The sequence below is a fragment of the Ictidomys tridecemlineatus genome, chromosome 13 (assembly GCF_052094955.1).
Source record: "Ictidomys tridecemlineatus isolate mIctTri1 chromosome 13, mIctTri1.hap1, whole genome shotgun sequence".
Taxonomy (NCBI): Eukaryota; Metazoa; Chordata; class Mammalia; order Rodentia; family Sciuridae; genus Ictidomys; species Ictidomys tridecemlineatus.
The window spans coordinates 8,779,480-8,851,568 of record NC_135489.1 but is presented as its reverse complement, the minus strand read 5'-3'; positions in this window follow the sequence as shown (position 1 = coordinate 8,851,568).

Here is a 72,089-nt window from a genome sequence, read left to right as displayed (position 1 = left end):
AATAATTCCATAGCAACACCAGGTATTTCAGAAATAAATTGAAACATAACATGTTAAAGAATTTTCTAACAAATACAATATTTGGAGTTTATAAATTCTACTTTTGTAATCTTCAGGGAAAAATACAATAACTTTAAATTAGGTAGAGGGGAGTGAAGGGAGAGGAAGGGGTGTGAGGGTAGGAAGAATAGTAGCATGAATCAGACATTAGGCTATGTACATATATAACTATATGATCGGTGGGATTTTACATCTTGTGCAACCAGAAGAATGAAAAATTATACTCCATCTATATATGATGTATGTAAGTGCATTTTCTGTCATGTATGACTAATTAGAACTAATTAAAAAAAAAAGAAAAAAATTCTAAAGGTTCATATTCTGCCCTTGTCAAGTAAACATTGATAGAATATGAAAAAAAAATGAGGGATCAATGGTAACATTGATGGCATGTTTATCAAATTCTAGAAATTATTTCAAAAATATTTGGGATATTATTACAATACATATTTCTTAGTATTAGAAGTATGTACATTTGTATCATTGCCAGAAAACCACAAAGTTCCTGAGATTAGCTACTGAAAGTGGTACAACCTTGTATCCTCATTGGGACTGAAAATAGGTGTGAACTCCTGATGTTTGGTATTAATGGGTGGGGATAATAAAGCCTTCTTTTCAAGGAAAAATTAACATAAATAAAAGGGATTAGTATTAAAAACCTTAAAAATGAAATAAGTGCTCTTGTATTATAAACTGAACAGTCCTGAGTCTAGTTTAAATAGTGTTTTTAAATACTGATTACATTCATTTAGAGATTGAAAGATAGGCTGGTTGATACCATTTCACTATTTTTTTTTCCCTAAAAGGTTACCAGTTTACTTCAATTTTAAAATTTATTGTATTTATAGCATTCTACTATTATCTTATTTTTGTATTATAAATTTAAACACTATATAACATAACTGTGTCGTTTTAATCTAATTATCTAATATTGATAATGTCTTTTTCATAACAAACTTGGAAAGGTTTTTCCAATTGTTTTTACAAATATGAGAAAATATCTTGGCTATGCTAAGCCTCTATTTCATCTTTTCAGATTCTCTCTTTGTGTCCTTTCATGTGTATCTTCATTACTTCCTTATTTTTAAACGTGGACTCTGCTGTTGTTTTTCCAGTTTAACATTTTATGCCTATAGCTGTGGGCTGCCCTTAAGTGACTTTTTGCAAATTTTAAATTGCAAAATTGTCTTGTATCTAGATTTCTAAGTTTTTTAAAAAATGTTTTTTTTTTTTATTGTTTCTTAGACTCGGACATTATTTAGAGGTGAATATTTTCCTGTCACTCAAAATGAAGTTTTTCTTTTACCTGTTTTTGGCATCTGTTATAAGTTGCTCTGTGTCTTACTACTTGGCCAATTGTGCTCAGTTTTCTTTGTGTTTAAAAATTATTAGTAGAGTCTTTGATACTGTCAAGCTCATGACTAACACATTTCACATCTCTTTAAGCTTTTTTGTTTTTTAGGAAAAAAAGGAAAATCAACTGGGACATAAAAGGAAAGAGAAATAAAAACATGAAGTCAACTTCAACAAAATCAACCATCCCCATGAACTTCTGAATTTTGACATTAACAGTCAACATGTAACATATGTGGTTGTTAAGTTTTATATCTGTGACCAAAACACCTGACAGGAACACCTCAGAGGAGGAAAAGTTTATTTTTGTCTCAAGGTTTCAGGGCTTCAGTCTAGGATCATCTGACTCCACTGCTCAGGGCCAAGTATGAGGTAGGACATTGTTGGTGGAAGCCTGTGGTGGAGAAGCATTGCTCTGATGTTCATGACAGCCAGGAAGCAAAGAGTGGAAGGGAAAGGGATGGAGTGGGTAGAGCCATGACAGAGCACACTCCCAGTGACTCCCCTCCTCCACCCACAGCCCACCTCCTCCACTTACCCTCCAGTTAGTCCATTCACACCAAGATGAGCTCATTAGGTCACAGCTATCATGATCTAATCATTTGCCTCTGGCTATTCCTGCCTTAACACAGGGGCTTTGGAGGGACATCTCATATCCAAACCATGACACCACCGAAAAGAGAGAACTCTATATTGAATTAAACCCTAAGCTAAGTCTTAATGTGACAGACGTAATGAGACATGAGACTCAGTAATAAGAGGCATTTGGAGTCTCTGAGTCTATTCAAAGAGTCATAAGAATTCAAACTGTGCCATCCCTTATACAGGATTTGAGAAACATCTAGGAAGCATCCTCTTTCAGAAGAACCAAGTATTAAATTTGAGGAAATCTGGATTGAGCATAACAGGGAAACCAGAAATAAGGAAGACAAAAGGTTTCAACAATGGAAGGGATAAACAAGTGAGGAAGTGTACTGCCTTGGGAAGTAGGAACTGTGGTTCTCCTGGAAACACAGGTGGGCAACAAGCCTGCCTGAAGCTTTCAAGGGCAGGGAAAGGGAGGCCAAATGTGGAGCATTTCTTAACCAGGAAGAAGCAGGTGAGCTAAGCTTTTCCACTTCCCCTCTTTCCTGGTAAAGCCTCCTACTAATGCCAGAGAACATTCAGAAAGTCAACAAAAACACAAGAAGAAGGTGCCCTTCACCAGAGAAAAGTGAAACTAATATTGCACAAAAAAAAACTCAAAAAAAGTAAAAATAAACATATAGCAAATCACAGAATAGAATTCAAATAGTCTGAAAGAAGAATTTTTTTCTTTCTTTTTAAAATTTATTTCTTACATACATGACAATAGTGGAGTGCATTACATTCATAATTATCCATTCACAGCACAATTTTTTGTAACTATATAAAGTATGTTCACTCCAAATTATGCCATTATACATGAGCTCTCTTGTTTTTCTTCTTTTGCATACAATTCTATTTTGAGAGAGAGAGAGAGAGAGAGAGAGAGAGAGAGAGAGAGAGAATTTTTATTATATCTATTTATTTATTTATTTATTTTAGTTTTCGGTGGACACGACATCTTTATTTTATTTTTATGTGGTGCTGAGGATTGAACCCAGCGCCCCGTGCATAACCAGGCGATCGCACTACTGCTTGAGCCACATCCCCAGCCCACATACAATTCTTAATACACCTTTATACCACCATTATCATATCTGTGTTTGTATGTAAGGTATGTTGACACCAAATTCACATCTTCATACATGTATTTTGTATAATGATGGCCCTCTCAAAGAATTTTTTTTAAAAGAGACTTACAGACACAGGAAAATTAGAAAATGAAAAATAACATTCCATGTAATAAAATTAGAAGAGACATAAAAAGCAAATTGATAGCACATAAAGTCTTGCTGTTACGGTTTGGATATATGGTGTCCCCAAAAAACTCATGTGTGAGACAATGCAAGAACTTTCAGAGGTGATTATTAGAGTTGAGCCCTAATGGTGGGGAGTAGTTGGAGGCAGATAGGTTGTGGCTGTAGGACGCAGGTCACTGGGGGCATGACTTTGGGGGGTACTTTGTTCTGTGACCTCCGCTCTCTCGGCTTTCTGGCTGCCATGGCCTGGGGTGCTTTCCCCTTTCCATGCCCTTCACAGGATGTCCTGTCTCACCGTGGACCCAGAGCTATGGATCCCACTGTCTAGGAACTGAGACTTCTGCAGATACATTCTCCCCCCTCTAAGTTGTTCTTCTCAGGTACTTTGGTTCCTGACCAAAACTAACTGAAACAGTAATAATAATAAAAAAAAATAGACTAAAGAAAAAAAATGAAGAAAATAAACATGAGTGAAAAGGAAATAAAGTTTTCATCAGGGAAATGATGATCCAGAAGATGGGCAGAGTAGGTTATATTAAACCTGGTTATATGATTTGCGAGACTCGGTATAAAAATGAAAATCCTGAGCTTTTAAGATTTCTTCTGAGGTCTCTTTCTCAAGCAGTGACGGTGGTTTCATTTGCTATGGAATACTGTGCTCCCTTGGACTCAGGGATGCATGCGGCTGAGGTCCATTCAGACCCTCACAACCCTGATGCCCATTGAGGTAGGTTCACCCTCTTTTCAGCTCCTGTACCAACAATCTGCCTGGTGGGTTGAAAGTAACCATCCAGGTATACTTCTTCCTACCACCTCTTCTAACTTACAGCAGAGGGGTGATCCGACAGTCAGCGGTATGCTTACTCTCATCTGTGGGAACACTAGATCATGGGAAGAGGTGGGCCAGAGGGTCGTCCCATCAGTCACCTGCTCAACATACCATGCTCTTTCTAGCCAGGGAAGGAGGCAGGCAGCAGCCCCGACAGGCTCCAAGATGCAAAGATGCCTGTGTCTGTCATGGCTTTTCCCTTTTCCAACTCAGTCCTCTCCACATGCAGGGCAATGGCAGACATCTTGTAGGAGGAGGAGCTGGTAGCAAGAGCCCACTTAGGGAAGCAAGGAGGCTATGAAAAGTGGGACTCAGCCTTGGAGACCTCAAGGCCCCTATACGTTCTCCCTTGTTCCATCAGCCATCACTTGTAAAATACAAACTCAAAGATCAAATTATGAAGACATTTAAGAGGACCATTGCAGATCATTGAACTCCAAAGATCCTTCTGAGAACAGATCTTTGTACAATTGTACTGAGTGCACATGTACGAAGCTGCCCCTGGATCGGATGTTAATACAACTGGAAGTCCTCAAAGCAGAAAATCAAAGAAAGAGAACAGAATATGCCTTGCAAAGAATACCTAGACCTTAATGAGAAGAGAAAATCATTGAACCCACATGTTGGAAAAGAAAACGTGTAAATGACAAACCAGTTATTAGGACCCAACCATAAGACATATCCTAAGTAAATTTTATCAAGTTCCTCCTGAGAACAAGTAAATCAGACTGTCATCAGATTTCTGACAACATTATGCTATGCCAGAGGAAAAGAGAGCAACGTTCGTGAAGTGCTCAAGGAGAGGAAATGTAAGCCAAAGACTTTATATTCGGCTAGGCTTTCAATTACAAAGGGCACAATAAAATCAGTTATAAATATGCAAAACTTCAAGGAATATTCTGTGAGTCTTCCTGAAAAATTGATTGAAAATTGCATTTATGGTGACCAAAAAGACTCAGAGAAACTGTGGCATGTCTATTCTGTGTGCTTCCAGAAAATTGGAAAAGGCACCATGGAAGTTTTAATATTTTCCCTGAGGCAGTGCAAGCAGTACAAATCCATTTTACATTCAGTTATGAAGGACTTGGTCACATGGTCTCAGCATTCTGCCAAGACAGGCCCTATGTCCAGCTACGGTTCATTACATTGTAAGAAATAGAAATAAATACTTCATGAATAGCCGGGACACTAAGCCACTCAGGATTCACCAACTTTCCTTCTAGTCTTGTCAAGTTTGCTTTCCATATTTTGAGGTCATACTATTAGGTGCATATAAGTTTGGAACTACACCGTCCTTGCAAATTTGATATTTTGATATCTGTTTAATAAATTTTATTGTTAAAATATAAACATTAAAACAAAAGTTTTTTTTTTTATTTGAATACGATGGACCCCTGGAAATTTATGCTGTGCCAATGTTAGATTGACTTAAGTATTACCCTTAAGGAAGTTCTTCTCAATAATCAAGAAATGATTTTTTTTTTTTGGAATGCTCTCTACTGCAGAGACTATATTTTATTACATTGTCTAGAAAACATATAAAAGTAAATAAGATTTAAGTGAAATTTCTGGAAGACAGTATATAGGAAAACATTACCAAGAAATAGGGTTTATGTCATAAGTAAAGGGCTGATAAATTATATCTTTTAATTAAAGAGACCGTATATTTCCACTAATTATTGAAGTAACATATATCCTCTCTGTTAATAGGGTTAAAATTTTAAAACATTTCAGAAATAGACAGTTCTTAACTTTTATTTATGTTATAAAGAATCATTCTAATATGTATTCTTCACTTGGTTGTTTTTTCTTTTTTTTTTTTAGAAAGGCTTTAAATCAAATCAGTTACTAATTAATCATACTTTTAATGATTTCCTCAGGTAATGACATTTCCAGCAAATGTCAGAAGTACTAAATTACTAAAAGAAAAATTAGTAATGATTCTTAATTGGCCATTCATTCATCCTAAATCTATTTTATGTAATATGAAAATACCATATAAATTATATTTTAGAAGTGCAAAGTTTTCAATGAGTAGAAAGGAAATTGGTTCTCCTAAGAACCATAAAAAACACAGGGACCAACGTTTACTGTAAACAACTATGCAATGTTATATTTTGTAATCTTCATTTTTCATTATCCTCTACATTTTAATTAAATGTTTTTAAAATAAAATACTATAGTTCAATAAATCTGTAATTTTATTTTTTACATTAAAAAGGAAGGGATGTGTAAGTTTAAGTATTAAAGTTACTCTGCTTTTATGTTCAATAAAGTTTTGCACTTTTAAAATTGCTTCATAGCTTAAGGGAAATGCAAATAGAAGTATAGAATTATTTTAAAAACCAAGATATGTTGTTACACAACTTTTACTCATCTCAATAATAATTAAGTATTTGGTGATCACAAATTCATAATGATTAAACCTTGACAATATTATTGAGAAAACCTAAGTGCCTACATATAGATAGCACTATAGATATAGATAGCACTCAAAATGTTGGCTGTTGTTCTATTAAGAATGCCAAAATTATTATTAACTCATGTTTATGCTACATAAAACATATATCTATGTTCCTTCAAGCCAAAGGTATTGCAGTTCATATAATGCACTTGTTAGTATACAGTTTTCACTTAAAATATTCTAATATATAATGAAATGCAATCACAATCTAAAAAGTTAAAAAGCCAAGGGCCTATAAACAATACTCAGTTCAATAATTAAATTAAAGATATGATTATCCTTAAGAGAAACTGATCCAAACAACTGTATTCTTGGTGATATGATGCAATTTAGAACGTTCCAATTAATTAAATTTAACTACTCTATTGCTTCAATATCCTTGATTTTTTCTTTGATGTAATAAAACATCTTTGTTAAATTTTGTTAATGGAATGGCAGACTACTCACAGGCAACAATTTCTGTTTCATTTTAGCATATTGTTTTCTATTCAATTGACAAATGAACTTTTCCCCTTGATGAAAGTGTGGGTGTGTGCATCATAGCCACCCAATATATGAATCTATTCCTTTGTATGCTGGCAAAGCTTACATTGATCATTCATTATTTTACTCCTAAATATAAATACCAGACACCCATTGTCCTAGTCACCCTTGCAGTCTTGTAGACAAGGCTTTGAGGACTTCATTTTGGCATGGGAGCTAGGGGCTCCAGCACTGCATGTGTTTAATTCTTAAAAAAAGAAAAAAAAAGGATCAAGTGGATTTGCATCCACTTATTAGAGAGAGAACATTTGGCCTTTGTTTTGGGGGAATTGGCTTACTTCATTTAGCATTATCTTCTCTAACTACATCCATGTACCTGCATGCCATAATTTTATTCTCTTTTATTGCTGAGTAATATTCTCTTGTGTATGTACATACCACAGTTTCTTTATCCATTCATCTATTGAAGGGCATCTAAATTGGTTCCACAGTTTGCCTATTGTGAATTGCACTACTATAAACATTGATGTGGCTGTGTGCCTGTAGTATGCTGTTTTTAAGTCTTTGGGTATAGACTAAGGAGTGGGATATCTGGGTCAAATGGTGGTTCCATTCCCAGTTTTCTAAGGAATCTCCATACTGCTTTCCAGATTGGCTGCACCAATATGCAGTCCTACCAGCAATGTATGAGAGTGCCTTTTCCCCTCACATCCTCGCCAACACATATTGTTGCTTGTATTCTTGATAACTCCCATTCTGACTGGAGTGAGATAAAATTGTAGAGTAGTTTTGATTTGCATTTCTCTAATTACCAGAGATATTAAACATTTTTTTCATATATTTGTTGATCCATTCTAAATCTTATTCTGAGAAGTCTCTGTTCAGCTCCTTAGCCCATTTATAGATTAGGCTGTCTGGTTTGGATTTTTTTTGGGGGGGAGTGGTAAGTTTTCTTGATTTTTTTAGATATCCTGGAGAGATTAATCTTATATCTGACGTGCATGTGGAAAAAAATTTGCTCCCAAAATGTATGCTCTCTCTTCGCCTCATTGATTGTTTCTTTTGCTGAGAAGAATCATTTTAGTTTGAATCCATCCCATTTATTGATTGTTGACTTTATTTCTTGCACTTTAGGAGTCTTGAACATTCGACATCTCTAGCAATTAGAGAAATGCAAATCAAAACTACACTTGGATTCTATCTCACCCCAGTCAAAATGGCAATTTTCAAGAAGACAAGTAACAATAAATGTTGGTGAAGGTATGGGGGGAAAGGTTCGCTCATACATTGCTGGAGGGACTGCAAATTGGTGCAATCACTCTGGAAAGCAGTATGGAGATTTCTTAGAAAACTTGGAACGCAATCAACATTTAACCCAGTCATCCTACTCCTCAGTTTATAGCCAAAGGACTTAAAATCAGCACTCTACATTGATGCAGTCACTTCATTGTTTGTAGCATCTCAATTCAAAATAGCCAAGCTATGGAACCAACCTGGATGTCCTTCAACAGATGAATGGATTAAAAAAATGTGGTACACATACACAACGGAATATTACTCAGCCATAAGGAAGAATGAAATGATGGCATTTGCCAGTAAAAGGCTGGAACTGGAGACTGTCATGCTAACAAAATAAAGCAGTCTTCAAAATGAAACACAGAATGTTCTCTCTGATATGTGAATGCTAACCCTCAACAAGGGAGGGTTGGGAGGGGAAAATTAGAAGTTTGCTGAATTAGACAAAGGGGAACGAAGGGAAGGGAGGGGAATGGGAATGGGAAAGACAGTAGAATGAATCAGACATAACTTTCCTGTCTTCGTATATGAACACACAACCAGTGTAACTCCACATCATGTACAACCACAATATTGAGATCCTAATTGGAACAAATTATACTTATTCTATACATGTATACTATGTCAAAATATACTCTACTGTCATGTGTATCTAGAAAAAACAACAAAAAAGATTTCTCTTGATTCTGCTGTTAAAAAAATAAAATAATTAAAAAAATGGATGTGAGGCTGTGCAGGAGCAGGACTTGTGCAACTGCCCGTCTGTGACAGAATCAGCAAATGGCTAGCATTTCTGAAGGCCTCCTGTGGTTTAACACGTTCCTTGGTGAGAAGAAGGAATCAACAGAATTGTTCTAGCTCCCAAGAAAAGTTGTCTGTGAAGCCCTGTAGATTTCCAGAAGCTCAGTCAAAAAGACCAGAGTACATACACAACAGGCCTTCAGTCCTCAGAAAACATTGGAAGGCAAATTTATTTTAATAGGTAGAACTCTGCCTTACATAGCAGATCTAAGTTAGAGACACTTGTAAATTTCACATGTCCTTCATAATCTACAAAGCGGTAAACTACAGAGTCAGAAAATTCATGCATACTTTATTAATAGATTTTTTGAGTTTCCAGTTTGGTTTGAGCCTCTAATCAGGGGCTAGAAGTGCAGAAGTCAGCTCCCTTACCCCTTCCTGGCCAGCACAGTCTAAGTGAGACAGATGTAAGAATGTGCAATTGTGTAAGACCAGCTGGATACATTCAGAACTCATGACAGATGAACAGCTTCTAATGCAAGGTAGGGTATTGTGCCTGAGTCTCTGAAGTGTGCTGCACAGATGAGAAGTCTGATGTCTGAGAGTGCCAGGTGGCCGCAGCAGAGATAACAAAGCCACTTACTGGCATTTGAACCTCAGATTCCTACACTCTTCCCACAATGTTCCATTGCTGCTCCAATGGAATTTGCAATCCATCTGAAGCACAAAGTCCCAAGCTTTACCAATGGAAGGCGTTCAGTATGACTTTTCACATATCTCCTATCTGATAAATGAGAAAATTCTTATAATTTTTTTTAAAATATATAACTGTTACATTTTATATTTGCCTTTCCTGGTTGTATGGTGTATAAAGACATTCTCAATTTAACAGAATAATTAGAGTTAAAGAAAATAGTTCAGAAGAGTTAACAAAATTTACCAGGAACAGAGTCTTTAATATAACTTTAAAACATATAGTCAGTAGTGGAGATGGGTAAAATGGAGGAGGGGGCGTCCCTATGAGGGAGAGAACGTGTGCACACGCCTGCCTTCCTGGTTTTGCCTTTTCATCTCATGACTTCACTGCCACCAGAAGCCCTATCCTCCCCTCACCCTGCAGCGTAGCACAGGCAGGCTAACAAGGACACCTGATCCATTTTCCACTTACTTAGCATATTGAGATGAGGGGAAGTCATTAACTACAGCTTGGATTTTGCCAGGACACCTACTTAACTTTGACACCGCTGCACCCTCCCTGTAATTGCCTCATTGATCATTGCCTCCCGGTGTCTTTACTCCATGTCAGTAATGAGTGGACAGGTGTTAACGCCATTAGGCCAAGCCGTGTCTGAAAACCTGACCTTATACAAAGAGCTAAAGGACAGGAGGTGCAGATTCTACCAAAAGGTGAAGTCCTCCCAACAAAGGCTTCTGAGCTTGGATGTTAAGAGTAAACTTAGAAGGCAGAGGACCTTTCTCTCAGTGTTGACGGAGATGTAACTCTAATAGAAACTGTTGACCAGTTCCCAGGTGACAACTGATAAATCCCAGAGTGTCATAGATCTGACCATGGCTCTGTAGAAACCACGCACCCACCGCAAGTCATGCTAACTTTACAAGGCCAGACGAACAGGAAAGGAATTTCCAAATGGCCCCAAAACATCAAATAGGGGACCCTGAATTTGCCCAACCCCAAGTCCATCAGCATTCAGTCTAGTGCTCAGTGGGGTTGTTTTAGAGGCTAAGAAAGGCTGTTAATATTTTATGATGGAGGTTCTTGAAATTCTCTGCATGTTCAATTAAATCACATTTCTAGTCAGTGTGCCCTTGGAATGAGGATTTACTGAAGTTCCCAGGTGATTTTAATGTGCAGCCAGGACTGAGAATACCCACACTGTAGAGTGACGGAAACCACACTTCACAACCCTTGTCCAAAGACAGTCATCCAACACTATTCTAACAGAAGTCAGGACAGGCACCCCAGTGACGCCACCTTCTCTTGCCTTTCATCCACTCAGTCTTAAATGAGAAACAGAGCAATACATCATCCAAATAAACCAGAATGTCCATCCCTACTTAAGAGTGATAACAGAGGAGATTGAGTGGTTAGGAGGTTGACAGGTGGAAGAAAAGGAAGAGGGAGTAGATGCAGTATTGAGCAGTGACTTGGTCACGTGTGGAATTCTCTCCTGTGCACAGACTGAGCACTTAGTCATCAAAACCCTGTAAATAGCAGCATCAACACAGCCAGTGCAGATTATTATCTTGCAAGGCATGTGCTCATCTTCTGCCAGATAAAAGCAGATGAACTGAAGAAAGAATGGGAATTGGATCTTTTCCCTTTTAATATAAGGGAGCCCACTTTCTTCATCTTAATGAAGAGGTAGTCAGTTAGAGATGAAAGTGACTAACTATTCATGGCTTTCTGACTGTCATTTACATATAACTCGTAAGAAAATCAATTAAAATAATTTGATAAGTTCATCACAATCTGCTCAAAGAGTTTAATGTTTCAAAAACAAATATTTCCTTTGGTTGGCATACTTTAACATGAAGCAACCTTTCCTAAAGAAACCTACCAACAGTTTGCAATTTTCAGCACCACAATAATAAAAAGTAAATTAAAACAAAAGCACAATGTTAATTTCAAGCTCCATTAGAAACACAGGGTGGGGAAGAGCTACTGTTTCCAATTGAAAAGGATAAAATTAGTAGGGAACCAAATCCCATTTAGTCTTGAAAGGGGATTACAAACAAAAGGCAGTAAAAGAAAATATCAAACTATGAAAAACTATTTGACAGTATCATTTTAAGGCACATTATCTCACTTAATGGAAACAAATAGCAGTCAATTTCATCAGTTTCCATAAAATGAGGTAATGTGCCATTAAAAGTTAAGCACTTGTAGGGAGGAAATTACAATTTAAAGTTTGATGCTAAGTAATTGCTAAAAACCTGTGTATCTTTGGTTCATGTTGGTGTATTCAATGCTATGTTCCACCATAAGCCTGAAGTAATCAAGAGATATGTTTTCACTACAATAAGTTTAATTGCTCTATTCAACAGGATCTAAACTATATGTTTTTGTTATTTCTTTAAAGAATTTATGAGATATGTTGGAGGATTAAAATGCAATGTGAAAAAATGTTAAGTATAAATAACTGCACTGTAAAGGAAAATTAAGTTATTTTCAACTTCTATTAATAATTAGCATCTATAATTATGTTCCACATTCACCTCAGTTATGTACCTCAAGGAACATTTTAAAAATGTACATTCTTTGTCTTCAACAGGCATTTTAAACAAGCTTCTCTAAATAAAATAAAATTGACAATACTTCAGAGAATAACAACTATCAACAGAATGGTAATAGGAAATTTATGCTTCCTGAATTGACTAGGAAACCATTTAAGTTACCTTTATAATCAACATAATTGGTGGCATCTCTCAGACAGTGTAAATATGCTGTGGTATATCAATGCCTTTAGCACTAGGCAAACTCTGCTTTCCCATGCAGATTGCAAATATAACCTTTGTTCAAGACAGTAGGCTGATTGAAAAATGCTTACAACTAGAAACGGCTCAGAAAAAAAAAATGGTTTCTGAGATAACTTTATCCTAACTGAAATCTAAATATTTTAGTTTGAAAAAAAATCCCAGCAAGGAAGAGAACATAGCATTGGCCAATTTGTGATATTTGCTCTCCTTAGATATTCACTTATTGAATCTTCTGTTTCCTGCTCCACCATCTTCAGGAGAATAGTTTCTGACTTAGCATCTACTCTGTTGGGAGATGCCAGCTTCAACTTGCAGCAAGGGACACATGCCATGGTTACCTTCAAAGTAAAATAGTGCAGAAGAGTTGACATTACTTGTTTCTACGTTTGTGTTGAAATATTTTCACAATATTTCAGCTTTGTAAATAACAGATCCATATTCCTGTTATTTTGATAAATTTTTCCCAGTTTTTTATATCCTAGTAATCAAAAAATACTTATTAGTCCTAATCTTTTTGCAGCAGTGGAGAAAGAAAACAAAAGAATGAATTTATTCTAATCAATTAATCCTGATCAGATCCAATATCTTCAATAATCTCTGAGTTTGCACAAACCTTAGGCCTTTGCTCATGATGTGTAAGCTCTGGAGAACCAGAATATATTGAAAATCTTGTGAGCTTTATGGTTTTTTTGCTTCAGTCAACATCTCAGCAGCACCATCTCCCAACGTGTTTGAAAGGAACCTCGTTTGCACTACTCCACAGGTTTCTCCTGGAGTGTTCAGGGAAGTATGTCGCTATTCCACTTTTTCCAGAGCTCCTCCAGGTGTGACATGTCTAAAGTCCCCATTCCTATGTGAAAGCCTGAGGGTGGAGGTGGTTGGAGAGTCACAGATTCTGTTGCCTGATTTTTCTTCATCTTCAGTGTGTTTAAGCAACCTTTAATCCAGATTATATTTAAAAAAAAAAGCTTGCCATCTATAATAGTAAAGAACATTTCCCATAGTGAATGGTACAGAAAAAACACTCTCAAGTGTTTCAGTGGCCCACCCAGTGTGGCTAAAGGGGCAATTCCAAAGCACTTTCTGTCTATGTTATTTTGAGACCATGGTGATAAGATGGAGCTGCACAGAAGCCCCAATAGAACCAGTGTTGCACCAAAGCTTTAATATTTGGTGAAGAGAAGATGCTATCTATAGTTTACCCTTGGCTTCCTGGACTGAGAGGTAAAAGGTGCTCTCATTTATAATAATAATTAAAATTTAATTCTACCATAAGAATAGCACAAAAAGTCTGACCTTTTAAAATGGAATTTTATCAAGCTAATTCTGAAAGTTATGTGTGGATTCATAAGTGCTTCAAAACTCTCCCTATTCCAGCCCCTCTGATGCCCAAGAAGCCATCCGATGCTGTATGTGGGACTTCAAGCACAAAGTCATCCTCTCTGGTTCTTTCCAGGTAGAGAGTCCTCCAGGTAAGATCAGAGATGCCTTAGTCCCCGCCCTCAGTGCCCTGTCCCATGCTGTGTCCTCACCATGGATCATAACTTTCTACCTGCATGCCCAAATGGCTGCTCATGTCCAGGGTTTTACAGAGTCCAGCACATCTGGTAAGTGTCCTCCTCCAGTCCACAGCAAAGCCCTCCCACTTGCAGTCATCCAGCCTGCCAAAATCCCTCCGTCAAGACATCCTGCTTGGTGATGCTCGTGGGTCCTGTCAGTGTTTCCAGACATGTGTGAGTCCACCTGAAACACACCTGGATCTTCAGCTACACTGTAATTTGTAATATCATTGCGCTTTAGAACTATTTTTTTTAATAATTTATACAAATCTACTGTATTTAAAACAAAACTTTGTTGAAGAATCTTTTAAAATGTTTAAGAAAGTGAAATTCGGCAAGTCATAAAATATAAAAGTAAAAAGGGTTGGTTTCATTTTTAACTGATGAAAAAATTTAACATTTCTCAAGTTTTCAAGCATTCAAGAGGAAAAAAATTCTTCAAGTCCTTTGCTCAAGAAGACCACACTTACAAGTGATTAAATGAGACAGGTGGCCTAATTGGAAAGAAGGACATAAGATAATTTTGATTTACATTCAGCATAATGGTCTGCATAGAAGATTCCAAAGAACATGCAATAAAATTGGCAGGTGAGTTTAACAAATATTGCAGTGGTGTTGAAGGGGAAAGGAAGGGCTGAAGAAATGCAGCAGAGACAATTTTTTAATGCTGTGACAATATTCTGTAGGATATATTGAAACTATATTTCTTTAAAACCATTTTAATTTAAGAGCAAAGAGTAAAACTTCATGCATACATTTTTTTAAACAAAATTCAAGTGAATCATGTTTTCCTTATTCATTTGTCAATGAACTCCTTGGTTGATTCAATATTCTACTATGAATAGCACGGCAATAAACACAGGAATGCAAGTATCTCTTTGATAGAATCATTTCATTTCCTTTGGATTTATAATCAGAAGTGGGAATGCAGGATCAGGATCATATTCTATTTGTAGTTTTTTGAGAAATCTACATATTGTCTTCCAAAATAGTTAGAATAATTTACATTTCAAACGTCCATATGAGAGTTTCTGTCTCCACATCCTCACCAGCATTTATGCTGTTTCTTTGATTATTATTCTAATGTTATTCTGATAATAATCACCCCATTCTAACTGGATGGAAATGATATCTCATTGGGAATTTAATTTCTTTCCCTGTTGCTTAATAACGTTAAACATTTTGTCCATAAAGTTCTGGCCATTTTTATATCTTCTGAGAAATTTCTATGCAGATCATTTCTCCACTTGCTGATTACTTTACTTGTTTTCCATTGTAGAGCTATTTGAGCCCCTTATATATTCTTGACACTAATCCTACGTCAGATGGACAGTTTGCAAGTATTTTTTTCATTCTTAGGTTGTGGCTTCTTGCTGTTGGTGTTATCTTTGTTGTGTCCAAGCTTCTTAGTTGGATACCAATCCTATTTGTCTATTGTTGCTTTTGTTGCTTGTGTGTTAGTTTATTAAAAAAAAAAAAAAACTTTGCACATATCCATACCTTAAAGTGTTTCCTTTATGTTCTCTTCTAGCAATTGTAGAGTTTCAGTTCTATACACATGGTGGAAAATTATTCAAGCATAAGCAAATGTGAAACTTGTCCTTGGGAATAACATGAATGGATCTAGAAGGCATCACTTAGCCCGAGAGACAAAGACAAGTACTGAGCATTCTCACTTATTTGTGAAAGTTAAAAGTTGATCCCATAGAACTGGCGAGTAGAATACCTGTCACTAGAGCATATAAAGGGTGGAAGATGGGGAGAGGCTGGATCACAGGGCTGAACACACAGTTAGACTGAAGGAATCAGTCCTGGTATCCTAGAGTCCAGTAATCAGATCCCAAAAGTCATTATACATTTAACACTAACTAAAAGAGAAGGGTCCTTAGGTTCTAGAACATAGAAATGATATATTTGAGGAGATAGAAAGACTAACTGCCACATTTTGATCATTGTATTTGGCATACCTGTATTTAATTATTATGTTATACACCATAAATAAGGACAAATATTGTGCCAATTAAAAATCATTAAAAAGCACACACACAAAAAAAAAAAACAACAACAACCCACCATATATTATTTCTAAAAGAACATTTCAAGAGGTTGGGGGATTTCTGGGATGGAAAACAGAATGTGACAAACTATATCTTCTTTAAAAATGTGTGAAACCACTTCATTGAATGAAACCCATGGGGTGATCACTGAATAGGGTGCATGATTAAGTTACCAGTCTATTTTTTTTAAACAAATGAAATTTGTAAAACTGAAGACAAATTTTGCTTACTGTTCCCAATAAATATCCCTCCCAGACCCCTTGGGTGTATGGATAACAGTTCTGATGTTGTAGGACATGTATTCGCTAATGTAACACTTATACATGAATGCTGACAGGTGGAAGCCAAGTTTGTCACAGTTGAAGCAAGAGTTGAGAGATAAGCAGATCATTCTGGAAGTCAGAATGATTGTGATGCTAATGGAGTAGAGTTGAAAACTTCGATATAACTCATTCTTTACTGAATGTTGACCCAGATTGTTACATATTAGAAATATTTATAGATTCCTATATACACATTAATGTTCATGTAGGTCATCTGAAAATACCTAAAAACAATAAAAATCCTTTTGAAACAAACACTCCTAAAATCCAGACCTTGGCTTTTAATGTCATTCTCTAATAAAAGGAATCAGGTTTTTTGAAGAAATCACTATTCAAAGACTATGGCAGGAAATATAGTAGATATGCCAATAACATCCAGTATTGCCAGAAAATAAGGAAGTGCTCCAAAATAACATGATGATGGGGAAATATGTGAAGGAACACCAAAACAAACTTATATATCCATATAAGCACTGCATATTCATAGCTAGAATGATTGGAACCACAAAAATAGTCAGGGTACTGAGTAAAGAAAGTCTAAAATATACATGAATAATGATTTTACTTTATTAGAACATATCAAAATATCCATTCATTAGTTGTAGCAAATATTTCATACAGTTTTAAGAGGGCGATGATACGGGATGCAGGTTGCAGGTACATGGGAACTTTGCACCAGCTTCACATTCCTACTGTGAATCTAAAATTGTTTCAGCCATAAAGTTTATTAAATAGAAAGTGAAAAATATTTTTTACAGATGATTCACCAGGAACACAAATGGATAACAGATTAGCATATAAAAAGGTAATCACTATTATTAGTTATCAGGGCAATGAAAACAAAAACTCTAATTAGAGGTCACAACAAATCTGCTAGAATTGTCAAAATTGAAAAGATTAACTTATTGAGCTCTAGGGTGGATACTGAACAGTAAACTCGTGTTGCTCTTTTAAAGTGCAAAACATCACAGCCATTCTCAATGAGAGTTTGGTGATTTCTTGTAAATTGACACATAAACTTATCCTATGACCCAACAATCCAATTAAGGGTGATTACTCAAGGAAAATAAAAACACACAGCCACACACACACTTGTATGAAAATGGAAATAGTGTTCATATTCATTATTGTAGAGCCACAAAAGATGAAATAAGTTTGTTCACATTTTACATATCTAAAATTTTAATGCCTCTTACAACTGATGGTTCTTACAGCCAGTGAAAGATAAATTTCTTTTCAAGTGCTACTTTGAAAGCCAAGTAGGAGCTGAGAGCCTCAGCAAAGAACCGAAGGATATGTTGCTAATAGCACAGCCAGGAATAGGCAACTGGGTTTGGCAATTAGTATTCAGGTCTGCAGTCAAATACTGTGTGTGATGCTCAGGGCAATTGTTTTTTAAGTACATTAGACATACACCAAAATATTTCCCCCTCAATCAGTTTACTTTTAAATCATCTTATTGAACTATGATTGACATTTAAAAATCTATCCATATTTAATGTATATAGCTCACAGTGTTTGGAAATAAACATATACCTGTGAAACCATCACCATTAAGAAACATTTTAATTTACTATAACCACAGGGAATGAGAAGAATGGAAAGTGCTGATTTTCAGATGAACTGCATTCATTAATCATGTATTGCTATTTAGCAAATGGCTCTAGTTCAGTAGATTATTAAAAAGCATTTAGTTTCTCACAGATGCTCTATCAGTTTGTCTAGCAAACTCTCTCTTTTTCCTAAACTTCTTAGAGATCACTTCACATGCTGTGGAAGGGATTGCTGGTTGCCATATACAATGCCTTTTCCCCCTGCCTGCCCACTTCCCCTAGGTAGCAAAACCCTGAGTTGGGGGCTGAACATTGCTACCCAGCCAGAGACTCAACTTCTCAGCTTCTTGTTTGTCTAGAAACATCAGTAAGTGCTGGCTGGGGAAATATGAATGCAAACGTTTGTCAACAATTCAGCAAGTCTCATTTAAAAGGAGGAGGTGTGTCTTTTTTTTGCTCACTCTTCCATTTTGCTCCCTGGAACAAAGATACACTGTCTGGTGCACCTGCATCCCCTTTGAACCTTAAGATTGAGGGCCACAGTGTAGGAATAACAGAACAAACCACTGTTGATTTCCTAAGTTCTTGATATGGAGTTGTGGCATTCCTCTCAGCCATGGAATGCTGTATTTGGCCATATTTTGATAAGATCAGGTATTTGGGGAAAATCTGATGTAAAAGAACCAACCACTGTAGGCAGAAGAGGCTGTGAAGCTGAAGAAAGTGGCCAATGGATCCAGAATTACAGAGTGCAGACAGAAGCATGGCCAAGGGCCACAGCAAAGCCCAGGGAGCCCCACAGCTGTGTTGGGGAGTAGGAAGGGCAAAAGTGGCTTCCATTCAAGCTGCACTATACCTGGCTCATATCAAGCTAGCATCAAGCACCTTATTAACCCCCTGGTTGGCACTGGTGGTACCAGGCTCCAGTACCACCGCCACTCCAGTGGTTTTCTGTTCGTTTATGGTAGCACTGTGCACTACACTCTGCGGTTTACGTTCATTTATAACATGTTGGGAAACTATCTGGGAAAACTCACCGGGAAAACACACGGGGAATTGCCAGTTTCCAGCCAAGATGTCTTTCCCCAGGTCCAGCCGATCCCGGCTACATGATGCTGTTCTGTCCTTCTGAAGTTGCTGATAGTCTGAGATTTGTCACTCAGATAAATTTGTCACTAAGCTGAGGAAAAATAAATGCGAGGAAAATAAATCTCAGGAAACATCCAATGGTAAAAAGAAAAATATCGGCAGATTCTGTCTCTCATATATCTGCCTGTAAGAATGCTGTGTGTATATTAAAGTACAGACTGAAGATGTACAGAGATACATTTAATGTTCCCAAATCTATTTGGAGAATAAAAATTTTCAACTCTTCTTCTATGTGTGTGTGTGTGTGTGTGTGTGTGTTTGTGTATGTGTGTATGTGTGTGGAAATGTCAACAACTTTTGTGAAAAATTGGGGTAAATAATTTTAAATGAGTTTCCCAAAGGAAGGGCAATCAAACGTTCACCCAAGGTCATTACTTGATTGTATGCACTGGTATTAAATGGCATAACCACTTGATTCGACAGCCATTGGTAGAACTAGTGTTGAAGGATGAAAGCTGTGAACCATGTCATGAATAATTTCTAAAGACCCATGATGCCCATGGTGCAGAATAACCCTCCCTGAACATTTGCTGAATGTGTCAGTATATATGGTTTTTAACAAGTTCTTCTTTTTGACAAAATATATTCATGAACAAAAGGACATTTTACAAGAGATTTGCTCTAGTCAGTTGCCAAAATCCTCTTCAGTATTTTAAGACACTGAAACTGTAAAACAAAATCATGCTCAAAACATAAAATTAATTGTCTTACCTTAATCTTTGTACACTAAGTTTAATGAAAACATTATTATAAATATTCTATGCCTTTTCAATAGTTCCAAAAGAATAGATAATAAAATCTTTTCAGCTGAAAATGTAGAATTCCCAGCAATGAGTCTCTGTCGGAGTTGAGCTCCGTTGGGTGAGGGATTGTCCCTATTTTATATGTGTCCACCTTGGTTTTAGCACATTTGTAGGACCACATAAGACACTTAAAGTGCAGCAGAAGAATTCAGTGCTTCACCAGTATCTTACATTCAGCTGTTTTAAATTTTGAATTTCTGCATCATATTATTATCCTTGAGGTATTTGATCATTTATGAATGATTTTAAGAACCACCTTTGGCATACAGAGTGCCCATGATGTGCTTGTAATACGATTAACCTGAATGTGTTGACTTAATTAAGACAGACACTACTGCAGGTAACCGTCCTTAGTAACGCTGTGTAATAGAAAGCCAGGTTGAATAAATGTCAACAATTGCCTAAATTATTGTGGAGAAAAGCTCACAGCCAAGTATACATAGTAAAGGAAGAGAGAGAGGAAATAGAGGGAGGGAAGCAAGAAGACATTAGAGTCCAACAAAAGGGGAACGTTGCGTAGTAGTGCAATGAACATCTAGAAAAACAAGATCTCAGGAGAAAATAAGATCAGGAGGCATGTTTCAGTAACAGGAAACAGATAATGCAGAAATATTGGCAGCACTTCAGGTACAAAGGGCTAGAAACATAAAAGCATAAAAATCAAGAACTACAATCAAGACATGGATCCTCTCTCTGTTTCTCTGACTGGCCTCTGGAAACGGCACCAGCCAACTTAAAGTTGACAGACATGTAAATATGGAAAATCCTGCCAGGTCAAGTGATGATTTCACTGTCTATAATATTAATGTATGGATCGATGTTTAGAGCAGCTCAATTCCCAACAGCTAAACTACGAAACTAACCCAGGTTCTCTCAACAAATGAACGGACAAAGAAAATGTGGTACACATACACAATGGAATATTACTCAGCCTTAAAGAAGAATGAAACGATGGCATTTGCTGGTAAATGATGGAGCTGGACAACATGCTAAGCGACATACGTCAATCCCCAAGAACCAAAGGCCAAATATTTTCTCCAATATGTGAATGTGAATGCACAATAAGGGTCAGGGATTGGGGTGGCTAAGGAAGAAGTGAGGTACTTTGGATTAGGTAGAGGGGAGTGACGGGAGGGGAGGGTGTATGGAGGTTAGGAAGGAGAGTAGAAGGAGTCAGATATTCTTACCCTCTGTGCATGTATGATTACATAACTGGTGTGATTCTACATCATGTACAACCAGAAGAATGAGAAGTTATACTCCATTTAGGTATGGTAAGTCACAATGCATTCTACTGTCACATCTAACTCATTAGAACTAATGAAAAAATGAATACAATCTTAATGTGTGGAGAAAACCATGTTGTGTGGAAAGCTCATTCACTGCAGTTTACTGTTTATGTTATTTTAAAAAGCTCCTTTTTGAGCAGATGAGGGGAAACACAGAGTAAGGATGGTTTTCAAACGCAAAGCCATGGAGCAGCATGTGAGCTGTTAAGCATTTCCATAGCAAAATAGGAAAACTGAGTGGTGGCCAAGGTGTTATTAAAAGTGGAGGAGTCAGCTAAATCAAACACCTGCTGTCTATAAATCAGGTGCTAATGTATCTTTTATATTTATGTCTCTTGCCAAGTGCTGCTGAGTTTGCCTTGGGAGTATAGATCACTAAACCTGCATATCCCGACTCTAGATTCTTCCTGGACTAATTTATTTGCCAAAATGTTCTTAGATGAATTTTCTAAAGAATGACATTTTTAAAATCACTTTTCTCCTCAAAAATGTGGGGGTGCTTCAGGGACTGACCCACAAGATTCCCCATGATGTGTCCCTATCTAATTAATCAGTTTCCTTTTCTATTGTTTTGTTTTGTTTTGTTTTGTTTTTTGTAGGGAGGGCAGGGATTGAACTCAGAGACACTCGACCACTGAGTCACATCCCCAGTCCTAGTTTGTGTTTTATTTAGAGACAGGGTCTCACTGAGTTGTTAGTGCCTCCCTTTTGCTGAGGCTGGCTTTGAACTCACAGTCCTCCTGCCTCTGTCTCCTGAGCTACTGGGATGACAGGCATGCGCCACCATGATTGGCTTCCTTGTTTATCCTTTTGTTCATTTGTGTGTAATTTACACCCCAATCCATGCAAATTGTGAGGTCTTCCTTTATTCATGTCGGCTTTCCTTACCCTTGTGTAGCTCTGCAGTTCCCATCTGCCCTTCAGACTCTCCAGGAAATAATATGTGATGAGAGAAGTGACATTTTTACAGCATTTATTAATTTGTGGTCAACTCTTACCAAATTTTAGCAGAAAGTACTCTGTTGCCCTGAATTGAAATATCTAGGAAGTCTTTATATTTGGCATCTGCCATAAAACTCATCACAGAACATTACAAATTTTTAATTGGAAAATTTTGGAACAGGGGAAAGAGGGCTAGTTCAAAAAAGAAGAATAATTACTATAGAGCAAGGGAAAATTTGATAATAGGGTCCATAACACATCTCAGTAATATTTATTTTTTGCTATAGTATTTTACTTTCACTAAGAATTTCTGATGGGGATAAATTCATACAGGAGTTAATCAAGGATCTGAATTTGACCAGTGTCATAAATTTGTCAATTTATTTTATCCTAAATGGTTTCCCTTATAAATGAAGCTATTTGGTTACATAATTTCAAAAACAGTCACTTCTAAAATACTGTGTTGCTTCATTAATACCACCTAATTGAGTTCTCTGAATATCTAAAGGCTCGAATTCTTGCACATAGTTATCTGGAAATTATATCATCTTTAAAAAGTCTCTGTATTTTTTTAATATGTGACTATCTCATATTTTCTGACTCTAAAATGAGTGTTTATCAGATAATTCTACCTTTTGAATCTCCCAAATGCTCAAACTAAATAACAGTATGTGCTCGCTCACAAATATGTGTTGGCCACTCAATTTGCTGTAGTTATACTTTCTAAAAGCGCGGAAGAACCAGGCACATAGAAAGGTCCTCGTCCTTACAGAAATGACATTCCAGCTGGGGCTCTGACTCCAGGTAGCCAGGGAGTAGAGAAGGTGACCTCAAAGGGAGACTTGCAGGGAGATCCACCCTAGCTGTAAAGATCAGCCAAGTAAAGTCCTGAGCCAAGAGTGGATCTGCAGGAACACTGGAGAAGGGATCACAGATGGGGAGGGCCGTTTTCTTACAAAACATTTGAATTTTGATTTTACTTCGAGAAAGATAAAGAGTCACTGAAATGTTCTGTGGAGAAATACAAAAGATTTTGAAACCATCAGCCGGTCACTACTGACGTTCTAAGCAATCCCTTGTGCTGCGGGCGGGCAGTGTTCTCTGTTTTGTTACATGTGTTTACCCACTGGCTACCTCTAACACCCACAGTCTGCAAAAGCCAAAAAATGTCTCCAGATAGTGCCAAAAGCTCCCTGGGCCGTCCCCCACTGAGAACCTAGGTCCCGAGAGGAAAAGAAACTGGGCAATAAAGTACAGGAAGAAGAGAAAACAACTGGAAGGCTTTTTCAAGTTTCAAATGAAAAGTGGTGACGTCAAGGAAAAGGTAACCTATTTGAAAAAGGTGAGACCCATTCAGCAAATGGATGGTGTTGGCCAAGGAGGAGAGCACTGTAAACATGCAGCGGTGAAAAGTTAGAGCATTAGAGAAGGTCGGATATGGCAAGATATAAGCTTCGAAAGACCTGAAACTTTTAGGAAAGAAAAAGAGAGAGAAAGTGATATTAAATTGCAATAAGAGGAAGGAAACCCTCTCTCCTGGCTGTCTGGAATTTGAGTTGTGGCATAGAAAATGCCGCCACTGGACATGTGTGTAGGAACAGTTCTCTTCTTGAAGACAGACAAGGCAGGAGTTAGGAAGAGAGGATGTGGGGAGCGCCAGAGTGAGTGAATGTCAAGAGATCTTGTCAAAAACGGACCTGTTGCTCCTGCAGACTCAGGTGAATGTTTGGAGATTCAGGAAAGTTTGTCAAAGTGCCTCGCACTGGGAGACGACAGAGTCAACTGTGAATGAAGGCATACTTGGAGGAAGGGTTTTCCAGGGCAGGGCTCCATGAACACAGGCCACACCTCGTGCTAAAAGGATTTTGTAAGCTAAGGATGATGGAGTCCAAGCTGTGGGGTGCGGTGGGTGCAGTGGATGGGAGAGGACAGATCTTCCCAGGAATTCCTGGAATGGAAGGTTTCTCTCTTGGTCATACTAATGTCATTGAGATTGTGATTTTGAGAATTTCGAAAGGGCTGTGTCAATAGACAGTTGTGGGACTCTTTAGGAACCATTGGTCTTTGCCTGACAGAGCTTCCTCCAACTTGTTGCTTACCAGCGAGCCTACCAGAACTCACTGATATAGAAAATACAATTATTTTTATGTTCTTAAGTAAAATTATATTTTAAATAATTTAAGAGAAAAGGGGTATACTGCTAGGAAAACTCCTCCATTTCCATGCAATTTGATTAATTAAAAACAATTATAAGTGCATTTAACACTGTGAGCCATAATTCATATTATTAATATTTAACATGACAACTACAGAGTTATCAAATAAAACGCAGAATTTTTTTTGTCTTTGCTTTATAAGCAAAGAAGGTCAAGGTTTAAATGAGCAGAATAAATTGATTTTAAGCTCCAGCTCTTCCAATAAAAGTGCAATCTAATTAAGTATAACAGCTACAGCTTTAGACAAATGTAAAACATTCAGTAGAAATTTTGACAAAAATGTATTTGCCACAAATTGGATGTAGCTATGATGTGTAGAGTTGGAAAGAAATGTAATGAGCTGTTAACAGACATTTTTAACCAAGAAAATATGAATTGCACTTGGCCACATTTTCCATCTGTTACAATGAGTTATATAGGAGCTGATAAAGCAGCTCAAGCACAATTGTCTGGCAGAAAGTTAATGTTAAATTATGTGTACAGTGTGGAAAGCTGCTCCTAACTCCAGAGAACTGATGGGAAGAATATTCCTTTTCTTTCCTCATGCTAAAGAGAAATGGCTACCTTGAGTCTAAAGTAGGAAAGGCAGGCGGCCCCAGCCCAGCCAACCTTGGCAGATCTCATGCAGACAGGATTTTTGAAAGCAGGAAATGGGACAAAGGAAGCTGAGAAGACATCAGCTCCTATGCTCCATGTCCTTCCTGCCTTCAGTGTGCCTACCCCGTTAAAGGCAGGCTTCAATAACGTCTGCCTTTAATAGGCTTTTCTTCAGATCCAACTTAACTAATAGACATACTCTGAGTAACTAACAGATGTACTCCTAGTGGGAGAGTCAGAAGAACAATTTTAAAGCCAATTTCTAGACCTCAACTTTGTTTTCAGAAGGAAAATTCATTAATATCCCCTTAAAGAACTCTATTAATTAGTTTTACTCTTTATGTAGAAATCACTTTTTGAACTGCAAAAATGATACAGTTTCTGTAGACTCTTCCTTCACTTTGCCTAATGTTGACTCCTTATAGAGCAATGATATGATGGTCAAATCTATAAAAAAACAAAACCAAGAAACCCGTTTGTACAGTTCTATTAACTCAGCTGCCAACTCCAGGAGGATTTCACCAGTCATTTTTTTGGCAACTTATTCTGTTGCAGAATTCAACCCAGGATTCCACATCATATATCATTCCTTCTTAATCTTTCCCTTCTGAGATGATTCCTCGGTATTTCTTACACTTTTATGACCTTGACTCTTCTGAAGTATTGACAAGTACAGAAAAGTACAGAAAAACCAGACAGAGGTTTATAGAAACGTTTTTGTCAACTCTGCTTGAGTTTGTCTGATAAAACCTTGTTATCAGATTCAGGTTATGGATTTGGGAGAAGAGCACCAGAGCGGGTATGTTTTCTTCGGCACACTGTATGTGGTGTACATGATGCCAGCACAGCATCAAAACTGGTGATGCTCACCTTTGATCATTAAGGTTAAGGTTGGTGGCTGCCAGGTTTCTGCACCTGAAATTTCTATTGTCCCTTAATTATTAATAAATATTTTATTTAATGAATACTTTATGTCTCTAGAGATATCTCATTTTTCTGAAACTTTTGAAATGCACTGTAAAACATAAATGGTAAAAAACCTTTCAAAGAATGGAATTCTTAAAAAAATAAGGTTTGAAGTATATAGATATAAATCAATGCATATAGTTTTAACTAATTTAGAGCTAATCCTTCATACAAAGAATTAATGAAGCAATTCTTGAGTATTTATCAAACATTATGTTTTTATTGAGGTTTAATCGCAATTATTTCAAGAAAATGCGGATACAGACTTAGTGTATTAGTTAGGTTTGCATTGCCCTGAATACAGTGCCTGAACAGGGCCACTTAGAGGAGAAAAGTTCATTTTGAGGTTCAGAGTTTCAGTCCATGTTTTGCCTTCTTCATTGCTATGCGTCAGAGGTGAGGCAGAGCATAAGGGCAGAAGGGCATGGTGGAGGGAAGCTGCTCACCTCCTGGTAGCCAGGAGAGAGAGAGAGAGAGAGAGAGAGAGAGAGAGAGAGAGAGAGAGAGAGAGAGAGAGAGAGAGAGAGATAGAGATACCAGCTTTAATATATAAACCCTACAGACTACAGACGTGCCCCAGTGACCTACTTCCTCCAGCTACATCTTACCTGCCTGCAGTTATCACTCAGTATTCCATTCAAATTATTATCCACCAAATGGGTTAATTCACTGATTAGGTTGCAGCTCTCATAATCTAATCTTTTCACATCCTTTACTAACACAGAGCGCTTTAGGGGGAATACTTGATATACAAAATACAACGAATAAAAACTTATTTTAAAAAAGGTAAGCTCTGTTTTGTGACATGCCATTACCAGACCAATCAGCAGAGAGCCACCATTAACTATTTCCATCTGTGTGTGCAACCATGATGAAAATACAGCTGTGGTTTTTCTTTTAAATTCCCAATCATAATACTGTATCTATCACCCTCTAACTTTTTTATATTTAACAATTTATGAGGACAAGTATTTGTTAGATGTTCATTCAAATCTATCCATTGATTAATTTTTTTTTTTACCTGTAAAATAGCATGCTGAACTGTAAGTGCCCTGTTGTGTGAAATTCTACAGAGGAATTCTAAATTCCAGCTAATTTAATTGGGAAATATTCCCTAATTATCATTTAATTTGCTTTGCAGTGATGACTGGAATTGAACATTTTCCCTAGGTACGTCTTCTATTTTTATGACTTCTCTGGGTTGCTGATTTACCTCTTTTGTGCATTTTATTTATCTGATTTGGGGAAGTTACTTTCACACAGCTGCATATCATGTGCCTACTGTATATGAAGCAAATATTTATCTTAATTTAGTACTTGATTTTCAATTTTTATATTGCTCATGGTATTTTAGCACTTCTCATTTCCCTCGTGGCTCTCTGTCTCCTGTTTACCAAACTCTCCCCTGTACTGAAGACACACCAATAATCTTAAATCTCCTGGTACTAACATTGATTCTATCCTTTTTTTTTTTAAAGACAGAGAGAGAATTTTAATATTTATTTTTTAGTTATTGGCGGACACAACATCTTTGTTGGTATGTGGTGCTGAGAATCGAACCCAGGCCGCACGCATGCCAGGCGAGCGCGCTACCACTTGAACCCCATCCCCAGCCCTGATTCTATCCTTATAACTGTAATACTTTTGTTTTTTAAAGGCATTAAAAATCGTAATTCATTTTTGATGTAAAAAGAAGTATTTAAGTTGTTTTTTCATCCTAGAAGTTTAAAATGACTTTTCCCACATTTCAAAATATAAGATACTCAAATATTTCAGCAATCTACATTATGATATAGTCATTAATGTATTGATCCATTCATTAATTTTAATGCCAATATCATTGTATTTACTATGACTTTATATTAAATAAATATGATCAACCTTCTCTTCTTGTTTATTCTAAAATATTGTTGGCTATTTCTGTGCCTTTAGTTTTCACTATGAAATTTTGAAATTGTGTTCAATGAAATAGTCTTCTCAGAATACTAAATTAAAAAGATTTAGATGGAAAATTTCACTTTAACTGAGTCTTCCAAGACTTCAGTTATATTTTATGCTTTGATAATAAAGTCATTCATATATGAATGTGGATAATGCAATTGCCAGTATAAATTAATTTCTATGATATTGTGACCATAATTTTTGAATTTGATTCTGTATGCAGCATCCTATGAATTCTCTATTCTGTTTAAATTTTTTGTTTTATTAGCAGATTCACATGATTGGTCTGCTAATTGGAAAATTGCCTGGTAAATAGACAACCCTTCCATATGAATATTAGTAGTTTTATTCCTTTTCATTTTCAACGGCATTGAGTACAAACACAAGAACAATTGTGCCTCCTAATAATGTTGACTGACCAGCTCTCCACCTGCCTGATTTGTGATATAAACATCCCAGATGTAAACAGATGCAGCTGGCCTCGGGTACAGCGGGAGTGGTGCTTTCCTATTGTAAAGACGTCACTGAATTTTAAGATTTGTTTATTTTGAGTGCCTCGCCAGAGTAGCAATGATTTTGAAAAGAAACACTAATTTGACCTTAACTTAATGAACAGGCTTCTGAGTTTTTACCATATATTATGTTTTTACTGCAGAGTTCTATGAGATTTTAATGTACTATTATGAAACTGTAGGTATTATAAGTTACCAGTCTTGAGCATGAGCAGTGGTTGCATTTTAAACAAAGCTATAACCAAAAGCTTCTGATATGATTTTAGGTTTTCACCAAAGCATCAAATAAGAATAGATCTGTTCTTGATGGGTGAATTGAATCCATTGAATGTATGACTTAATCCACTGGCGGATGGTTTACTCATAATAATATGAGTAATTACAAGGAAGAAATAAGTGCATCACTTACAAACACCTTTTGCTTTTTAATTATATTTTAATCTTCAGAAATTTCACCATGAGCAGAATGTCTTCCCGTTGGTTTTCTTAATAACGTGGCTGACATGGAAAAGGCAGAGCTGGATGCTGGTTCCCGCCTTTCTATTCAGCTACCGAACTCAGGCATTGACTCAGCAATGCTCAGGTTAATGTTAGCCATCATTTCCGTGCATCTTAAAACTGGCAAATCTCCATGAATAATTGAATCATAATTAAAAAGGAATAAGTTCAAATATCATATAAGATTTCATTTGGACAAATCAATTCCAACACACCACAGCTTAAGTGTGCTAAATGATGACTGTTGACTTCAGGCCTATTGATTGGAGATTGTGTAATAAAGAAAATGCTATTTTCTGAAAGCTGCGTTTTTATTGTGCCTTTTGTTTATGTGACTGATACAATCGTGTGTATTTTAGATATGGATTTACTCTCACACTTTGTTAGTTTGAATTCCAGCCTACACACAGAGTCTAAAGCCAAGCGTTGGGTACAGGAAGTTGTCTGGCAGGTGATCCTGAGACCAGTCAAGGCAACACTGGTCATCAAGCAGAGATGCCAATGAGGTGTACACCATTGATTTGCACCAGTGAGGCCATGCCAGTTATGAAGCTACTGGCTTCCAATCCATTCCTGCCAGCGGTACCAGAATGCAGGAGTCCCCATTTCTCCTCTGCCAGTTTGCTCACTGTTCGTCTCTGCCAAGAAGACTGCTAAATGGACGATCAAGCTGGAGGAGGGAAGGACACTTGCTCCTTCCTCGCTTCCAGTTGGCATCTGATTTGCCTCCTGTCCCTGTTTTGTTGACGTTCTTCCCTTAGCAGGCTGAGAATGCACCCTGGCAGCAGGTTCTTTCTGTAACAACAGCTAGCAAGTTTTTCACTACCTGTAGAACCAGCCAAATTAAATAACCCTCGGACACCAGCACCAGAATTTGTCCTGCTAGGACATCCAGAATTCTTACCTGTTCCTGTTCACTGGGTACAAATTGTATGTTTCATAATGTTCTGCAAAATTTTAAAATGATCAAAGTTTCTTTTCAGAGAAAAGGAGAAGGGAAGACCAGTACTCTGATTGTACTTCCCAGGTAAAACCAAACACGTATTTGCTCGATTTTCTCAAGGGATTTGAAAACAATATACCTTCTGCATGGACTGGCATGGGCAGTGCCAGGAGCTCTGCTGAGCTGATGTGGAAAAGATGTGTCTGGCCATCACTGTTGTACCACTTGATGCATATGAAAGCACCCACAACCTTGTGCTGAATTCTTTTGGTAGTTATAGGGGCCACATAAGTGGATATGATATGGACAATCTATCTTTGAAAGTGTCACTATGTACAATGCCACTTGTAGTAAGAAAGTGATTTGATTTATCATCATGGATAGGGTTGGAAGTTTCTGAGGCTTCTAACTGGTCTTTTCAATGCTGACAGTTCTTTCTCTACAGGAAAAGAAATTAAATTAAGAACACTGCAAGCAGCTAAGTACATCCACCCTAATTATGTGTAGCTGAGAATCACAGCAATCATAGAGCATCCGCTGTGAGACGGATTTGAGCTAGGTCTCTCTTTGCACATGATTTCAGCTCCAACTGCATGGCCAGGATGCCTGTTGGGACCCCTCCTATCTGAATCAATTACTCCTAAAAGGCGTGGCATTCCTTCTCCACCAGGGAGCAGTGTGGCAAATGGGCACAGATTACAGATTGATGCAAAAATTTTAGGAGCACTTATTGTTTTGATTTATAATGGTATTTTAAGGTTCTTTCTCAGAATGAACCAGGCAAGCTAAAATCAATGGGCCCTGGAACTAAGAAGTGGCTGAATCTGGAAACTATTCAGGGCATCACAAGTTTGCATATTTCATAGATAGCATAACTTTTCTATTTAGCATCATTTTTTTTCTAGTTATGCAATATAAGAAGCATCCTATTCTGCTGCTGATCTGCATCATTTGAAGGAACACTGAGGTCTATCAACCATGGCCCTAAATTCCTAAGGGCCATAGGCACTGCCACTCCAACATTGCTGACCAAGATAGCAATTATGTCCACCACCACCTAACAGGTGCATGAGGATGAAGATTCTGCTCGGTCACTATCACCACCTTAGGGAGTCCAGTTCTACACCAGCGTTTGCTTTAGAGAGACTCTGTGCTGTAGAAGACAGCCACCACTGAGCTTCTCAAAGATGTATGGGGCTTTTCAATACTCCACATACAATTACAATATGGCCATTTTAGGACTTGTCCCTCATGGGTGTCCCAGGATACTGAACTTCAAGCCAAAAGAAAGGGTTTCTGCAAAAATCAGTTCTTGTCCATCTCGTCTTGTAATGCACCCCCTTCATCTGTTCCTCCAACAGCAGAGTCTCACATTGTCAGGTCCTAGGACATCTGTAATTCGAGTGAATGCCAGTGTATATGAACCAAATCCTACAAATACACCAGTAAATAGTTATTTCCTTTTTTATCAAGAACTGTATTTCCTGGATGAGGCTACCCATAAACCTGACTCTAGCTATTGATCTAGAAGTAAAACTGACAGCCAGGCATGAATCTTGAGGAAAACAAGGGCTATCTTGTGAGGTGTGCATTTTAGTCCCAGGCAACAAGACGTCCTCTCGGCCTTAGCAGGGGAAAAGGGTCTATTTTTGCTTCCATGAAATTTTAATGAGTAAATCTCAGGGTCGGCATTCCAGGATTTGTGTACTTCTCCATGTGCACTCTCAGAGTCCTCCCCATGTCCTATCAGGTCCCTAATTAGTTCAGGAGACTTTTTGAAACTGGGCGTTCGCCCATGACATTTTCCCAGTCTCATAATTCAATCATAGGCCTAGTCTATATTGCTGCTTATTTTCCATCTGCAAGTATCTAGTATCTCCAAAAATACTTCTGTACCAAAACATCTGTGTGACTTCAACAGGCCAGAGCTTATGTTACCTTTGGTGCTACCTATAAATTGGTTTATTTGTCAAGAACTTTCTGAGAAATCCAGGGGCAGATTCTCATCCCAAGGGCCTGCTTTTTGGGGCCACTTGCATTCTCATACCTTATTTTTGTTTTCAGCCAAACACAGAGCCTGAAGAAAGGCTTTGGTTTCAAATATATTATGTGAGAGGAAGTTTTAGAAATTGAAGGAGAGAGAAGGGTGAGTGAGACAGGGAATTGGAAAGATGATAAGGTCTGAGCTATTGGTCCAGCCACTGCCCTGAACACAGGGTGCCCATTCAAGAGGCAGATCCTCAGCAGCAATGAAGGATGCACCTTAGCAGTTTTACTTTGGTATGATAGGAATCAATCTATCCACTCACTTTAGACCCATTTAACTGATCAGTGTTTCTGGGGACCTGGATTTCCCCATATTTGGGGGCTCTCTGTGCTGATTAGAATGATGTCGCTGATTTCAGGCAAAAAAGAAATAAAGGTGAAGAATGAGATTGCAGGAGCTGGTTTGTGGCAGGACACTCTCGTCAGACACAGCCACAGTGGCACTGAAACCAGGCCAGCAGGGAGGCTATGAAATGTGGCACTTAACCAGGAGACGGTAAACATCAGTGCCGCACAAGCTGATACACTCATGAAGAGCCCAGAAGTAGAACTGAGTCCGTGAAAAACATACACTGCATGAGGAAAACCATTCTCTAATTTGGTAGACAAATTATGTAACCTAGAACAAGAAGGTCGTTCATGTTTTCACTTGATATTTGTCTTATATCTTTGGGGAAAAAATTGAAAGTTTTATAGTAGTTGTGATTAATCACAAGTAAATTCATGCAACGGTATCATCTAATGTCACAACATTTTCTATTCTCTGAGTTTAATAATCACTAGAGGTAATTAATTTTTCCTAAAGAGGAGCACTTTAGAACTTAGACACACAAATCATTGATATTATTAGTGAACATTATGTAAGCATATAATGAAATGATTTTTTTTCTGGATATAATAATATATACAAATAATTGAAAGGAAGATTTTTCATAAAGACAGGAGTTTTTAATAAGACATATACTCTTGAAGAAAATATCAGCCTAATTTGTTTTTCATATAAAAATAACACGTAAAACCATACTTGCCAATTCTAAAGTGATAGACCTACAAGTTACAATATAAATAAGAAGATGGAAAAAAACCCAGAAATATTAAGAAGGAAATTAGAAAAATTTCCCAGCTTAGAAATTATTCAAATATTTGAAACCATTTCTGAATTTCCAGAAAATTGGCTTATGTGTCTATGAAAGAAAAATACAGTCAGAAAGAGCACAGCAGGAAATAGATAAATCTTTTTTATAAAAAGGGACATAAATGATATTTAGAGAATTATTTGTCTAAAGTCCAAAGGAGAAAAGAATGTAAGAACTGAGAAGGAAGAGATAGTATACATCAAGACAACAAGGAAAATGAGACTGATAGACTACTCCTGATGGATCACAAATCCAAGGAGGTCAAAATACAATAATAGGGAAAAAAACTATATTCTGCCTATAAGATATAATACTGTATTATGCAACAGATGAGAAGGTAAAACCAGTATAGGCTTCTCATAATTGGAAAGAAAGCATTGAGGATTTTTTATTTTAAGTATGATTGTAATTATACCACTTTTGGAGCGAGGTCTTTGGATATATTCACAAAATAAATATATTTAAATAAAAATGTAATTGCTCTGAATATTAGCCTAAAGAAAGTATTTACTCAACGACTATAAAAAGGTTTACATTATCAAAAAATAAATCAAAAACTAATGTAATAAATACCAAAACACATTAAAAAGACATGAATGAAGAAAGGGATTTGTTTCTTGAGGATGGAAATTTCTCATGTTACGAAAATAACAATTAACCTTTGACCCATATTTAATCCATATATATTAAAGTAGCTAGAAAACATTTAAAATGAATGAGTAATAAGCTTTCTGTACCATTAAAAATATTGAATTAGGTGTTGTGGCTCAGTGGTAGAGCACTTGCCTAGCATGTGTGAGGCACTGGGTTCGATTCTTAGTACCACATATAAAAACAGATAAATGAAATAAAGGTCCATCAACACCTAAAAATAAAATTTAAAAAAATAGTGAATTATAAAATTAACTCCTGTGCAAATAGATATTCAAGTTAATGAGAAACGTAAACATAAACCTAGACTCAAGTTCATGATTGAGAAACACCTATTTTTATTATGGAGTGTAACAATAAATACTTATTCCTTAGTTCTTAAAGTAAGGTGATGTACATCTGCTGAGGAAAACAAGTTTAACTTTGGTTTAAATGTTGGTTGAATTTCAAAGTAGAATTGATTTACATGACATTTGTTTATATAATCATGTTAATTGTTTATTCAATTAACAGCTTATAGGAAACTGAATGCTGTTGATATCTTGTTTTCTATATTCAGCCCGATTTTTCAAAAAATCTTCCAGCTTTCTTACTTGGGAAGACTGACACATACAGTCTCCACTTCATTCTGGCCCATATGGATAGAAATTAAAGAAGCCCACTCACTCAGTGCTGTGCTGATGTTGGCACTCTGCTGGTGGACTTCAAAGCCTGAGCTAAAATAAACCTCTACCCAGGCTCAGTCATTATGGTACAGTAACAGAAAACAGACTGAGACAGTAAGCTGAAAATAAGAGTATAGATGAATTGAACAGCATTATCAATCACCTTTAATCCAATGAGCATGTATAGTATATTCAATCCAATAACAGCAAAAATTATGTTCATCTCAACTTGTTTTTTTTAATTCTTTTTTTAGAGAGAGAGAGAGAGATAGAGAGAGAGAGAGAGAATGAATTTTAATATTTATTTTTTAGTTTTCACCGGACACAACATCTTTGTTTGTATGTGGTGCTGAGGATCGAACCTAGGCCGCACGCATGCCAGGCGAGTGTGCTACCACTTGAGCCACATCCCCAGCCTTCATCTCAACTTGTATGTGACATTCATCCAGAGAGATTCCATTATGAGCAAACAACAGATCTTAAGAAATTCAAAAAACTAGAAATTGTAAAAGTAAGTTTTCAGAACTCAAGAGAAGTAAAATAGATATTATAAGAAAAAGGTTATACAATACCAAAATATTTGGATTAAAAAAAACTTCTAAATAATACCTGGATCAAAGAAGTCTCAAAGTTATTTTTTAAATGTTGAAATAAATAAGGATAAAACTATGTCAAAGATGTGCATGCTGCAAACTAGTAAACATGAATGAAAGAAATAAATTTGTGAATAAATGTTTTATTATTGAGGATTCTCTAGAAGTGGAGAACCAAAAGAATGTACATATTTATATAATTTTAAGAGGAGTGTCATTAGCATGGCTTATATAAACAAGGCTGGGTAGTCCAAAAATAGCTGTAAGCTACAGAGATGGGGAAAACAGTAGCTGCTCAGTCCAAGAATCTGGAAGTCTCAGAAGAGGAGGGATGCAGCAGAATCCAAGGCTGGAGAGTCACTGGTGAGAGTCCACAATCAAAGGCTGAAGCGTCTGGAGTTAGCAGACAATGGCAGCAACCAGAAGACACACTGCCCAAGAAGAGCTGAGCACGTGTGTGCCTGAAGGCTGCTCTCCTGTGCACATTTGGCTCCTTTTGGGGTCCCAGCCTATTGGCTACTGCCACTCACATTCAGGGAAGATCTTTCCCCTCTGCGACATACCAGAAGTGGGCTTCACCTACTTTCCAGGAGTTTCTCAATCCAATCCCTTGACAATCAAGATTAACCATCATACATGTTCATAGATTGGAAGACATATTACTGTTAAGATGTCAATTCTACTCAAATTGGTCTAAAGAGATAACATATTTTCAATTAAATTCCTGGCAGATAACTAGTAGAAGTATACAAGCTGACATACAAATTTATAAAGCAAAGTGAATGAATAGCTGAAACAAACTTGGAAAACAAAATCACCATCAGAATCTTGATGGTACTTAAGGCAATATGGTATTAGCAAAGGGATGGCCATCGTGACCAAAGGAAGAGAAGAGAGAGTCCATAAATATACTCACACATATAAGGTTAATTGATTCTCAAACAGGTTTCAAGATTCCAAGATAGCTTAGTGGAAAATAAACAAACCAACAAACATAAAAACCTAGAATTGTAATGAAATGGTGTTGGTACATACAATCAAAATAATGTAAACCTCAGACCATATCCATATCACATACAAACATTAACTCAAGATGGATGGCAGAAAGAAAAGCCTAATGATATGTTAGGAGCCAGGAATGAATTCTGGCTTGTCTAAGCCATCTCTCTCTCTTTTAAAAAAATTTTTTTTTTTATTTATGTGGTGCTGTGGATCAAACCCAGAGCCTCATGTATGCAAGGCAAGCACTCTACCACTGAGCTACAACCCCAGCCCCTAAATGGAGGGGGATAAAACAAGGATAAAAACAGATTTAGTCTTGATTTAGGCAGAGGTTAAACTTTCTTTTCAAAATAGTAGAACTAAAATGAAAAGTCAAGAAATACTTTAAGAAAATATTCGCATATCACCCAAAAAGTGTGTTCAAAATATAAAAAAGTACTCTCACAAGTCAATAATAAAAAAGAAAAACAATTTTAAAAAGGAACAAAATTCTTGAATATGAGCCATAGATGATAATCACATCGGTTGTCTTAAGCCAATGAAAATTAAAGCACAAGATATCACTAAATACTCAGAAGAAATAAAAACATAAAAATAAAAAGAATTCTGACAATATTAGGTGCTGGTGAAAATGTTGGTAAGCAGGAAGTCTCCTATCCCCCTGGTTGGAATGCCAACTGGTGCAGGCTCCTAGGAGAATGATCTGATAGTTAATCAATTATTTGCCACACAATTTATAATTCAACTCCTAGGTAGCTACCTAAGTGGAATGATAACTTGCCAAAAAAAAAAAAAAAAAAAAAAAACCTTGTACAGGAACATTTATAGCCACTTTGTTCATAATCGCCAACCAATAGAAGCAAAAGGGAGTCTGCCCTTCAACCACTGGCTCATCCTCCAGTGGAATACCACTCAACAGTAAAAAGACACACTATCAAAATACAACAATGGGAATGGATGTTACATATATTGCATTAAGTGAAATAAATAGGCACAAAAGGCAAAATCCAGGGGAAAATGTAAGCTCAATCATCAACAGCCTGAGAGGTGGGGGAGGACTGTGATGAAAGGGCATGAGGGAATTTTGGGGGATGACAAAGCTCATTAACTGTGATGGTGTTTACATGAATGTATTTGTTGGTCAAAATTCACAGAGTCAAATGCTACAGAGGGTGAAGTGATACCTTTGCAATCCTGAATTCTAAACACAGGATTGTACTCACCGGCTGTACTCCAAGGCAGTGGGCAGGGACTCAACAACTAAGCAGGGCTAAGGTGACCAGCTGCTATGCTGGACTGCAGGACCCACTCCTTGGCAACCCCGTCCTGTCATCTACTCGTCAGGAGATACCAGCCAGGCCTGCCTGGGGAGCTCCTGCAGGAAGCTGGAGTGATGCCTAAAACCTGGTGCCCCACTCACTGTGATATTTACTTTCTTTTGGGCAAAGAATCTGACATTCAATGTCATCCTCCTATCAAAATAGAATATCTGAAAAGGAGAAGCGAGGCTCTGTTTTCAATAATAACAAGGAATGACAAAAACGTTAAAAAAGAATTGAGTGTATACTTCAAGGGTAGTCTCAACAGTAGTACAAGCATCAGTTTATTAGGGTGGGACCACAGGGAGTTCTTGGGCCTTCCTATCCTACAGGACTCTCTGGATCCTGCTGAAACACCCACTACTCAGTGCTGACTTCAGGAAGAGAAACTTCCTCCTTACTTTGTATGTTTTGAAAATTCAATAGTTTAGACCGAAATATTAACAATAGCTGTTTCTGGAGGATGACATTTCATACTACTTCATTTTTGCTTACCCGTGCTTTCTGTTTTTTTCCTAGAATGAACATATATCACATTTCTAATAAGTAAAACAAAAATGAAAATAGAAAAAAAAATAGATTTGGGATAAATATGTTTTCTGTCCCAGTTTACATAACCACCCAAACATAATACACTCTTCTGTTCTTTACTGGTAATGTTTCATTAATTGACATGAAATGATCAAGTTTAAATTAAAATAATTAGGTAAAATAAAATTTAGCATGCAGATAGCTAAGCATTTTCATAATCAGAGGCAATTCTCCTAATGAAAATAGTACAATGGAAAGCAGCGCAGATGGCTTACCTGATGGCGATAAATCCTTTTGTTTTAAAGTTGTGATTGCACCAAGTCACACCAATGAAAGCCCAGTGTAGGCTCAGTACTGATGCAGGACACTGGGAGCCACCTCGTGATTCAGCTGCCTTCTCTCCTAACCTTCAAAAGGCATTGTCCTGACACCCAAAACATCAACCATCAGTATCCATAAGCTCTGTTCTGTTTTTAACCGAGAAAACACGCGCTCTCATAGTACACTGATAAGAAGCTACATCGTCTACTTGGGGGGGCAGGGTCCTTAGCCTCCACATATGGTAAAGACTGCTTAAATCCTGAGTGTGCACTTCAACCTTTAGGAAGAGGGAATGAAGGAGAGCTTTAAACAACCATGAACATGCATGTTGTGACTGTCAGTTCTACCACAAATACCACAAAATATCACAAAAATAGAAAAACCTGCAACGCACTTTAAAACAAAAGAACTGGGTAAGATTTGATAATATACTTCACAACCGAAGAAATAGGGATGGCAAATAAGCACATGCAAAATCCTAAATGCGATTTTTCATTAGGGAAAAAATAAATACTAAGCATGAAATGTCATTAAATGTCAAACTGAATATCAAAATATTCTGATAGTATCAATGCCGGCAGTATATTTAGTTCTGCAGCTCATCTGAAAAGAACTTTTGAATATGGTATAAATTAGGAGTGAAGATACATTTAAAAAACGAAAGCATTATAAATTATTGAAATTATCACATTTTCCCCTCTGAACTGCAAAGTCACTGTCATCATGAATTATCTAAGGCAAGTGTGTATTTTTGGATTCTAGTGACTTTCTGACAATCAGTTAGTCTGTCTTTGTGCCAAACCTGCACAATAGGCATCAGTATGGATAGGGTCTGGGTCTCATGGCTGCTGCTAGACATAATATTTTCTGTAAGTATTTTGGATTATTTTTCATCTCTCAATGAACTTTTAGAATTTTGATGGAGTTTGTTTGAATTTACAGATTAGTTAAGGGGCAAAGTTATATTTTGAAAATCTTTGAATATGTTGCTTTTTCCATTAAGTTGTCTTTTTCATTTCATTAGTATTTAGTGATTTTTCAACTTTGCACATCTTTTGCTAGATTGGTGCCTACATGTTTGATTTTTATGAGTTCTAGGTGACATGTTATTATTTTTAAATTTTTTTCATAGAAATATGAGTAATTTTTGAGTATTGACCTTGCATTTAGAAACACTACTAAATTTATTTGATATTACTAAATATTACTCTGTAGGAATTTTAAATTTTTCTATATAGGCAATCGTAGCATGAATAGACAATGAAATTTTGTTTCTTTTTTGATCTTTATTGTCCCTAATTTCTTGCCTTTCTGTACTGGTCAGGGCCTCTACTACATTGATAGAGAAAAATGGTAAGGCGAGAATCCTTTCATTCCATAACTATCAAATGAGTGTGAAATTGCCGCAGCCCGGCCGGCTGGGCAAAATAACCAGGGGGTGACGAGCAACTTGTGTACATTGATACAGCAGGAGTGGGAGCCGTTTATTGTAGGACTGGAGAGGTATATATACATTCCACACAGCTTATCTTAATTAACATAAACTAGATACAGCAATCAACCAATAAGGAATCTCCACGCTTAATGGCTTGCAGGCGTTACTTCACAAACCACTCCCTCTGCAAAATGCCAGGCACCATCTTGACTTGTTTACAGACTCTAACATGAAATAAATGTTTGTAAATGAAAGAATTCCCTTTGTCAGTATGCTAAACTTAGAATTTTTCAAAAGATGTGAAAAAGCTAAAAATTAAAGTGATTTAAATTAAGTTCTTAAACATTCATCGTTTACTTTCACTTAGCCTATTACCTATTGAGGACATAATTACGCATGCATATAATAATAATTATAGCTGATATAAAACTGAGTTTATTACTAAAATATTAGATAAATGTATAATATTTTTTTTCTTTTTTTTTTATTGTTGGTCGTTCAAAACATTACACAGTTCTTCATACATCATCTTTCACAGTTTGATTCAAGTGGGTTATGAACTCCCAACTTTACCCCGTATACAGATTGCTGTTTCACATCAGTTACCCTTCCATTGATTGACATATTGCCTTTCTAGTGTCTGATGTATTCTGCTGTCTGTCCTATTCTCTACTATCCCCCCTCCCCTCCCCTCCCCTCCCCTTTTCTCATCCCTGTTTAATGTAAATCTTCAGGTAAGGACGAAGAGCTTGAGAAGAAGATTTACATTAAATGTATAATATTTTTGAAGCAGAATTACAACAAATGAAATGTATATATCCCTTCTCAAATAGTCTACATTCAAATTACTGACATTACTGGTTGGAGTCTGTTAGCAAGCACAATTACATCTAGTTGCACCACAAATGCAGAATGTCATTTATACAAAATAGAAGAGAGTCATTCTGAAACCTAAGTTGTGTCATGTGCAGGAACTAAAAGAAAGCCTGATGAGTCGTTGTGCCCTATTTAACTGATTGAAGAGAGGACTCTCCAACATCTGCAGACAGAAAAAAAAGTCAATCTATGTAACATGATGCTTTAACTTATTTCACATAAAAAGAATAAACTTAAATCTCAAAGCACAATATGTAGAAAAAAAGTTGCATTGTTCCAAGAAGTACTACTAGCTACCTTGACATCAAGAGAATTAAAACAAAGATGATACACTGGTATAATAACTCTTAGATCACTTCTAGTTGGCTTCAGAGGCTTTATCTCTACATAGTCAAATTCAGAAATATCTCCCTTTCCCAAGCCAAGAACTGGCTTAATGTTCATAAATATTTTATGTAAGCACTTTATATATTCTCTGCAATGTTCTGTAAGTCACAGGATAAAGGCCTCAAAATGTTAGTATAAAGATGTTCTCCTAATGTATTCCAGCATTATTAAATTTCAATTTGATGAAGAGCTACATACAGGGGAGAGAACAGAATAATGATGTGCAAATCACAAAAATTGAATCTGACCATTTGGTATCAAATTGTCAAGTATGTCCTAAAGAGTGCACACTCAGGGTAAAATTACAGTGTTTGTTATTTTGGCTTTTTTTTTAATAAATTCTTCTTTTCCACTCACAATCTATTATCTCCCAGTTCCTTAGGGCAGCAGTCCAATGCAGGTTGGTCCAGTGATAAGCCTGGGGTCAGCACGTTTGTGTTCCTTTGAGGACTTTGAAGAGAGTCTACTTACAGGCTCATTCGGTTTGTCCTCACAACTATCATTTGTAGTTGTAAGCCTGAAGTCCCCAGTTCCTAGTTGTCACCTGGGGCCATTCCAGGCTTCTCCGGGCTGCCCACATTCCTTGGTCCATGGCCACCTACACCCATCAACAAAGCCAGAGTGGGTGGATTGTGTGCCTCTTACACTCACATTGTTCCTGCTCCATCTTTTCTCTCCGACCCACTTTCTTCCTTTCTTTTCCACTTTTGGGGACTCGTGTGACTAGACTGAGCTCATGGGGCTACTCACAGATTATCAACTCAGTTGTGATGTATTCTGATTGCCTGTGCTCTCAGGTAAAACTGGAGGAGTGAAGATGAAGACAGCAACCAGAGGAGCATACCAAATGGGTCTTGAGACGCAAGTGCTTCTACCTGCATGCTCAGTAGAGAAGACCCTCTGGGGAACAGAGGGAAGAAGAGGGGCACAGAACCATCTCAGGACCAGTAAATAAGTGCCAGGCAGAGAAGCTGAAGGAAACAGAAGAAGACGGTCAGGGAGATAGAAATACCAAGCAAAGGCAGGCCAATGGATAAGGAGGGACACGGCTGCGCTTTGAATGATGACCAACCTAGGGTACCATTGAAAGAGAAAATACACGCTAAAATTATACAACTTTATTTGACCAATTCAAAATGATGATAAATATTGTTAGCTTGTTTTATATACTCAAAACAGGATTATGTTATCAAAAATTAGTACAAGATACTACACAAATTCTGTCCTCCTGTACTCTGAGTATCAACCTAGAACCTTGGGTCAGAGTGATTTGGGAATCATGACAGCTTACCTTAACTATTAGTGTATGATTGATAGAAAGGAAGAAAAGGTAAAAAATATCTAACTGAGTCTGACTATCTAGATACTCTTAGTCCCAGAAAAATCATATATAAAACCATATGTATAGTTATATATTCAGTTATATATAATATACAGTTATATACATATGTTATATATAGTTATAAATGTGTGTGTATGTGTTGTGTATATTTGTTGTAAGTCTTGAGAGAGTACACATATGCTTTGACAAATGCCTGGAATGGCTTTCTTCAGAGATAACTGATGAGGCATTAGTTGCTAAGTACTTAGAGGGAAATTAGTGCTTCCTACGTCAGAGCAGCACAGTTTTATCAGATGACGACCTGGAAGAGATAAGCCCACCTGGGAGATTCATAAGCTGTCTCATAAAATAAACACATCCCCTAAGTGTACTACATTGAGAAAGAACACCTATCACATTAGCATCTTAAATAGTCTCAGGGGTTGGGAAAGTTCGCGAATTTTTCATCTCTTCACCCCAGAAAGGGAATATCATTTAGCCTCTGTGTCCCAAAATGACATAGTTAGTCCCTGTACAGTAAGAAGATTCCTTATCACTGACTCTAAAATGTACTAATTCCTCCTCCCACACAGAAAACGTAATGCGTGTAACTGTTGTCTTCCTGGGTGCAATTGAACTGTTTCACCAAGCTTGAGAACTCAAGTGTGAGGAAATGTGTGAGCCAGGAAAACAGAAAAATTATCTGTGAATAAAATGTGCACTTGCATGAGAGAGAAGAACAAGAGTTAAGTGACAGAAGACACGGAGACCCATGAAAATGGCAGAGGACAGTCATAATGATAGGTGGGAAAATATCCAGTAAAACCCAAACAGCATGTTGAAAAGGACAAATTATTTGGAAAGAAAAGCACTGGAAACAGCAAGAAATACATCAGAATTGAATGGGCTGTATTCATTACATGTATTTTATTTTGAGTTTATGCCATGAATACACAAATTTTTCCTGATGCATTAATCTATTTGATTTAGATTTTATTTATTTAGCTTGCTGTGCAAAAATATGATTCATCATTGCCAACCTTTAGTAGTGAAATTCTAGGGTCTGCCTTGTTCCATTTTGAATAACATTTATTTACACGTGTAAGATTTCATTATAATTACCTGAAATACATTAAAATTGCAATTTTGATCTATAATCTCAAAAAAAATCAGTTATAAGATTTGACCACAGATTTAGGTAGCTTAAGAAAAGAAAAAAGACAATCTCAATTCCAAACAGCAGAAATAATTTTTCTCTTATTTGTTTGCACAAGAAAATAAAGCAGAAAATTAACTAATTAAAAAGTGAAAACAAAGTAAAATTTACGTCTAATTGGAAATTAAAGTGAAACTATTCAGAAATAATTTAAAAAATCTCCATCAGCAGCTCTATGACAGAAAACTAAATCCTAAACCATAGACCATCCAGAAAATAATGAAAACTAACACTGTGTATAACAAACTAGAATATAGCTAAAAGTGGGTTGAAAAAGACATAGTTTAAGCATTCATGCTAGAAAATAATAAATAATTATGTGAAATTGTTTAGAATCTACTTCAAAATCAGAGTAAAACAAAATAACTCAGGAAATCGAAACAAGTTCCTTGGAAAAATAAGACTCACAGTTAACATAAACATACATACAAACACACAGACACGTACATATAGATAGGCTAATAGAGCAGAACATGGAGACAGGAATAGAAGTGAAGAATAATCATTTAAATATTGCATTTTTCTCTCATTAGTACTTTAGAATTTTGCAATTATCCAAGAAATTAATTTTTTATTTTTATTTTTTAAAATATTTTTTGAGTTGTAGATGGAACACAATACCTTTATTTTATTTATTTTATTTTATTTTTATGTGGTGCTGAGGATCGAACCCAGTGCCTCACACATGCTAGACAAGCACTCTACCACTGAGCCACAACCCCGGCCCCAAGAAATTGATTTTTAAAGAAAAAATATAATATAAAAATATCCCGTGTAGGCCACCATTTTATCTTTGTTAAAATATTATGTTTGCTGTAAGTTACAGTTTTGCAACAGGAAAAACCATGTTCCTAAATAAATGAGCTTTGGGTTTCTTCCTAAGCTGAGAAGACTGAACATTCAGAAACAACTTCATTGTAGGTTTCACATAGACTGTATGTGAATATTTTTCTCCAGTATTTACCATTTGTGAAGCGTACCTTGCAATGTAGAGATTTCTAAATCTCTTTTATGGCAGACACAAATCAAGATTAGTGCAAGAAGTTGCTGACAGAGTCATATATTCATTCTAATCATTTATTATAAGAACTCAAAATTAATTTCAATTAATCTTTTCCTTTAATTATCAAGAATATATCTTAGTAAAAGTGTATTTATATTTTATATAGTTTATAAGCTTTTGTATATATTTAAATATATGTATTTGAAAACCCACCTTTTTCTTCATACTTGAATATTGCAAATAATGACCATATAAATTTGACCTGAAATTAAATGGTATGTCAACTAGACACAGCTGTTTTTGAATGAGAAAATATAATAACACAAATTTTTATGACTTATTTTGAAGCATTTAAAAGGTAATTTTAAATGTTCTAAAATGAGAATTCCATTAAAATATATATAAGGAATTGGGTTTAAATTAAATCTAGTAAAAATGGCTATCAACAACTATTCACTGTTAATTCTCTTATTTTGCTATAAAATATTTATAGAAGTTGTCCTAAAATATTATTTTAATATATAATCTAAAAATTTGCAAATGCATTCTATATTAAATATTATAAAATGAGTGACAGAGTCATACTCATCAATCAGTATTAGAGAAGTATTGCTAGTGAGCAGAAGTTGGGAACTAAGGTCTCCCTCTTTTATTTATTCTCATTCTGAAAATGTTTCTACTAGAATGTCATTTTCCATGACTAACTTTCATGCCTGCTACAAAAGGCTGATCTTATGATTTCAAATAAATTTGCGATATTGGTTTTAAAGGGTCATTATAAACCTGCTGAAGAAATTTATCTATTTTAATATAGACGTTTTGAAATTTCCTTCAACTTAAAATATGAGATGAAATTCACTCTTTCAGTTGAAAATAAATAATTTGTCTATTTAGCTATCAATGTAATTATCACTTTTCCTTCTTTATTCAGAGATAATCAATTACAACTATTACATTATTTCAGTCAATTCCTGGTTTCATTTAACAATTATTTTTAATGTGTCAAAGTGTTCCTAGCTAAAAATAAATAAATAAATAAAAATAAAAAAACAACACTAAATTTCCTTTCTTCCAGGTATGCAAGTGTGAATGGTGGGAAATCAAACAAATTTTCTGGTTTAGGGAAAGTTTTAAATGTGGTATTCATTATTACCAAGCACTTTCATACAGAACCATAAGCCTGATACAAACATAGTTTCTATTTTGCATTTGTTCTGTGAATATGTTTTCCTTCTTAAGGACAGTCTTATCTGGTGCTAGTAAAAATTCAAAAGGATTCTGAGGCTTATTCTTTGATTATTATCTCCTTGTACCTCAGTGGTGCTGAGTGGCACTTTCTTTTTCATCAGAGCTCCATTTAGAATGCACTGTCTCTGTGAGGTGATCCTGGGAGTGGGCCGGAGGAGGAAGGGCCGGCTGGAAATCGGGTTGCTGGAGGGTCAGCTGCCGTCTGGTCAGATTGCCTGCAGGTGCATTTCCTCCAAATGTCCTGAGATAATTTAATTTATTAGGGCTACTTCTGCATCTCCCCTTAGAGCAACATTCTAACAGCAGCCTCCAGCATTACACCATCATACTTTAATGTTTCTAGACACGTCTGTTCATGTGTCATTCTTTGAAAGTGTCTGGTCTGTTCTATGCATGAGCCTTCTAAACTCAATATCGAATCCAGTAGCTTTCAGACCTGTTTCAAATTTCTTTTGGATTTGGTTGAAGGGCCTCTGGATTGCTGTTGGAAAAGAGAAAGAAAACTGACGTCCTCATTGTCCCCTTCTTTATTCATATTAGCATATCTGGGGTTCCATCTGTTATGTAAAATTTTACTTTTCAAGGTTCTGTTAAACTATATATTCTCAAATTTTGATAAGGTTTTGCCTATTTAAAAAATCAGTTTGATTAAAGTCATGTAAGTCATGTAAATATGTTAGTAAATGATACTGTGTTCTTGAAAGACGCTATTAAACCACTTTACATTTGCTAAATATTCTCTGGATGTAGTATTCTAATCCATATTATTCCAGCAAAGGGAAATTTAATCAACTCAGCGCTGAGTCACTGATAAACCAATGTTAACTGTGAATTCACACACTTTAGGAAAAGCTTATCGTTTTGCCAATAATATAAAAGGTCAGCCAGGCATGGTGGCCCATGCCTATAATATTAGCAGCTCTGGGCATATGGCTTGGTGGTCAATGTCCCTGAGTTCAATCCCCAGTACCCACCCAACCCGCCCCCCCCAAAAAATATATATATATCTATATTTTTTATTATATATATATATATACATACATATATCTATATAGATATATATATATATCATATCTATATTTTATAAAAGATCAGTCACAAAAGTCTTAGAAATTCGCTAAGAAAAAAACATTTTTGTTTTATGCTTATATTTATATTATTTCTTACTTTATATACTTTCCAAATAAATATCTCTGACATTAAAAACATATATTAGTTTTTCCTTTATATTTTAGCACAAAATTAACTAACGTAAATATCTACATGTCTTAAATTTAGAAATATATGTACTTGAAGATAGAAATTTTCATTTTAGTTTCATATAATATTCTTTGAAATGTACTTGTGTCAATTATTTCATTCATTTGTGTATTTATTTATTTAGTTTTACAATGTAGAATATCTGTTTTTTAATGCTTAAAGTGATCACAACAGATCTATAACAATTTATCTTGCTCATTAGATAAGCAATATAAAATACTGGCATATAGATAGAAATACAAGCACAAGAAAATCATTTAATTTGACAAGAGGCTGATAGGTAGTAAAAATATGAGTTGCAAGACTTTAGACTTTCAGAGGGATATTTTATGCTTACCTATTATGATTCTCTTCCCTATCCAGTGTGCTCCGGCATCTGGAAATGTTATTCTGTCACAGACAGAAACTGGTCATTCCCAGGAGTCTGAAATTGCCGCGGACCCTGCTGTTGTTCCTCATTAGTATTTGAAGGACAGGGTCACATATGAGAGCATGTGGGGGTTCTGCTTCACCTTGTAGGTACAGCCCTGAAGGAGCACTATTAAACATCAGTGTATTGATTATCAGAAACACAACAGTCTGGTGACAGCGGAGTCTGCTTGGACCTGGCAGGGTGGGTGGAGACAGGCTCTTTCTCTGGGTAAATATTGCTCTCATTTAAACATAGCCGCAGGCTCTTGAGCTTTGAATCCCTGCACAACGAATTCTAAACATAATGAGGAATAGTGGAAAAGGGAGTTATTGAACTCAGCATGGTCAGAAGCACCTCAGAGTAAGGGAGTTATTGAACTCAGCAAGGTCAGAAGCACCTCAGAGTAGACTTGCTTTAAGTTATATGAAGGCGTAGGGGACTGTGAACTTCCTCAACAATATAAAATTTTATAATGGATGAGTTACTGATTGAATATATTAGATAATTTCCCACATCAAATAAACATGTGAATAAAAATGTTTGGGGCCTGTGATATGTAGGCATATTGCATAGGTATATTAAATGAAAAGTGTATAATATGAATTTATATAAAATAATTGTATGTGACAGAAAATTGCTGTTTTCAAAGTACTCTTGAATATTCATGTTGTGTATTGATAATGCATACTTTGAAAATTCAAATTTTTCCTTCCTTGAAATTATTCAGGCATTTCATTTTCTCCAAATAGGAATACTAGTTCATAATTTATTCCATAGTGTAAGTGTGAGTGACAGCTGAGAAGTCAGACAGTCTCTTCCTCACAAACAGCATCCCGGGTGCTCCCGACCTTCTCCCAGCTGAATCTGGAATCTCTCAGAGTAACCCTTTCCGGAGGTCTTCCCATGGGTGCACACCTTCCCCTACCATGCTCCCCCCTCACCTTGACTTCAAAGTGGAGTATGTGGCTTCCTTGTTTTAGGTCGATTCTTCTAGAACATTCTCCCTCTCTCCTTAAAATTCCTCAGCTTCAACTTTGCTGAGGCAATCCCTTCTTGAAGTTGCACATCACAGATGCAGGCTGACTCCTCCTTAGTTTATGAAATCTTACCTGTTGTTCACTGTGTGCCCTTCTAACCCAAAATTTCAATTCTTGATTATGTCCCTAGACATCTGTGTGATCTTTCCAAACCCTGATATCTATGTTATTTGGACTTTGTCGTTTCCATGATTATAACTTCTACTTTGTTGCTACCAAAAATGTCAAAACATTTATAATCCCAACTACCAATATCTTTCTCAATAGCCTTTACACAGGAAAATAGGAGATTTGAATACTTCACAAACTCAAAGTCAAAATCACACAGTTATTGGGACTCCTGTTTATCTTTTCCTCTCTGTACCCTGGTTTGAAAGCATCTCTCAAAGTTTATGTGTTAGAAACATCATCCCCAAACTCATATGCTAACAGTGTTTGGAGGTGGAGCCTTTGGAAGACAATCAGTGCCATGTGGGGTCTTGGGAGTGGAGTCCCTGTGACAGCACTGATTACTGCAGAAGACAAAGAAAGAACCTGGAGCCAGCATAGTTGCTCTATCTTGCCTGGGATGCCCTCCCCTGTATTATGACATAACAAGAAGGAATCCATGGACATCAAGCAGATGAGGTGCCATGCTCTTAGAATTCCTGGCAGCCAGTACTGTGAACTGATCAAACTTCTCTACTTGGTGAAATTTTCAATCTGTGGCACTCAGTAATAGCAACTGAAAACGAACTCCAGGAATAAGTTGTAACTCTTGTTAAAATTAACCCCTTCAGAAATGGACACATATCATGCAGTCAAAGATAATTTCTAGCCAATATCTTCCCTCTCCCCTTCCTTTTTAACATATTTTTACCTTGAGGCCACAAACATCATTTATTCCTCTCCAAATAATGAAAATCTCAATCTCCACTTTTTATAGCAACCATATTAGTGTTTGAATTTACAGAAAATCTTCTCAAAGTTATTTTTATCCATTTTTTCCCCAAATTATCTTTTATTTATCCAAAAGCACCAGTGGCCTCCATCTATTGGAAACCACTGATCCATCCTCATTCTTCTCTTGTCATAGACTATGACATAGTTCCTCACGTTTTTCTGTCCTTAACAATTTTTATTCTGAGCCTGACATGGTGGCACATGTCTTTAATCACAGCATCTCTGTAAGCCAAGACAGGAGGATTGCAAGTTCAAAACCAGCCTCACCCACGTAGCAAGGTCCTAAGAAACTTAGCAAGACCCTTTCTCAAAAACAAAACAAAACAAAACATATAAAGGGATTTATCTCTGACCCTCAGAATGGAATTCCAATTCTTACTCTGCATTTCCACTTGGAGGTCGGGGAGATATCTCAAACCTAACCTAGGCCATCTCTTGGGGAGTCTCCAAAGTTGGCATCTTTGAAAGATCCACTGTCATTCTGGAAGTAGCATGAATGGAGCAATGCGAGGTGTTTTAGGAATAAAGATTATGGCTTTTTAATCTCATCATTTTAAATTTGCTCTCACATCCTCAACTATGGCATGAATCCTTCAGTCCCAAGAGGTTTCTCTTTTATGGCATCTGAAGAATAATTCTTCAAACTAATAAAGCCAGGAGACAAGTCCTGCCCTGGAGTTGGGAATAAGTTAGGGTAGGATATGGAACTTTCACTGTCCCAGATGACTCACCTCTTGTCTTCCTTATTGGAGTCATATCTCTTTACCTTTTTTTCCCCCAGAGGAAATAATTGGCATCAATGCCTGTGACTTGCTTTGAATTTCCTGCCATGTAATTATATTTGGCATTTGGTTTTCTATTCTTTCTTTTGTGTTTAATACTCAGCTTTACATGGTAAAATGATTTAATATATTTTAGTTAATGTAATTGCATAATGTCACTCCATGCTTCTTTAAAAACAATTAAAATGTTATTGCTAAAAGGGAATTTGGAAAGAATCATCACATGACATCATGTGACTTTTAGTTAAGGTGGGTTGTATATCCCAAGAGCCATGTGTAATTATTGGGGAAATGAGACAATTATATGGAAAGAAGTTGGGTAAATATTTTTTGCTAAACTATTTGAAGAACAAAATAAAAGGGTATTTTTGTTGACTAATTGATTTTGTTGTTAATGATTTATGTTAATTTTCATAAAAACCTTGTCTAATTTAGTGAACTGGAAAAGGTGAAATTCAAACTCAGTGTCTAACACTATTCATACAACTGTGTCCTCTTTTTGTTTGAAAACATTATGATTTTAAATGTAGAATACATTTTGTGCTAAACTTCAGATGTAGGTGTCTATTAAATGAGCATTCCATAACACTATTATTGGATCTTTTATGGATGAATTGATTGACTGACCTATTAATTTGTATCTATTAATTTATGATGAAATATTCCCTATTTTGAGTTAGAGCTAATACACATATTACAATTTCAATTGAATATAAAGTGACAAAATAACTTCCAATCTATTAAACATGTAAATTTAATGTATGCTATATAACAAAGACGTATGGACACAATCTATCATGTTAGACATATCAATGCAGTATTGACCAAAACAGTCTGTCATCTCCAAGCTTCTAACCTAACTTGATGGACAAGATGTTAAACAAATAGCTGCCTAAATAATCTCTGTGTTCAGAGGTTGTGTTGCAGACATATGGTGTGCTATGAAGTATAAACAAGAGAAATTGCCTTTTTTGAGGTTAGTGATGTTTCCCAGAGAAAGTTAGTGTGGGCTGAGTCTGAAAAAAGTTGTTGAAAACAGAGAAGGGAATGGCCCATGTGTGAGGAAGAAGAGATGAGTGGTAAATGTGATGATAGAAAGAACACAGGCAGACACATTGTGTAACTACTGAGGGCTACAGGCACAGAGCCTTTCCAGAGATACCGCCATTCCCCTGGCCATCTTTTGTGCCCTGCATGAAGGAATCAGGGGTTGCCATGTGTGTGTGTGTGTGTGTGTGTGTGTGTGTGTGTGTGTGTGCGCACCATGCATGTGTGTTTCTGATTTTTAATTCCACTGAGCTTCATCTCATTTTGGAAAGATTCACTGAGCCCAGCCTTCTACAGATGGAATAGTTTGAGTTCCCACATCACTGCCATAATTATGCATTCTTCTGAAACCTGCCATAACTCAGAAAAAAAAAAAACTTAGCACAATCCTGGTGCAAAAGTTTATCACTCCAACACAGTGGGGGTGTTGAGAACTTGAATTTCCTTACCAAGACGCACTATGAGACAACTGAATTTTGAATCTTCTCTTACCTAATATACTGAAACTAATTTCCACATAATATGAATTACAAATAAACTTAACCAGTGACAGGCTGAAACATGATAAATTTGTATGCAGTAAAATTTCTCTTAGATCTTCAGAATAGATCAATTCACTTATGTTGTATTGTTCATGTGCAATAGTCTATTCAGTAATAAAGTCCCAAGCTATTCATATCCTACCCCATGGTCCTGACAGTGTGGTACTGAAGTTATCAGCACCCGAATCAGCTAGTAACTTATTAGCAATGTAAATCCTTCTGAATCCGAAACTCTAGGCCTCAGCATTCTGGGTACTCTGAAAGCTTTCTGTGATTCCAATGCATAGAACAGGTTGGCAGCCACTACCTTCTCCAAATATCTCAGCCTGGCTCCAGAGCTACGATGGTCTCTCCTCTTTCTCCTTCCCAAGATGCTTCCAAACATATCTCAGGAAACTTCAGGAATGGTTAAGGAACAGTTTTGTACTAGGTTTCTAAGTTGAAATATTTTCAAATAGTGGTCCCTTGCTAAAGTTTCTATATTCTATTTGTAATTCATTTGTCTAAACCGAGACTGTTTCCAGACGAGAATAGTATAAAAAGAATGGTATTCTTCCCAAATGAGATCACCAAAGTGATTTTCAGCTTCAGCAAAGGAACACTATTTGAAAAGTACATGCTGATTCATCATAATTATATATATTCATTAATATATATAATTATATATATTATGTATAATATAATACATATATAATTATAATAATACATATATTTTACATATATGTATTATTTTGAAACAGGGTCTCACTAAATCACTGAGGCTGGCCTCAAATGTATAATCCCCCTGACTTAGCTTCCAGAGTAGCTGGGATTACATGCATGCACCACCTGGCTCAGCGCATTAGTACATTTCTTATACTTAAATTTCATTCGAACTTTGGCCATGTAGACAACAAAGGAAGAAAGTGAGAAGAAAGTAATGTATAGAAAAAAGATGGATGAAGTTTGTAGACAATTTTTATGAGTGAAATGTTGGTAAAATTTATCATAAGATTGGGGTAAAAGAAACTGAGGAATGGCAGATCCTCTGAAAATGAAGAAAAGAGGCGAGGAATTCATCACTCAGGCAGTGTCCTCACCACACACTGGGAGATGTTTGAAGGTCAGCTGGTGGTGAGGGTCCAGCAGGGAGAGAAGAGGAAGGAGCCCTTGGCTTGGCTGCACTGAGTACTTTTAATCCCGGTGATCTTAACTCTGACTGTTTAGTAGACAAATCATAGGATAACATTTTTCTATGCTAAGAAGTTATGTTCATTCATCTAAGTTGACTGTACTTCATTTGGGCTTGTAGATAAACTACATTATACCTCTTTTTGGCAGTTAATAAGCTGAAGGATCAGATGACTTGTAACAGTGAGGAAACTTTAACTAAGTGCCAATTATGCATGAATTATCATCCTGAATTGCTTACTTTGCTTTTAGGGATAAAAATTACTCTTTAGAAAGGCAAGAGCTAATGGGTTTTGCTGTGGTGGTTGTTTTTATCTCCATATACTGACAATGCCTGCTATTGTTATAATGATTTTTAAAATTCCATAATGCTATAATTATTAACCTCAATGTAACCAGGCTTAAACTAAATTATTATAGACTTCAATCACATTCACCACTTAGTAACACTAATTATTGAGCATTTTCTCTCCATGCAGCTGGGTTTTGATATCCAGGCTCAGGATCTAGTATGATGCCAGCTTCATCTCCACTACACAGTCTTTGAAGACCACTTCATCCCTGGACAGGTTATGTTTACCTGAAATTTTGTAAAATGAACTCATTCAATTTTACAAATGTTTTTAAGTGCCTATATTATAGTCTTGTAATCAATGAAAAACAATCAATTTTATGCACAAAATTCTAAATTCTACCATCTTGGATATTCTAACTAATTTCAGATATATGCTAAAACCTATGCAAAAGTCATACAGAGAATTTTTTAGTTGAGTAGATTAAAATATGTTAAAAGAATTTCTATTACTTTTTAATTTAGAGAAAAAAGAATGGTTCTGTGATATCCTATTGTATGTGTTTTTTTTAATGAGATAGAGAAGGAATATTGCATTCCACAGGAGGTGGAAGTGAATAAGCTGCAGATTCCTAAAGAAGCACATTCTTTTGACATCTTAAACATTAAATAGCAGGCGGGGACCTGCTAAGTGGTTTTAAGAAATTCTCGTTAATGGCAGCTTATTTTCTAAAGACTTTATCTAAAGTGGAGTTAAGCAAATGATCAAGGAGTCTAGCTCTTTTTATCCAAAGCAGCAAACAGCTCCTCTGTGCCTAATAAGTACATATATGACAGCAGTGGCAGGAGCTCATTATATCCACGTTGCTTCTGGGAACTTCAATTATTACTGTCATAGTACCTTGTGTTCAGAGAGACATTTTGATTCGTGTTACTACAAAAGTGTTTCACCCCCACGTTGGAAATGGTTTAATAACCACGGTCTAGTAGATAATTCTATTTTTTTTCCAAAATGAAAGGCATTAACTTTCAAACATACAGATAAATGCTGTGCAATATCAATATGATTAATTATATGAGGCACAAAAATTGATTTTGCAAAATTATTTTTTCTAAGATTATATGTTTAATATAAACTAAGAAAAATATATGCACTATGCGTAAAATCAAGTTTCTTACAAAAATACATTATAAAAGCATGGAAGAATGACAATACATTGTCTTTGTCCTGAAACTCTCTGTATTCAAAAAAGAGATAAAAGGAACATACCCAAATGTCAAGATGTGAGGTAGAAACTGAAAGGATGACATATGTTGGAAATAAGAAAGCTCTTTGTGATTTTTCCACCAAACACCACAGTTACATCACAACCTAAGCGTGGGCTTGCAGAATATATGGGGAGGGGACAAATCAAAGACATGGACTTCAGTATTTTTGGCTAAGTCTTAAGTATATTTATAGTCTCCAAACCTGGAGGATGGACGTCTCTTGTTCTTTTAACAAATACTCAGGGGTTTAGGAAAAGCTAATTCTTTCTAGAGCAAAGTTCTTAAACTTTAGAGTCCATCACAATCACCTGGAGGGCTTACTAAAACACAGATTGCTGAGCATGAGGAATAGTCTTTTTAATGAGGTCCAATGGGCTGGGATGTGTTTCATGGTAGAGCACTTGCCCAGAACAAGTGAGGCCTTGGGTTCTATCCCCAGCACAAAAAAAAAAAAAAAAAAGAAAGAATATATCTAATTCAGTCCAAAGGGATGCTAGATGCTTATATTCCTGGTCCAAGGGAGAACCACACTTAGAGAACCATTTCTGTAGGTCTGCATTATAGAATCATCCCTCCGAATCATGACATATCAAACTCAGTTGAAAGATGAGATGAAGAATATGCCCTTGGAAATGTTGGGCTCCGAAACAGTTGCCAAACTACTTAATCTATACTGCTTCCCAGTGTAATAAAATCATAATTAAAGCTTGTCTAGGTGGAGTCTAAATCCACCTATGTTGAACTACTTGAAAGAAGGCCATGTCCTGAAACTAACTGTATTCAAAAAAGAGGGGGCAGCCATATGACCATAGTGGCCCAGATTGGATAGTCACAGCAACAGTAAAGGAAGCCAAGCATTTCAGGCCACCACCAGGAGTTAGAAAGAAGCTAGCCTCAGGTGAAAGCAGTTGTGTAAACACCTAAACCTGTTTTCCTCTGAGCCCACTGGGAATGATGCCACAAAAAAGCATCCTCTGGAAACATTGTTTTCCCCTTTAGGAAATATCATTCATTTCCAACTTATATCTTGCAATTCAAAGCTCAAGAGAAGCTTATCCTTTAGCTTTTATTTCATTAGTTTGACAGTTTCAGGTCTTATATATACATATTTAATCAATTTTGAATTGAGTTCTGCATATATTATGAAATAAGCTGCAAAACTACTAGAAGAAAACATTGAGGAAAACTTCACAGCATTGATCTGGGAAACTGTGCTTTTAGATAGGATCCTAATAGCCAGACAAATGGGATTGCATCAAACCAAAATGCTTTTGCAGTGCAAAAAAAACAACAAGGTGGAAACAGCCCAACCCATAAATGAACAAAGTAGTTACCAACATGTATCTGATAAAGGGATTAATATCAAAAGTATATAAGTAACTCAAATAAGTCAAGCACAAGAAGACAAATAATTTAGTTTTAAAAATGGACAAATGACTTGAGCAGACAATTCTCTATGGAAGACATGCAATGGACAATAGGTACATAAAAAATAGGCCACATAAATGATCCCTAGAAAAATGTACATTCAAACCATAATAAAATATCTCCTGATACCTGTTAGGATAGCACTTATAAAAAGTAAAAGAGAAGTGTTGTGGAGGACATGGAGAAGAAGCAATTCTTGTACATCATTGGTTAGAATGTAAAATAACACAGTCTTTATGAATTGTAGAATGGAGATTCCTCAAAAACCTACTAATAGAACCCCCATGCCATCCAGCAATCCCACTTTTGAGCATAGATCCAAAGGAGTTGGAATCAACAAGGTGAGGAGATGGCTGGACTTGCATGTGCATTTCAGCATTATCCACGGAAGTTAAGACCTGCAAAGAGTCTGTGCCAAACAGCAAATGGATGGTGGATAAAAATACAGGATATACACAAAACTTAAAAAAGAAAGAAAGAAAGAAAATTCTGTTATTTACAACAACATGCATGAATTTGGAGGATATTATACTAAGTGAAGTAAGGTTGCACAAGAGAATATCACATGCTTTAATTTATATGATGGAATGTAAAAAAGCTCAGCTCCTGGAGAGAAGAGATGGAATAGTGGTGAGCATTCTCTGGGACCCTGAGTTGTAGGCCAGAGGATGCTAAGTTTCAGATGCACAATAGAAATAAATGTTGAGGGCTGGGGATGTGGCTCAAGCGGTAGCGCACTCGCCTGGCATGCGTGTGGCCTGGGTTCGATCCTCAGCACCACATACCAACAAAGATGTTGTGTCCGCCGAAAACTAAAAAATAAATATTAAAAATTCTCTCTCTCTCTTTAAAAAAAAAAGAAAGAAATGTTGAGAGCTACTGGATATCAGGGTGATTATGGTCAATAATAATAGACATTTCGAAATAATAATTTCTAAATGTCTACCCACAAAAATAATAGGCCAATGAGATGATGGGTATGTTAGCTTGATCTCATCACTTCAAATTGCATATGTATATCCAACAATCACATTGTACCTGATAAATGCATATAATGATAATTTATAAATGTAAAACAATGTCTACTTAAAAAGATAAAAATCCGAGTAAAAAGTGAATTTCGAAAATAACAGCAAGGTAAGTACAATAAGTCATTCCACTGTAACTTAGTTTCTACTTACATCCTACTAGCTCTATTAGTGCATAGCTTAAATAAATTTCCTACCCAACTCAACTTCATCTTTCATCCTTTTTAAGAAGAGTTGGGTCCATAGAGGAGACAGGCAAGTTCTGGCCTTCAGTGTTTGAAAACTCCTGCCAGCTAATCCTTAGTCTTGTCTACAGTCTATATCCCTAAATTTCTCATCCTCCCCCTAACAATTTACCCTTCAAATATTTACTATACTTTTTTTAAGCAGCATAGTCTTATCCAGTTTAAGGATAATGGGTTTTGAAAGAAAAATGAAAAGATACTTTACAGGAAAAATTAATTACATTTATGGAGACTGAAATGTTATTTAAATGTGAATGATGCTTCCCATAAACAGAGTTGAAAGACTCTCAAGATCGCCATATCACCTTCTCCTAAAATTTTCAGTTTTTGTAGTCTAAACAAAGAAGAATCCTTGTTTGCCAAGACTCAGTAGCGCTTCAAGAAGGGGGTCAATTCAGCCAGTGCAAACATTTGCAAAAGGCAATGAACTTGGGAAACATTCAGAATAGATCCTCAGAGAAAATATGAGTGCTATAGGCGACCTAAATCCATCTTTTCAGGCACTAGTCCTCCTGAAAGGACTCATGTTCTATGTGACCGTAATTGCAGGCCTGAATAGCTTGCTCTTTCAATTTTGGTGCTGCAATCATTCACTGAAGCATGTATTGATTGAAAAGGCCTCGTGAGAATTCTGATTATCCTAACATTTCTCACTTGGAGTGAAAGGGGCAGCTTTTTTATTTCATTTTATGCAAAATTACAGTAATTGGTGTCTGACCTTTTCGGTATGCTCTGTTAAGCTTTACACTGCTGGATCTTTCACAGAATCAATTATTTTAATTATGGCTATCTGACAAGAAGAATCCAGGACATAAACAAGAAAAGAGAATTTCAATGAAATGGAAAACATATTTTTTTCCACAAAATACAAAAGTGCTATTAATTATAAACTTGACCATCATAGGATTTTAGCATTTATGTTTTAAACCCACTTTTCATTTCCAAATCATTACACTTTCATTGACAAGGAAAATTTATGTAAAGAAGAGAATATGTATTCTTTCAAAAAAAGAGAGAAATAAGAGAGGAAAAATAAACAATAATGCAAATTAAATGTCCTACTTAAAACGCCATGGAGACTTCAATTGTTTTAGAGTTCCATTTGATTGGAAATTCAGGAAGAGAGAACGAAACATTATGAGAGCTATCTCTTGAAAGTGCAGGTCCCGTGAGACTGAAATCCATTTTTATAAAAAGACAATAAAATTCTAAAGTAATAAGTATTATATTAGACCAATTATCATTTTCAACTGATAGTAATGACAAGAAGCTGTTTCAATCCTATCACAAAACAATTCAAAAGAAAATTCTCATGAGTTCAGAGGGTGGTATTAGTGTGGCATACACAGCTCAATAATCTCAAGCTACCCCTCCTCAGATTTACACAGGGTTTTTAATTTTTGTATATTAAGTATGTGTAATCATGCAAACTTATCTATAAAACTATAAACTTGGACCTATATAGATAATTAAAATAGATTGCATCTTTGTTTAGGGAGCCCCATTCTATAAAATATTGAGATGATTTACCAAGAGAAATAATTTTCCAAAATAATTTGTATTTATATATATATATACATACACACACACACACACATACACACACACACACACATATGCATAGGTACATATAAACACAAAACATACAGAAAGGAGAAAACACAGCTTTGTTTTATTACATTGATATTCATTAACTTATATCATTATCTCACCTCCAAAAGGACCAAATTAAGAAAAGTATAAACATTATACTTTTTTACTGTCATATAACCCCAAAATTAAAATTCTGAAAGAACTGGGTCCTCACTATAATCTAAAGAAAGTAAAGCAATTATGCTGACATATAGATGGAGAATATGTAATACCAGGATGAGTATAAAGGAGAGAGCTAAGAGCCAGCCAGACAGAGGTTTTCCTCTTTATGGAGAAGAAAAGCAAATTGTCTTCTTTGGAACTGGCCATTTTGGGAAGGGATTATCTGTTTAGAGCATGAGAAATCAATCTCTTTAGGATGATCAGTATATTCAGCATGATCTATAGTTTCATCATGGTGATGTCACACAGCTATATAAAAATATTAAAATTCATCAAGCAGTTCTGTTAAAATAAGTGCATTTTGGGGCTGGGATTGTGGCTCAGCAGTAGAGCGCTCGCCTAGCATGGGTGGGACCCGGGATTTGATCCTCAGCACCACATAAAAATAAAGGCATTGTGTTGTGCCATCTACACCTAAAAAATAAAAATATTTAAAAAAAAAATAAGTACATTTTGTAAATTTTGTGTTCAAAGTAAGCCTCAACAAAGCTGCTAAATAGGAAACCTGAAAATGTTTATTAAACATATTAAACAATGAAAGGCTGGGCCTGGGGCTCCGTGGTAGCACATTGGCCTTGCGTGTGTGAGGCTCTGGGTTCAATACTCAGCAACACATATAAATAAATAAAGTAAAAGTCTATCAGTGTCTAAAAAAATATCAAAAAAGAACATATTGAACAATGCATTGAAGAATCTGTTGGAAAAGAAAATTAACAATAAATCAAGAAGTGCAGCACCCATGTAAATAGAGTAACAGGAGAGAAGAAAGAAAAAAAATGGCAGAAGAAATATGCAAAGAAATAAATTCCAAATTCTTCCAATTTGGGGAAAATGAAAAATCATTAAAAAAGTGAACCATAAATCCCAAGAAGGCTATAAACATAGCAACCTTGGGTAGACATGTTACAGTCAAATTGTAACAGACCAAAGAGAGTGTCTTCAGGCGCCAGCTTTGGTCAAAAGAAGACCTGAAATCCAAATCAAATTATTTTTAGTCTTATAAATGCGCCCTTAGTTCTTCTAATATCTGATTTTTCGTCAAAAGATCTGACTGTGAGTTGGAAACACAGAGAATGAAGGTGAAGTTGTTACTCTGGGAATGCCTCGCTCCATTCTGTGGTGTGATAGATGAATGGCAGCCCGACACTTGAAGGGAGCTCCCTAGGTCTTGGCATTCCAGGGAAGGAGGGGCATCTGCCATGTCTCCCCTTGGAGATGCTCCTTTCTTAAACTCCTTATCAAGAAGCATAAAGCACAGGTGCAGCTCTCCAAAACCGTGGCAAACGTCTGAAGTGGCACTGCCGTCCGCAGCAGATTCCAAGCTCTGACCGTCCTGTGACCATCACTGTCCCTAGTCTTATCATGTGGGCCGTGGGAAGCAGAAAGGGTGGCGCCAGTTCTTGTGCATCCTACACAAGATATGAAATCAAAACCTTCAGAGCCCTACCCACCCCACTGCCTTTGCCTTCTCTCTGCCGTTCAGCGGATGCCAGCTGGCTGGCTAAATGGACAGATGGGAAGAGGTGGACTAGCTGTCCTCAGAAGAGCCTTTGCCAAAGGAGGAATACACAATTACTGAGGATACAGGGAACTCCAAGACTCGCTAGCCATCTGAGAGGCTCTGTTGGAGCCATTGTCAGCTATGCACTGTAGGAGTCCCCCAAACTGTGAACAATGCCCTGTAGGAACCTGAGACAATACTTCATGTTCAGATGCCAGATTTTAGATAGCCTCCCCCCACCAACCACAGAATCACACCTACGAGACCTTTAAGTGTTTAAGAAAGCACCACCAACAGTTCATGTCCACCTCGGGTGACTACAGGGATTTTCTGAAAATGAAACTGTAAGAAGCCACCCAGAGGGACGGTGTACCTTGTATGTAGTTACCCTACCAATTGTGGGTTTGGGAGGGGGGATGCTGTGCCTAGTTTTATCTGCAGTGATCCATGAACCACCTCTGAAAGGTCAACGCCCTACCCTGGACTCACACTGGCCAGTGTTGCTGTGGAAAAGAGAACTGCCCTGGATTCCTTCCTCAGGAGCCATAGGAGCAGAGTGATGGTTGCTACTTCCTGCTGTAGCCAGATGCAACCCTCCAGCCAAGCAGAAATGTGAAAAACCATCATCTGACTTTCCAAGATAGACCATAGTGATTGTGGGATTTGTTCAGGTGCCTGGGTCTGAGGGGACATGGTTGAGATCAGTACCCTCACATGGCCTAGTCCTGCCCCCATGGCTTTGTGTCAACAGTAGAATTAAGCTTTTCATGTGATGCACAGTGAACAGATCTAATTCTGTTAATCAGTGACTGAGAGAGTCTCCAGAATCTAAAACAGAGTCCAACTGGGGGAAGATATTTTGGGGAAACAATTGTCCATAAGTCTCTTGCATTTCTGTTTGTTTTATAAGCAGAGTCACAGACAGCTTCTGTCCCAAGCTATCTTTCCTGGGATGTTAGTAGAGAAAAGACTTGGAAGACGGAGTTAGTGGTTCCCTCCAAAACAAAGCGCAATTTTATTGAAGGGGAAACATCTACAATGTTGGTAATGTCCTATCTTCTTCCTTGACTGCTGGTTGTACAGATTAAACTGTGCCCTCGATTGTTATTCTCTTTCATTCAATAAAAAAGGTGACTTGAAGCTGTGGTATTATGGAGGTTAGGAAAAAGGGGACATGAGCTGGATATGGTAGCACACATCTGTAATCCCAGCAGCTGTAGAGGCTGAGGCAGGAGGATTGAGAGTTCACAGCCAGCCTCAGCAACTTAGTGAGAACGTGTCTCTACATAAAAAATTTTAAAAAGGTTGGGGATGTGTCTTAAGAGTTGACACATCCCTAGGTTCTATCCCTGGTACCAAAAAAAAAAAAAAAAAAAGACACACCCTGCGGTCCAGAATAGCTTTTTGGAAAAAGTCATGATTAAAATGAGTCCTCAAGATTGGAGTTAACTGGATAGAGGTGGAACATGAGGAAATGCATGTAAGTAGATTGTGGGGTACAAAATAAAGATGGAGAAGGCACAAAAATCAAAACAGTGCTGGAGAAAAATCTTCCCAGAGGCAACTTGAAAGGATGACAGGGAAGATATTCCAGGCAGAAATCACAGAGGATATTTTATACAGTCAAAGAACTTGGGCTTTATAAACCAGTCAAAAAAGTTAACAAAGTCTTATGGCTTCACCTGGTTCTTCCCTGCAGTACCCTGTTGAGGGCTGATTTAAGGTATCAAAGTAGTAGGCATTTCCTTCCAGGATGAGGGGTCAAAGCTGCAGAATGAGATTTACTAAGGGTGGGTCTGGAAAGATCAGGTAGGTTGTCTCCTCTTGCATCTGGGTGCACAGCAGTGTTCATGAGCTTTCTCTTGGACCAGACTCCACAGACTTACTTAGAAATAAGCTAATGGTCTCTGGTCTCCAAATAAGATCTCTGTCAAAATCTCCCCATTTTCTAGATGTCTTGTATTCTTCAGCTTTGAGACACTGAGGGAAGAGGAAGGTAAATGATATTGAGACTCAGAGCACTTTCCGTATTTTGTTGAAATCTGTAAAATAAAAAATAAACTCTAACCTAAGAAAAGATGGAGTAAAATATGCCCAGCGGAACCTGCCAATGGCACTGTTATGCCCGTGATTTTCCATTTCTCTTCAGCCCTCTCGTGAGGGCTAGTTGGAGTGGCTCTCCGTTTCTAGCTCAATTCACTCATCTGAGTTTTTTCACTTTATTTTTCCAATTGGTATCCAAGGTTTTCATTAATTATACAGTAGACATCCTTTTTGTATTGCACATTTTCATTTTGCAGGGTTATGATAACAAAACAATACCCTTGAAGGTTGAAAATATATTTCATTCAGCCCAGTTGATTTTTGCATAATGATTACTTTATATCCCAGCAGTTAATCATCAAGCTTAGTGTCATTTCAGATTTCTTAATTTATACTTATCTCATACCCCAGACACAGAAAAAAATGAGAATGGAAAAAAAATGCAAAAGCCGACAATGAGTTTAATTTCCAAGGTTCCCTTTCCATCCACTGCAATCATAACAATTGTGAATGTTCCCTCTGACATTGAGCTCCACTCATATATTCTTCTAATAACTTCTCTAAAATCAAAAGGAAAACACTTGTATTAGAAAACTCACATACTTCATGAAATGAATAGATGATGCTTAAATATAATGTATATCACAATTTAATATCATTATACACTATAACTTGTATGTATATATGAATATACATGTAAATGCACACACACACACGAGTGAAATAAGACATTCAGAACCCATTAAAATCGCATTATTTGTCACTCAATTATATGCTTTAATCATGAGAAGATAAAAAATACTCTGCTATAGATTGTGTAAATACCTTCATCTCTGTAGGCTGTGTATTATAACAAGTACCAGGCATAGTGTAATTTTGAATATAATATATTTTTAAAATTGCTTTAAATTTCTATTTTCCACTTATTTCTGATTCCTTCATGTTCTTTTTCCAAAAAGTGACAGACATTTACTGAATTTATGTAAATATGAGAATATTTTTTTAAGTATCAGTGAGGCAAAAATATAGAAAAATCTGAATACAACCATATATGACCATAACAAGACCTATGTGGTTTTATTTGGCATCAATATGTTAATAACTTCCTGTTGCTTGATTTGTAAGTTTCTGAAATTATGATAGATATTCTGAATTTTTGACTCATTTATCCTCTAAATTTTTTATCACTACCTTTTTCTATATTGTATTTATTAACTAATATAAAATAATTTCAATTTTTGAGAAGATTCTTTAATCAAATTTTCTTTTATTCATGTTAAATTTCCTAATAAAAGTACATCTTTAGTCACTATATTCCAAATTAAATATTTTGACTTACCAAAATTTAATAAAAATGAAAATCATTCAAAGTGATAAACCAATGTTGTATGAACACTGCTGTGTGCTATTTATATTAATTTCAGTGATACACTTATAGATTTATCTATATAACTCACCACAACTAGGTGGTTTAGAAATTAAAACCCTGGCTGAATAATGGTTAAAAAACACTATGTATTTAATTTTTACTTCTCTTATATTATCTATCACAGTTCAAAGAAACTCAAGGCTCCTCTGGGCATTAACTGACCTAAACTGACAGATGGTCTGACACCTTACACACATTATTTTAAAGGTTGATCTGGATGTCAAAATCCAAATAGCAATAACAGAAGAATCATGGAGAAGGTTATGTGGGCATGTTCTGAAGGCCAGGGTAGAGGTGGAGGACACCCACCCTGCTCCACTCTCTTGTCCACACCAACTTGCCAGAGAGAACAAGAAAAGCAGTCTAGTGCACACCCTAGGAGAAAAACAGTTGGTCTTGATGATGATGATCAGTCTTTGCTGCTGAATCCATAAATTTTGAGATCCCTCCCTCTTCTTTTGTGTCAAGGTTCCAAATTTGAATTTAAAAAATGGCCAGGACCCCTAAGTATCTGGATTCCTGCCTAGACATTTTCTAAGGGTGCTAATTATGCTCAGGTGTAAAGAAGAACTTGGTAATTAGCATGTTTGGTCAAACAATTTTTCTCCATCATACAGATTGTTTTTTTTTTTTTTTTTTGAAGATAGACTGTTTTTCCCCATAAGCCAAGTCAAGTTTGTTTTGCCAGGGGAATGCACATCACCAAGACTCATCTATAGCAGGACATACCCACCCCTCTGGACTGTGTGCTATGGTTTGGATGTCCTTTAAGTGTGTCCCCTAAGGATTCCTGTGTTGGAATCATGGTCCCCAAGGTGGCAATGTTAAGAGTTAGTGGGATTGTGAAGAGATGGAGCCCAGCGGGTGTCATTAGGAATGTTGCTTGCATAAGGGCTTCTCTTCACCTGGTTCCATGAGACCCCCAGTCAATTCCCATGTCAGAGTTGTTATAAAAGAGGGGAATATATATGTATAAATAAATAAATATACATATATATATGTGTGTGTGTGTGTGTGTATGTATGTGTGTATATATATATGTACATATATTATATATATAGAGAGAGAGAAATTAAGAGTATTTTTGTAATATATTTTTTCCATTTATATATAGGAAAAAAAGCAGAGAAAACATAAGCAAAGCACTTATCGGCATAGGCACAGTCACAGCTTCCTGCTTAGTATTCCACTGGCTAAGGAAATTAAAACAGTGGACTGCAGAGATAACTTGCAGAAGGGGAGAGTAAGGAAGCAACTTGACCCTCTCTCATGCTCTGGATTCCTGTCTCTCCATGTGAACTTTCCCTGTGACATAATTTCTGCCATGAAGCCATGCTATAATGCAGCCAAAGGGACTGTCACCAAAGCTGGTACCAAGCTGTTTGGACTTTCAACATCCAAAACTCTGGGCTAAATAATTCTCTTGTTTATAAGTTGCTCAGCTTCAGATATTTTGTTACAGAAACAGAAAAAAAAATATACACACACACATACACACACATGAATATGTAGAAAATTTTTGATATATGATATATGTCACATATATATCATATATATGATAAATGTCACATATATCATATATATGATAATCTCTCGAATGACTCAGTACTAGATATTTTTGATCTCTGACAAGAAATACATTTATTGAATGGGGCCACATTTTCACACTTTTTCTCCTTGATTTATTTTCCATTAAAATCATATTTAATTGCCTCTTTATTCCTATTAGAGTCATCCTATTCAGAATAATTAATTTTATTTTGTAGTATTTATCACATCTTATTAAACATTTCTTGCTCTTTTCCTTAAGATAAAAAAAAATAGAGATTTGCCATATCATTTCCAGCCCAATCATAAAAACCTAGACCAAATTTGCACACACATAGCTGTGATATAGAAAATTTCTTTTAAATAGAAATACTTTTAAATATTGAAGGTTTTAACTCCATAGATCTCTGTAGAAATACATGGGGGGAAAAATGAGTATCTTAGTCCATTTGTGTTGCTATAACAAAGTACCTGAGGCTGAACACTGTATAGAGAAGTTTTATTTAGCTGGCAGTTTTGAAGACTGAAGTCCAACACCTTCAGTTCAGACTCATTCAGGGTCTTCTAGCTACAAAACAGCATGACAGGTGGCATCATGGCAGAAGTGCATGTGAGAGGAAGAGAGCAATGGTGAGACAGGGAGCAAGAGACTGGGGAGGATCCAGGTTGGCTCTTTTATAACAACACACTCTGGAGGGAAAGAGTCCACTGTTATGAGACTTACCTGCCTCCTCAAGCCAGCATTAGTCCACCTAGGGGCTGGAGCCCCAGAATATGATCACTTTCCATAAGTCCCCACCAAGATTGAGCTTCCTCAGCTCTGCCTCACTGAGGACCACGTTCCTGGTAAAGAGCCTCTACAGGACAAACCCGTTCCAAACCAGAGTAGTATGTCATGCTGCTGAGGTTAAAACACAGAGAAATAATGCTGGTTGGTAGGAAAAAAGGGAAGGTAGGAGAGGGTTAAAATTCTCCCTGAAGTTTTAAGCCTGAGTAAAACAAACAGGGAAATGAGAAGCTAAGGAAATATTTAAAATACAAACATGTATTCAATTTTAGGTAGCCGTCTCTGTATCTAAAGAGATAGGGATAATAATCACACTGACATTTTCCAAGGCAATTTTGTTTAAGAGTATATTTGTGCTCTCAAGCACCTTCCGAAATGCGTGCTGTCATCATCGGGTACTATTAGTGACTTTCCCAGATAATTTGTTTATGTGGAGGAAACAGCTTTATTTTGCTATCACTCTCCCAAAGCGCAGACACGGTGTACATACATAACACATTCCTCTGCAGAAGGATTTCCATCCGCAGGGCCAGAATATGGAAGGAGAGCACCGCAGGAAGGGAGGAGCTGTCCCTGCAACCTCTGAGCTGGGTTCCACCGCTGCCTACTACATTCCGACCACTGGGCGCCTGGGATGAGTTCCTAGGTTTCCTTCTACCCATTGAAAAAACGAAAGCAACCATGATTGTGAGCACTTATTTAACCTCTAGAATCCCAAGAAAGTCATATGACCAAGCACAGTACAAGTTAACCAGACAATAGCCTTAGAAATCTCTCAGGACAAAGGGCAGGCTATGCACGTGTTAATAAGGGGTATTTTTTTTTCCCTGTCTGTCCTGATAAATGCCTAAATACCAAAAGGAATATTTATATTCAACACACCTGCATATACATATTCAACTCAACTTTAGAACATGACACTTCTTATATAGTAACAAGGACAGTGTCCTAAAAGCAGTTGAAAGGGATTTGGGTACTCATACCTCACCTAATGTGCCATCTGCATTATAGGAATTTAAGGGATATTCAGGAAATGTTGACCAGGTACATAGTTGTGGACAAAGAAAAAGAGAACACGTTACCCTGAGTCTGCTGGGTTTTTTTATTATTATTATGGAGTTTTCTAAATCTATGTAATAATACATCTGTGATGTATAGGGAAAGTGATAAGACCCCAAAGGAAAGACAGAACAAAAGACCAAGAAAGGAATTTATATGTATTTGGTGTTTTCTCATTATCAAAGCTAAAAACTGACAGGAGAAATTATTTTTCAATATTAAGAAGGAAACAAGGGAAAATAGGGAAGATAAAATAAGGAAAAAGTAAAAAGCCATTGCTAAATCCTGCCACCTTCCTGACATGCCCTTCAGCACATGATGAAAATCACCCAGATAAGAACAAGAGTTCTCTGACCCTTGCTGTGCTAACCAAACAAGTAGCTTTTAAAAAACAGAGAGGATAGGGGGGAAAATGAAAACTTCACATTCACGTTTCTCTTCATTTCTTCTTGCTGAGGGAGAAAAAATAAAAGATGGCTCAAGGCAATCACCAGTGGAGAGAGCTACAGACTAAGCTTGTACTGAGCCTGGAGGGGGAGTCCCAGTCCAAAGGGGGTCTCAGGCAGAGTATCTCTGCTCAAGTGTTGGAGCCCCTCCGTGAAATGCACTTGGTCTAGTCATGAGAACATGGTTCTCACAATGAGGAATCAGAGAGGGCTTAGAAGGAAGCCAGGGGTCCAGGTGGAACTCTCTAGGCATCAGGGCACTTGGTGATTTCAAACAACTGATGAATTTTCTTTGCATCTCAGCAGTTAATTATCAGCCAGAGCATCTCAAAAACTCACATTATTCAATTATCAAGGATATTTGCTAAGTGCCTTGTAAACAGAAGCCTATTAACTAACTCGGAGAGTTAACTTTGTAAGCGTGCTTTGGTCTTGATCATATTGGTCTTTTGTAGAGTAGCAGAAGGCTCTAAGAGAAGGCAGGAAGGTCCAAGGAGAAAGGAGCAGACAGCCAAGACCACGGGGTGCAGACGTCCATTGGATGGTTGAGGGAGGCATGAGGGAACTTGTAAAGAGGCTGAGGGTGAGAAAACTGGTTACCAAGTTGATTCTTCATCAATATTTTATTTACAATTTGCTCAGCCTCAGATTAGATTTTTTCAGAAATGTTAAAAGGTTTCTTTTCTATTTAGGAACATAAATCTTTTTTTTTTTTTTTGATTAGGAACTATGACTTAATTGGTCTATTTCCTACTTTTTTTCTCCAAGCATTTTCTGCAGTCTGTGTCTGGTCTCATTAGAGTTGGTTTATAACTGGACCCTAGTTCTTTGCCTGGAAATATTGTACTTGATTTGAACATAGGGGCTTGATTTACATTTGTAGCGAATTTTGGTTTACAGATTTGGAAAATACTGTTGGCAGTTTGCCCTCTTGGTACAATGCCCTCATATTCAAGTTGAAGAAATACTTAATTTGGGTCCCGTCCCACAGTCTGTCCAGGGCCAACCTGCGTTTTGTGAGGTTCTTTCTACATAAGGCTCTCATTGAATCTTTATTCTCTCTTGGACTTTAAGGTTAGTGTTAAGCACAAGGTAGTTTCCTGAGGATTTAACTTGCATTTTGGATTAATGAAAACCTACCTGTTCTTCAGAGGGATCATAATTTTTATTTAAGGAAAAACCTTTCTACATCATGGCTACCTCTGTGCTTTCAAAGATATTGCCTGAAATTCCCATTTTTTTGGTCGGCTTATTGTTTACTCCTATGCATACATCCATATAGTCCAGGGACACTTGAATTCAAAAAGTCTAAATATTTCCCCCCCAAAAATCTATGTTTTGCACTAAGGTCAATAGCAACTTTGAAGATACACAAACTATACCAGGGACCAAATAGAGGAACTCACAGATGTGACATTGGTTGGCACATGTAAGAATGTACAGATCAAGGTCACTTGGGAAAGCACCCAGTCAACTCCAGTGCTGCCTATCAGTGTCATGTACTGGACAGACCTTTTCCTAAATAAAGATTTCACAACACTGCTATTTAGATGTACTTATTTGTACAGGCATTTGAAGATATTTAAAAGAAAAAAAATATTCATTATTAATGTGTGATCTCACTCATGGAACATGTTTCAGGATATTCTCTAAGACACTGTTTTTAGGATCAATTTAAATAGACCTATAAGCATGGACCTGAAATGTTCCAGCTCTCAGAAATTCCACGTAATTCACAGAATCATTGAAATTATTCCAGAAAGAAGAGCCTCAGGACCTTGCTGACCCTTCCACTTGGAACTCACAGGCTCTGTCTAATGGCTAAGCCTGCTTCACCCAAGGACCAATTAGTACATTTACTTTTCACTTATACTTAGCATGATGACAAAGGTGTCCTTCGTCCCAATTTTATAACAAACTTCACTAATGCTGCTTCTTCCTGCTGGAGTGTTCTTCTCACCATTTCCATAAGTCTGTAGGTACCCATCTTTAAAATCAATTGCCACATATTTTCCGCAGTCATCTTTAATATCCTCTGTAGGACAAAGCCACTGGTCAGAATGTTACAGCCCTTCCACCTCTCTGACAGCATTGGCATGTCACTGTTTCCATGTTGACTTTACTCACTGGGCTGCAGATTCCTTGAGTGCAGGAGCCAGGTCTGACTCACCTTTCATTGCCCAAGTTGCTGAGCTCTCACCAGTTCAATGGTTGCGATAGTGCAAAACCGTGCAGAATGAATGAAAAATCTCCTGGAAAAAAACGTTAATTTCTATACTGTAAGATTAAGACCAGAGGCGATAGTAATAAGAGTGACTGTACTTCCGCAAGAATGAATACCAGATAATTGATTATGGATGGAAGAACTCCCAATGACTAAGTGTGGCATGTTTAATTTTAGTGAAGATTTTTGCAGACACTCGACAGCCTGGGCTAATTTAAACAGGCTTTGGGTTTAAAGCATAATTCAGCTGCCGTAAGATGAGCAATAGTGAAAAGCGTGTGCGTGATAGCGAGGGTGATCTGATGACACGTATTTACGCATCTCTCCTGGCTGGTGGAGGGGTCTGGCTCTCAGTTTCCTAGCAACGGGAATGTGCACATGTGAATACGCTCATGTAAATAGCAGATGCAGTAAGCAAAGTTCCCATCCACTCAGTGATGTGACAGCTTGAATTTCCAGACCTCATTGATACTAAGTCAATGTGCTTCAACTGTGCTTCAAGGAGGCCTCAGCCAGGTGAGTGATGTTATGTAAAATTTCAAAGAGGACTTGCAGGATGGCCCTCAGTTACTACGAGAAAAGCCTAGGAGTGCAAACCTGCTGTTATTTCACTCTTATGTATTTTGCAGATTTGAGTGGCAGAAGAATTTGGAGGGTTTTTGAAAACTATTTACTCCAACATATCTGACATGAGGAAGACATAGATTAACAAGTTTATAAAAAATTATTTTGTTTCCATTTTAAAGGAGACTACTGAAATTTGGACCTGAAATTACTTTTTGTCTTGGAGGTTTTCAGGACTCAGCATGCATTTAAAAGTTTAGTGAACCAGGTTACTTAGTCTCTAATTTAGTCCCTTGTTTGTAAAATGGGTCTGTCATAAGTAGCTCTCACCACCAAAATAAACAGATTATAAAAACAGCATGGTGTAGAGTACCACTTTTGGATTCTCACTTTTTAAGAGTCTTGTGAGGTTGTGCAAATTTCAGCAAAATATAAAGTGCTAATGGAGGTGAGGGCATCCTTAGTTAAATAGAAACCAATTCAGTATTTTGGAGTGTTATTCCAATTAAATTACCTACCCTTGAAAATCAGGCAAAATAGCCATGTGTATTCACTAATTTTGATCTCCACTAAATTATACAGTAAAATTCCATTAAATATAATGTGTATATTTAACCATCCATATAACATAATTGACATCAACAATAAATTGTTTTACATTGTATACAACATAAGGTTGATAAAACTTGTGTATTATATAAACAATCATAGGAAATGTGGTGTAATATCACTTTATTTTAGGATTTGCCAATGGAGTCCATAGTGCAACACCTTCAACATTATGTTTTCTTACATATTTTAATAAAACTTTGAATATTAATTCATTCAACCAACACCTAAAATATAATTTTCTACCCAGTAGGATTGCTCTCTGCTTCACAGGGCATAATACAAAAAGAGCAACATAGAGTAAGGTTCGGAAGTTGAGGTAATGTTGCTGCTCTAGAACCTGGAATCCATAACCTCTCTCTTCTCTATCTGATGCCTGCTCCATCTGCATCTAGGGACTCCTTAGGAATGAAAATTATTTCAACAGAAAAAAAAACAATGAATTATGATATATATATATATATATATATATATATATATAGTACATATGAAAAGTGTTCTTAGATTAGCATGGAATTTGTACTTATGTGTATTGCTTAATGTTTTCTTAGTCTTGACAGTTGGCTTTCTAAGATGAGAATAAAGAAAAATAGCACAGACAACAAAAAATCTTATAAAATTCCAATGTTTGAGGAAATTCAAACTTTACAACATGTTTAAATTTAAAGAGAAAATATACTTAATATTGAAAAATGAATACAGCCTATCTACTGTATCCAATTGCTTTTGCATGTGAAATAAAAGCAGTTGAGCATCATTGATCAATTGTGTTTAGCAGAGAATCACTCAATACAAAGCAAGTTGCAAGTTGTAAATATGTTCAGGTAACTTTATTCAGTTTATCATAAAAATAACAGGGAGGTCATCCACACATAGACTGCCAGCTCTCAGGGCCAGCCTGCCAA